This window comes from Schistocerca gregaria, chromosome 7 (assembly GCF_023897955.1).
Source record: "Schistocerca gregaria isolate iqSchGreg1 chromosome 7, iqSchGreg1.2, whole genome shotgun sequence".
Taxonomy (NCBI): Eukaryota; Metazoa; Arthropoda; class Insecta; order Orthoptera; family Acrididae; genus Schistocerca; species Schistocerca gregaria.
Genome location: NC_064926.1, coordinates 570,131,794 through 570,203,882, shown reverse-complemented (window position 1 = coordinate 570,203,882; position 72,089 = coordinate 570,131,794). Strand labels below are relative to the sequence as shown.

Sequence of the window (72,089 nt, the reverse complement as noted above, 5' to 3'; positions counted from 1 at the left end):
ATATATAAAAACTCATTTGTTGAGTGGCAGGGGTTGTCATTCAGAAATTCTATTAATTTATTTTTAAATGTTGGTTGGCTATTTGCCAGACTTTTAATGATATTTGACAAATGATCAAACATTTTTGTGGCAGTACAAATCACTGTTTTCTGTGCCAAAGTCAGATTTAACCCAGAATAGTGAATATCATCCTTTTTTAAAGTATTGCAGGTGTGCACTTCGCTATAATTTTGAATTGCGATGGGTTATTAATAACAAATTTCCTAAGTGAATACATGTGTTGCAAAGGTACTGTGAATATCCTGAGTTTCTTAAATAAATATCTCAAAGGTGATCTTGGGTGGGCTCTAGGTATTATTCTGATTACATGCTTTTGTGCAAAAGAGTACTTTTCTCTTAATGAAGAATTACCCCAAAATATGATGCCTTACAGAAGCAGTGAATGAAAATAGGCACAGTAGGCTAATTTACTGGTATGTTTATCATCAAAATTAACCCTAATAGCGTAAGTAGCTGAACCTAACTGGTTCAGCAGATCATCAATGTATTTCTTCTAATTCAGTGTCTCATCAATGCACACACCCAGAAATTTTGTATAGTCTGACTTATAAGCAACAGACTTCTGTTCAAAGTCTACATTTATCAATGGTGTTGAGCCATTTACTGCACAGAATTGTATGTACTGTGTTTTCTCAAAATGTAGCAAGAGTCCATTTGCAGAGAACCACTTAATAATTTCCTAAAGGACATTATTTACAATTTCCTCATATGATTCTTGTTTGTTGGGTATGATTACTGTATTTGTATCATCAGCAAAAAGAACTAACTTTGCGTCTTCACAAGTATAGAGTGAACATATTAAGAACGATAAGGGACCCAAGACTGAACCCTGTGGGGTTCTTGATACCACTCCAGTTTGAAGACTGCTGAGTTTTTCAGACTACCTGTACTGTTAATGTCAACCTTCTTCATTCTTCCAGTTAAATATGAATTAAGCAATTTGTGTACTGTCCCACTCATACCACAATGCTTCACCTTATGTAAAAGTATTTCATGATTCACATAGTCAAAAGCCATTGAGAGATCAGAAAATATCCCATTCAGAAAATATCCCAATGGGTGATGTTCAGTTATTCAAAGCATTTAATACCTGATCAATGAAAGCATATATTTCATTTTCTGTTGAAAAGCCTTTCTGGAAACCAAAGTGACAAATACGTGATGCTACTCTTGAATACATTAGTTTTTTTTAAGAGTTTTGGATAAATTTGTCAGAAGTGAGACTGGGTGATAGTTGTTAGCATCAGATCTATCACCTTTTTAAGCAAATGTTTAACATTACTGTACGTCAGTCTATCTGGAAAAATAGCCTGTTTCAGTGAGCTACTTCATATGTGGCTGAGAATCCTATTTGTTTGTTGGGAACAAGCTTTTAGTACCCTGTTGAAAATGCCATCAATTCTGTGTGAGCTTTTACTGTTGAGTGAAATTATTATTTTCCTAATTTCAGTAGGAGAGGTGGGTTGAAGTTCGTTTTATCAAATTCTATAGGTATTCCAATACTGTATTGGATTGTCTAATGAATAGCTGGATCTTCTTTTCTCTAAAACACTTAAAAATGGCTATTAAAATGTTTACGTCTGCTGACTGTTTGTTAACAAGCTTTTCATTGAGTTTGATAGGAATTCAGTCCTCCTGTGCCCATTGCACAAATAACCTCTGAGGAAATTTCTTTCCTTAGATAATATTGTGACATAATGAGTTCACTGACACAGGTTCTGATCTTTCTGCTGTGTGAATACAAAATGTTCATGTGTTTCCTTTTTCCAGTTCAAAACAAAAGCTGCATAAGTTATCCACTAAACTGACACAGTGCAGACCTCTGCCTGACACAATCCTTCTGGGATTGCACACGAGCTTTGAACTTGCATTTGAAAATGAAGATCTAATCCTGTCTAGATGCTTTCATCAAATACGCAGAACTATCTGGATGAATCTAGCACAGCCGTAACACTGCACATGGTCAATTTATACTTTTGGGAATGACAGTTGAGAAATGTAATTAGTTGGAAAACATGTCACTTGATGCAAAATTTTATTACAATAAGCAGCGAGTCTTGCAGCATTGATTCAGAACTGATCAGATTGTGGTGAGGCTGGATAAAGTGTTTGGTAGCAGATGCAGATGGCATACCCTAACATTGCCAGCGAGCATTGTGGGTGAAGCCAGCAAGGCCCGTTAAGTGTAGCAACAGGGGCATGCACTCTGTGAAAATACTGGAAATGAAAGTTCCGACACAGTTCTTGAGGGCGGACACTCTCTCACTTTGGTTCCTGTGGCCCTGTGGCCAAGTCCATAAGTGGAACCAGTTAAAAAGAAGAAAAGGAAAAATAGTCCACCTTACACTTTATTGTGACAGGCAGTAGAGACTTAACTATCTTTATTAAAAAAATCCTTAGAGTTTTTTTCTCATGTCTGTAAGTAGTAGAGAATCACATAATTACAAGCAGAGATAATATTTGATAAACTGTAGTGTCTGATGTTGCTGTCACCAAGGATTGAGAGCAGTGGAATGGCATGCCATTGTCAGGAGAAATATGGCTCGACAGTTGAACAGGACAAATATGTGCTGAGGTTTGCTCTGTCTTAATTTTACAATCAGCTCTGGTGATCTGCATACTGTGCTGGTATCGTGATCTACGTGAAGTCACAGAGGCAGTGAACTGGAAGTGTGTGTTTGAAGTATGTTTCTGCTGCTGACAAACCACTGAGGTTTAGACACTGGTAGTCAATGAGTGAAGCTTATAAGAGGTGCAATTCATCACTCCTGTGGGTTGAGCATGGCATACTGGCAAGCTTTTACCTACTCAAGTCTTGTGGTATTGTCATCGCCAATGACCCTTTGGTTGCAAGTAGCAATTTGTGGAGTTATTGACATGGAGGATATTATTATTTTTTTACAGTTTTCCTAACTATTCTGTCGAGGTGTGAGAAATCCTGCATGGGAAAGAGTGTTAATTGCGTCTTTCCAACATAGATTATCTGTGTTCTAATATTTATAAAACATAAACTTGTATGTGAGTGAAGTCTTGTGTGTGGCTTTGTAGCACCAGTATCAGCACACTCCCATTTGAGAAAGCACTGTGAATTATGGTAGGTGCCATCCTTGAATTAGTTTCAATGCAATGATGAATGTACAACCACTTAATTTGAGAACACTGGGCCTCTACAATACAGTTCCACTAGAATTAGTATTTATTAATTGGTAGTTGTATTCAAATACCCCGGGTGTGCTTGTGCTGAAAGGTTAATTATGCAGTATTCACATTTTGGATCACCTCATACTAATAATTGCACTAGAGGTAAGGTCAGGTTAGTTTGACAGGTGGATATAGTGCGGCTGGCTTGCAAGGACACAGTAGAGCTACACATAGCTCTAAACTGCTGCCTACTGTGACAGTGAGTTATGTCCAACAGCATGTTGCCAATTAGGATTTGTCACTCCATACTCCTTCAGAGTTGGCCAATATGATTTTGTTGTGTTCAGCACTAAGACATTGGTTAGATTCACAGTGTAAATGAATGTGACTTTGAGAAGATATGAAAATATTACAGTCTGTGTAGCCGAGGGAGATATGCCGGAAGCTGTGCTGCAAACAGCAACTGTGAAGAGACATTGCCAGTTATGAAGCAGAAATACTATAGGACAGGGAGGAACATTTTTTCTGCTTTGAATACATGAAGTAAGTGTGTTCTGAAATACTCTTACCACACATGCACCATAAGATGTCAATTTGTACAGAATTCTTGAACAGATGTACAGAAGCTCAATGTGTTTCCCACACTCAAGACCCTATTTGTTAAATATAATACAGGCATAGCAACTAGTGCACTGTAGAGAGAGTTGTAGGGTGTGTCGTGCTGAATGTGATGAGGGCAAATTGGAAGGTGAAACATTTGAAAAACAACTTTTTTCGAAAATGAATAAGCAGTTCAACTGAGTTGCACTGGGGTAGAAGGGGCTGCGGACAATGTATTTAGTTAGTGATTGACGTTCATTACATATTTACAGATGTGTTACTATTATACTTTCTTAAACTAAATGTAGTGATAGTTATAACTGATAATGTTACTTGCTTTAGATGTATAGTAACTGGAACCATAAATAAATTACTTTTCCTGGGAAATAACTTTAACTGTAATGTAGCTGCTTTCAAAAAATAACTTTCCCAACTCTGTTGCTGAGTTTGAGCAAAATGATGGGTGGGCGGCATAAAATTATTTTGATTGCTAATGTTGTAATAATGTTAAAATTGATTTGCTACAAGTAAATCAGGGTTGATGTGCACAGAGGTAATCAGCTTATAAGTATATGATTAAGGAACACAATATTTTTGGAAGTAGACAACATGTTTTCTTGACTTTGATTTGTGCATACCAATATTTCTAATGATGGGTTTGTGGAGTGTTAATATTCGAAAGTTAGTGATAAAATTGTCCTAAAATATAATTCTGTTGTTTATTACTGATTTGAAGTAGCTGATGTTCATGCTGCTTGCATTGTATAATATCACCAGTGCAAATTCCAGAGTATTTAATTTATTTGTGAGATATTGTGTATGCTAGACCCATGACAAGTTTTTATCAAATTGCATCCTAAGGATTTCCACACAGCTAGGTTCTTGTAAAGTCTAGTATTTGTGATGGATTTGAAAATCATTCAACTTTTTTGTTTTGTTTTAAACTGCACTAACTGAGATTTTTTTCATGCTTAATTTGAACCCATTTAAATTGAACCAGTAATCTTATTTTTCTAGGGTATTCATGATAGTTTAAAGAATCTGATCAATACTGTTAGTCTCAATGGCTGCAGATGAGGCAAATGCATATAAAACTTAGTGACAGTCAATACTGAGTGACAGATCGTGTACATTAAACAGGAGCCTAAGATTGACATTGGGAGATTCCTTGTGAAACGATTCTGAAATCATAACTCTCTATATCTGACATTATAACCACTCTTTGCAATTGATTAGTTAGATAGGACATGAATCATTCTAATACATAACCCCCAATTTTATAATTTTCCAGTTAATGGCATAGCAAGCAATGGTTCACACTAGCAAAAGCATTCGATAGGTCTAAAACAATACTGTGGTATGCAGGGAGTTGTTAGAGAGGAACTAATTTTGTCTACAAACTTGTAGACAGCAGATACTGTGCTTTTGCCTTTTTGAAATCCTTACTGACTTTTAGAAATCATATTAAATTTTTGTACAAAATTTTGAATTTGTATTGTGAAAAAGTTTTCAAACATTTTATAGTGACCAAAGAAGGAGTTTCCTAGGTTTTAGATACATTATTCTGCATTAATTAGTGTGTGGATTCTCTAAGATTTCAAAAGACCTATGAAAATATAAAAATTTTTGTTCTACAGTCATTAATCTAAATTTTTCAAGTTTTCACTACAGTTAACCTTACTACTTTAAACTGGGTTCTCTCTATTTTTATTCATTTGTCCTTTTCCCTGCTTCTCATTATTACTTACAGCTTCTCACACAATCTCTTCTCCTTCTCTTTCGTTTTGTGATTAATATACATGCCAGATATTGTATAAGACCTTAAATTAAATTTGGCAATTTTTTATGAAACATGATATGTTAAAGAGTAAAAAATGTTGATGTATACTGTTAACTCCTCATTACGCAGTTAATAAAACATGAGTACAATATTTATGAAACTTTATGCATATGGTCATCACATAATAGATAGTAAATGAAAGACAACCCAGCAAGGGTTACATTAGCTAATACAGCAAAACTCCTTGGTCAGTGGTGCTGCTCTATGCTGAAGGACTATCTCTGTGGCAGTTCAGTCTGAGTTTCTGCTGTATGCACATGTGTCATTTTCACATACTGCTGTGGGCAATAAAGCGTACGTATTTCGCATTTCCCCCCATGAACCATGGACCTTGCCATTGGTGGGGAGGCTTGCGTGCCTCAGCGATACAGATTGCCATGCTGTAGGTGCAACTACAACGGAGGGGTATCTGTTGAGAGGCCAGACAAACGTGTGGTTCCTGAAAAGGGGCAGCAGCCTTTTCAGTAGTTCCAGGGGCAACAGTCTAGATGATTGACTGATCTAGCCTTGTAACACTAACCAAAACGCCCTTGCTGTGCTGGTACTAAGAACGGCTGAAAGCAAGGGGAAGCTACAGCCGTAATTTTTCCCGAGGGCATGCAGCTTTACTGTGTGGTTAAATGATGATGGCGTCCTCTTGAGTAAAATATTCCGGAGGTAAAATAGTCCTCCATTCAGATCTCCGGGCAGGGACTACTCAAGAGGATGTCGTTATCACAAGAAAGAAAACTGGCGTTCTACAGATCGGAGCGTGGAATGTCAAATCCCTTAATTGGGCAGGTAGGTTAGAAAATTTAAAAAGGGAAATTGATAGGTTAAAGTTAGATATAGCGGGAATTAGTGAAGTTCGCTGGCAGCAGGAACAAGACTTCTGGTCAGGTGACTACAGGGTTATAAACACAAAATCAAATACGGATAATGCAAGACTAGGTTTAATAATGAATAGGAAAATAGGAATGTGGCTAAGCTACTAAAAACAGCACAATGAACGCATTATTGTGGTCAAGATAGATACGAAGCCCACGCTACCACAGTAGTACAAGTTTATATGCCAACTAGCTCTGCAGATGACGAAGAAATTGAAGAAATGTATGATGAAATAAAATAAATTATTCAGATAGTGAAGGGAGACGAAAATTTAATAGTCATGGGTGACTGGAATTCGTCAGTAGGAAAAGGGAGAGAAGGAAACGTAGTAGGTGAATATGGATTGGGGCAAAGAAATGAAAGAGGATGCCGACTGGTAGAATTTTGCACAGAGCACAACTTAATCATAGGTAACACTTGGTTCAAGAATCATGAAAGAAGGTTATATACATGGAAGAACCCTGGAGATACTAAAAGGTATCAGATAGATTATATAATGGTAAGACAGATTTAGGAACCAGGTTTTAAATTGTAAGACATTTCCAGGGGCAGATGTGGATTCTGACCACAATCTATTGGTTATGACATGTAGATTATTAAAACTGAAGAAACTGCAAAAAGGTGGGAATTTAAGGAGATGAGACCTGGATAAACTGAAGGAACCAGAGGTTGTGGAGAGTTTCAGGGAGAGCATAAGGGAACAATTGACAAGAATGGGGGAAAGAGATACGGTAGAAGAAGAATGGGTAGCTTTGAGGGATGAAGTAGTGAAGGCAGCAGAGGATCAAGTAGGTAAACAGACGAGGGCCAGTAGAAATCCTTGGGTAACAAAAGAAATATTGAATTTAATTGAGGAAAGGAGAAAATATAAAAATGCAGTAAATGAAGCAGGCAAAAAGGAATACAAACGTCTCAAAAATGAGATCGACAGGAAGTGCAAAATGGCTAAGCAGGCATGGCTAGAGGACAAATGTAAGGATTTAGAGGCTTATCTCACTAGGGGTAAGTAAGATAGTGCCTACAGGAAAATTAAAGGGACCTTTGGAGAAAAGAGAACCGCTTGTATGAATATCAGGAGCTCAGATGGAAACCCAGTTCTAAGCAAAGAAGGGAAAGCAGAAAGGTGGAAGGAGTATATAGAGGGTCTATACAAGGGCGATGTACTTGAGGACAATATTGTGGAAATGTAAGAGGATGTAGATGAAGATGAAATGGGAGATACGATACTGCGTGAAGAGTTTGAGAGAGCACCAAAAGACCTGAGTCGAAACAAGGCCCCTGGAGTAGACACCATGCCATTGGAACTACTGACGGCCTTGGGAGAGCCAGTCCTGACAAAACCCTACCATCTGGTGAGCAAGATGTATGAGACAGGAGAAATACCGTCTGACTTCAAGAAGAATATAATAATTCGAATCCCAAAGGAAGCAGGTGTTGACAGATGTGAAAATTACAGAGCTGCAAAATACTAACGCGAATTCTTTACAGACGAATGGGAAACCTAGTAGAAGCTGACCTCAGGGAAGATCAGTTTGGATTCCGTAGAAATATCGGAACACGCGAGGCAATACTGACCCTACGACTTATCTTAGAAAATAGATTAAGGAAAGTCAAACCTACGTTTCTAGCGTTTGTAGACTTAGAGAAAACTTTTGACAATGTTGACTAGAATACTCTCTTTCAAATTCTGAAGGTGGCAGGGGTAAAATACAGGGACCGAAAAGCTATTTACAATTTGTACAGAAACCAGATGGCAGTTATAAGAGTTGAGGGACATGATAGGGAAGCAGTGGTTGGGAAGGGAGTGAGACATGGTTGTATCCTCTCCCCGATGTTATTCAATCTTTATATTGAGCAAGCAGTAAAGGAAACAAAAGAAAAAATCGGAGTAGGTATTAAAATCCATGGAGAAGAAATAAACACATTGATATTCTAATTCTGTCAGAGGCAGCAAAGGACTTGGAAGAGCAGTTGAACGGAATGGATAGTGTCTTGAAAGGAGGATATAAGATGAACATCAACAAAATCAAAAGTAGGATAATGGAATGTAGTCCAATTAAGTCAGGTGATGCTGAGGGAATTAGATTAGGAAATGAGACACTTAAAATAGCAAAGGAATTTTGCTATTTGGGGAGCAAAATAACTTATGATGGTCGAAGTAGAGAAGATACAAAATGTAGACTGGCAATGGCAAGAAAAGCGTTTCTGAAGAAGAGAAATTTGTTAACATCGAGTATAGATTTAAGTGTGAGGAAGTCGTTTCTGAAAGTATTTGTAAGGCATGTGCAGAAGTGAAACATGGACGATAAATAGTTTGGAGAAGAAGAGAATAGAAGCTTTCGAAATGTGGTGCTACAGAAGAATGCTGAAGATTAGATGGATAGATCACATAACTAATGAGGAAGTGTTGAATAGGATTGGGGAGAAGAGAAATTTGTGGCACAACTTGACTAGAAGAAGGGATCGGTTGGTAGGACATGTTCTGAGGCATCGTGGGATCACAAATTTAGCATTGGAGGGCAGTGTGGAGGGTATAAATCGTAGAGGGAGACCAAGAGATGAATACACTAAGCAGATTCAGAAGGATGTAGATTGCAGTAGGTACTGGGAGATGAAGAAGCTTGCACAAGATAGAGTAGCATGGAGAGCTGCATCAAACCAGTCTCAGGACTGAAGACCACAACAACAACAACAACAACAACATTTCGCATTTTCTGCTTCAGTCATTTGACCGTGAGCATGCTCACCTGAATCCTCTGCCCATTGGTGACACCGCACCGAACATCCGCATCTACTGTGTATTATCCTGCAGTCTTTGTCTCACCTCATACATGAAAGCAATGGAACCATCTCACAACTGCCAGAGCAGCAGCCTCAGTCAAAGCAAATGTACGGTCAGCTGAGAACAACACTGTCAGACAAGAGGATGTGGCTATATTTCTGTTCAGTTCATGTACATTTCCGCGACAAAACATTCAACTGTACAGAACCTTGTGATCACTCAAATGAGAAGAACTACCCAAGAAGGGCTCACCAGATCACTGGACCAGCACAAGTCACCTACCTTCTCAACACATGCCCCCAGCCAGCTGCACACCATTGCCATGTGAGGGCAGTAGAGTCTGCACTCTCCATCATACTTGTTCTACCACAGCTGAGCAAACATTGCCAGAAAGAACCTTATATGTCTTCAAACTCAATGTGGTGAGTAATTCACATACTGCAGTACAAGGAATCACATATTGAACTGTGGACCTGGATGTAGAAGGCATATTCCTATGGCAGTTTTTCATCACCAGTGTCAACTAATCCCTGAGCTGGGGCTGATTTCCTCAGGCATTTTCATCTCCCGATGTGGCACGTTGAACTGTCTACATCCCAAAATCAGACTTTTGTAACCAGAATCATTGGTGAAACTTCCTGGCAGATTAAAACTGTGTGCCCGACCGAGACTCGAACTCGGGACCTGGGACTGGCAGAATTAAAGCTGTGAGTCCCGGGCGTGAGTCGTGCTTCGGTAGCTCAGTTGGTAGAGCACTTGTCCGCGAAAGGCAAAGGTCCCGAGTTCGAGTCTCGGTCGGGCACACAGTTTTAATCTGCCAGGAAGTTTCATATCAGCGCACACTCCGCTGCAGAGTGAAAATCTCATTCTAGAATCATTGGTGCTCCACCACCATACACAAAGTGGATTTACGCAAGCAAGGGCTCACAAAACATTTACTTCATTGACACCAGGACTTAATTTCGGCCGGAACGCTTCGGAACGCGTTCCAGCACCTCCCAAAGAACCCTCTTTTTTTCCTTTAACAGTTCAGCACCGGAGATTTGAAATAGTACACGCGTATTAAATCACAACGTAACTATAATTTGCCGCTGCGCCAGCACAAGTGAACATGACAATGGGTCGCCAACGTGATGTGACGGGCAGTGTACTATTGGTCCGTGACTGGCAGTACCCAAGACCGATTGACAACGACAAGGGATCGTACTGTGGCAACGCCTCTGTGCCGTTACTGCAGAGTACCCTGTTGCGCAAAGTACTTAGCCCACCAGTCGACCACCACACCTTTAATTAGGTACAGTTTCTTATTTTTAAACAGATGTTAAGACTGCAGAACGCTATCTAATTGCAGAAGATTCCAGTTGGAGATGAGAATCTGATGATGACAAGAATCTAGCCCGCGCCGCAATCACACTGGCAATGAACCAATCGGACACTAAATCGGCCTTAGTACAATTAATGTTGCAGCCGCCTCAACCGCTGACCATGCAAACGGCCTGTCTGCCAAATAATGGGAACAACACCCTGCCTAGACACGACGCCGAAATCGCACCAAGCCACGACAGAACTGCGAATAATCACTTAACAATATTCAAACGCCAATGATTACTGGAGTTAAGCAGTAGTGAATAAATGGGCTTATTTAATGAACCACTCTTGTTGTCTACGATACTGATATCGTCAGAGCAGGAAATTACTTTAAATTCAGTACCTGATTATCTTGCGTGATTGTTATCTTTCGCAACGAGCTCACAACACAGTACGTACTCTCTGACATAAACTCGGAACTATATTATTACTTGTACTAAAATAACAATCTATCTACCGTCTTGTAATGATTATTCTGTTTATGGACACTTCCATCACTACTGTTAGGAGTTAAAACATTTTTAATTCTCTCTTAAATATTTTTACAACTCGACGCAGCGATAATATGTAAGTGATGAGACTTCGCATGCGTCACAGAATAACGAATTAAACTTATTCATCATTTAGAAAACTTTTTCCCTTAATTGAAATCTTTTCTTTAATGCTGAGAAGATCTGCTTTCAGTAGCTTATTTATAATTTCAAGAACGTTTTACCAAACACATTTAAAAACACCACATTATACGTGATATCGACTCCACTGTATCATATCTCTAAATTACACTCTTTTATACTTCCGAAAATGATATAGATATATTCACACTAGATACCAATTGAAAAGACGTGGAAGTTTCCTTTAACCCCAATAAAATTGGATTTATTTTCCTTCTAGGTATCTCAATACACGTTGGTTATCACGAGTGAACGAGTGCCAGCAAATATATTATCAGTCCCCACAGTACGGAAACAAGTAATAAAATCAAATCAAACAAGAATCCTAAATGTCACAACCACTTTTCAGCTAACCTTAAGTTACAATTTAAAAGCAAATCTTCAGGCGTTGACCACACGCGACCCGCTAAGTTCCCTAACATCTAAATCGGCCACTAGTCTCCTTGCTAAATCAAGTTTTGGTTTAGCTACGTGCAGCTCGTTAAATGGTTCCTTCAATTTACTATCGCTTGTCTACTCAGTGAAACGTGCACACTATCAGCGTATAGTGAAACAGTTCGTCGTTCTATGAGCCAATTCGCTGTCTGCTGCAAGCTAGTGGTCTTGAAAATACAACTACCAACAGGTGTTCGAGGCTTTCCCTTCTCGATACACACACGCACAAAACCAAAACCATCTCAATAAAAGCCGCAAGCAACCTAATTACCTCTGGGCGCGTCGCGACCACTCAACATAAAATGCAGACGGGATATCGGTCACACCGATTCCACAAAACTCAGCACCTAACAAATCAATCTCTCAATTCAATAAGGCTCACGCGGGATTCACCCCAGCAAATTTTACGAACGAAACTGTTCCCACAACTATAATCGACAAAATTCCGTGCATTCTCCCAAGAATTGGGTGTCAACTGAGTAGCTTCACTACGCCACGCAGTGAAACGCTATGAGATCAGACCTGATATACTCCACTACCACCTCTTGGTCGGTAAGAGGTCTATCCGGGAACTAACTAACCCTTTTCGTTGTACAATAGGAACAATTTAAAACGAACAAAGATGCAAAGCCACGCCAATTTTTAACAGTTAATGTAATAATCATCGATGCTGTCGATTCTTCGCAAGCTATTGCTGCTGCGTGTCGCTCAGGCAGCATCTCTGGACGCAGCGAGGGCGATATGGTATATCGCTGCAGTCGCGCATGCTCACATGTGATAGACGCTCTCATATGATCTAGAACACAATCTGATTTTGGTTTTACCACATCATACACGTATATTATGGTGACCACCAGGCGTTATCATTGATTTATCACGCAGGACGCTCAGCACCAGTAAGGGCGGACGCACCCCGTGCGTTCTGACACAGCACAGCAGGAGGTGCTGCACTGTTGTGTGGCGTGTGTGTGTGTGTGTGTGTGTGTGTGTGTGTGTGTGTGTGTGTGTGTGTGTGTGTACGCACGTACAGGATACCCAAGATAAGTTGAGTATCATTACAAAGTTGTAATCGGTACGTATCGCCTTTTGTTTACGACTGCCAACAACCTCAGCGATATAGTAGCAAGGCAACGTCTCATGTTATGTGTGTAAATGAGAAATAAATAATGTAAGCCGTGCTTGAATGTGAACTTCTGTATAATGTGCTTTCACGAAATTATTTTATTCCGTGTCGTAATTTATGTCATAGCTACTATTCAAATGTGCGTATGAAGCACGCATGACTAAAAGTTGCCAGCCGTTCGAGTCGATACGTCCATTTGGTCTCAGCACTCTTGGCCTTTCAACCTTTATCTGCCCGCACCATTGTTAGAGCATGATCGACGCTATACAGTAGAGGGGAACTCCCACAGAGGGCAAATTTGAACTCCCAATGCAGAACGGCGGCGTATATGTTTGACACGTAAGTCTGTCTGTTCGTTTGCCCCAACGTAGTTCTCAAACGAAATTTCCAATTTTAAAGCGTTTTTTTTAAAGCCGGTTTAATCGTGACGGTTCTTAGCTATATTTCTGAAAGTCTGTTCTGCCGTTTAAATTTCATCAGCTATATGAAGCAAAAATGTTTTCCTCCAGCATGCTCTCTTGAAATACGTTAAGTAGTCCATAAGAACTACATCACGTTATATAGAACCAGATTGTAGAGCTCAAAAAGAAGAACCTAAATAAAAGATTAAGGTTGAACGATAATGATGCTTTTTTATCTTCTGAAGTCACCTGTTTCAGCACCTACATAGCAGAAAAAGTGTGATTCTGACTCAACTGTGAAAGACAGACATATGATCTCGCCGACTTTTTGTGGTTCTTTTTGAGGTCTACAATTCATTACTAAATCAAATGATTTTGCTCTAATAGTTTAAGCAACGTACTGAAGAGAGCGCGACGGCAGCCCACTTTCTTGCGACTTGATTTACAATTATAAGCACAGCTTGTTTATTGTGCTACCTAAAGTGCCTAAATATATACCAATAGATAGTAAATGAATATATCTGTGAGTTAAAGAAAGGAACATGTACATCGCATAAGTGGTTCTCGAGTTATAATTGCCTATCTGTATGTCTGTTTGTGAATTCAGACTTTGTAGTCCACGATTCAGACAGGTTGTGTGTACTGCTTTTTCAATTTGAATCAATTTACCTTGTTAGCCATTGCTCCCTCACAGAGAACCCAACAAACAATCCAACAGGCACTTTCGGAATTCACATTCAACAATATTACTCACTCACTCTATGTATGTCAGTCGCTTGCAGTTCAGTTGTTGTTCTACTCAGAACCGACAGCATTGTTTCGGTTTGTTCGTAGTGTTTATTTACACATTGTGATTGTGATTTTTAAGTATACCTCTACAAAAATTAGTGACTTCTTTAAACCTAAAAGACAAAAACTTAGTGAGAGCAATGAAAACTGCAGTTTAGATGTAGAATCCACGACTTCAACTGTGGCTGGAGAAGAAGATCAAAACAACAAAGCAGACGATCCTTCTCCTACATCGTCGTCGCCAAATGAAAATTTCTGTAAGTTGGTGTATATGGATACGGACAAATCATCTATAGACAATAATGATAATTGTAATGATGATGAAAAGCCAGATTGTTGGTCTATCGAACAATGTACAGATTATAAAGCTAAAAACTCTTGGTTAATTATTTAAAAAAAGCTAGGCTTCCAAGTTCGTAGAAGTGTATTTACACTAGGTGCTGAAAAAACGAAAGGGTTAAAACTGAGTGAGCAATGGGTTTTAGGAACTGTAAGCTCATATGGGACAAATCAACTAACGTCTGTTAGGAAAAAACTATTTGATCACTGCACATCTCAAGTTCACGGTTTAGTGAACAAAATCCTGACTAACGCAGGAGCAAGCAAAGTTAAATAGATCGTTTTATGAGTTTGAGACAGAAATTGATCTCCAAATTAAAAATGATTTGGATATGGGCCGAATACTACATTCAAATGCTGCTTGCTTCATATGTCTGACCAGATGACATCACATCTAATAAATAATTTAATAAAGAGTGACGCCAAATTTTCACTTCTTTTGTATGAAGCCACTTCTCTTTCAAACAAAAACACTTTGATTGAATACTTTAGAACCCTGTTAAAAGGAATGGAAAACCCTATGACAATTTTTGACGCTTTTTGAGCTAAATGACACAACAGCATCTGGTATCCTGAAAGAACTTTTAAAGCAATTTGAATTACTACGCCTAGGCTATGACTTTTTGAAATATCATTTAATCACTTTGACTTGCAATGGAGCTTCTGTCATGTTAGGAAAAAAGTCTGGCCCTGCAAAGCAGGTGATGGAAATGTTTCCAAACCTATTCATCTGACATTTTTTGAATCATCGTTTAGAACTCGCAGTGCACGACACGATAGAAGAACTGACGGGAATTAATCACTTTAAAATATTCATGGATAAAGTGAGATATATCTTCAGCTACTCTCCGTAAAACAGCAGGAAGCTGACTGTTGTTGCTAAAGGTTTGGAGCAAGAAATTTTCAAAATCGGTCGTGTGCTTGACACTCGTTGGGTGGCCTCCAGTTCATTGGCAGTAAAAGCTGTATGGAAAGATTACAGGGCTCTGTACAATCAGTTGTTAGAAGCATCAGAGGACACGAAACAGGACTCAAAACAATGGTCTGCCTACAAAGGGCTTTGTAATACATTGTCATCTACAGCTTTTGTCTCCAACCTAGCTGTAATATATGATGCCTTAGCAGAGTTGGCCGTTCTATCCCTACAGCTTCAAAGATCAAGTGTAAACCTTGTTCAAGCTCACAATGACATTAGTCTTTTAATAAAAGTATTTCAAAGATACAATGGGGCAACATGCAAATGTAGCTAACATTGCGCTGGACAATATTAAATTTCAATGGGTCAGAACTTTCCTGAAAAACAAATATTTCTAAGATTTCTGATAAACAGTTTTATCGCAGCTTGGCAAATAATTTGTCATCCAGGCTGTTATCAATAGTGAATGTATCTGAAAGCTACGAAGTTGTTATGAATGACATGAAGGTCATTCACTCCAAATTCTGGCCTAAAAACATATCGATCACTTACAGAGATAATGAGATTTTTCTAATGTGTGAAAGATTTAAGATTAATAGCCCTCTTGAAATAATAAAGGACTTCAGGGAGTACAGACAGGGTCTGAAACCAGTACCAAGCGGAGAAACGCAAACCATTCTTGTTCAAAAAATTCTTATCAGCAATAAACAGCATTGCAGTGTAGATTAGATTAGATACGGAGTGTGAACGTGGCTTTTCTGCAATGAACTTAATTATGACAGCACTGAGATCTTCACTCTACATCAGCACTGTTTGTAGTTTATTACGCATCAGACTTCTGGGACCACCTGTAGGTAGATATGAACCTGGGCGTCATGTAAAGTCTCGGCAGGCGAAGGGATATCATTCTGTACTTGCTACACAGTCAAAAGCACGAAGTGATAAAGTGTATAATGAAGACAATATTGTATTATGGAAATGTTTGTCTTAATCCATCTCAAACTGTTTGTCATTGTGTTTGAAATAATTTCGCAATGCTTACTTTTTCTTCCTTTGTTTGAGCCACTGGGTATGAACTTAGTTAAAACTGTGAGCTCAGTTAAAATTCAATACGTCCTGAAAAGGTACTTTTAACAATAAATATATAACGTATATTCTGTATAAATTGACTGGTCATATGCCATTGACTTTTGTCAGAATAACAGATGTTTGTCATTATACTATGTTGAAAGTATAATAAAATTTAAACGGAAGTATTTAAACAAAGTTGTATACCCTTAGATCAAAGATATATACTGCGTGTTGACAGGACTTGTTATTTTATGAGTGAAGGGAAATTAAATTCATATTTCACATTACAAAACTGTAATCTCAAAATTAGCGCTGAATACGATTTATTATTCATGTGATATTATTGATGTGGAATCATTTGTAATTTTATCATAAATGAGTTAACAGATGGATACCCAATCCGACCGATTCAGTTTATTGGTCATTAGCGTTTTAATTGTTGAACAGCAAATCGAATCAAAAATCTACTGAGATGCGGGATTCTTAAAGTTCTGAACTGGTGCTGGAAACTGTGTAACACCTTCCTGCAGCCCACTGAAGCAAAATTGTTTACGTAAGGGTTTAGTGTACAAACCAATTTTTTTATTATACACAGTATGTAATGGGAAATGAAAAAATAATTTTAACAGAGCTATAATGGAACTCAAGAAGCTTTTATAGTTTTGTAAAATATTCGCCAAAGATGAATGATTGTTATAAGTGCGACCTTGATTGAAATGGTCGACTTTGCTATGAAGCTGATTTTAATTTAAGTGCATGTTTATTTTTGTAATAAGTTTCTTCCCATGTCATTCCAAGCATGTGTGTCAATTTGTACCTCTCTATCTACATTATTCCGTGATTTATTCAGTTTTCAAATTTATACTGACTTTTTGATCACCCTGTAGTCTTTCCCCATGGCAGTGTAACATGATGTGGAGAGGAGAGGAGAGGAGAGGAGCGGAAAGGAGAGGAGAGGAGAGGAGGAAGATTACTGCAGCCTCAGGGTGAGGAGGGGGGAGGGGGAATGTTTTATCTTTATCTTCCATTGTTATCAACTCAGGCGCGACGCAACGATCAGCTGGTATGGTACAAAATACACACGGAATTGTTTCGTGAAGACGTGGAAAATCCGAATTGTACGAGACCCAGATGGAGCAGGAATATCTTCATCGTCATCAGCCCCTAAATGCCTTATTGATTAATACTGAACACACGATCATAGAGCAGCTACAAAGCAACTATTCGAACATTTGCAACATTCATAGTCAGGAAGACTACCGACTTGTGCCAATACGTATGAAGCAGAACTATGGAGCAAAGTGACACTGGCATTGCGGCAGGTAGTGGCAGCTGTTGTTTGTATTGGGACCTTGTGGTGTTATGTTTTTGATTATAAGATATTATGGTTAAAAAACCTGAATCTCAGAACAATATTTTCTAAAAAATTCTTTCTCATTGTGTCTTTCTCTGTGGCTGGCGGAGGAGGGGACGGGGGGGGGGGGGGGGGGGGGAGTGGTAGAAGGAGGCGCGCACCAGCACCTAAAAGTTTAGAAATGAGGCACTCATTGGCTGATAGATTCTCTATGGTTGTCTGTTATCAGTGTTGAAATCGCAGCAGGTCACATCACACCGTTGCCTACATGAAGAGAATCACACTATATGTGATAAAATTTGCGTGTCTGCAGATGAAGTTACCGCTGCACATTCATACTCGGAACATCTTACTTGAAAACAGCGTCATTTTGCCAACATTGTCATTATAAACAATACAGTGGGTGTGGGTATAAAACAACTTTTATCTTAATAATATGAATATTTATATATGTGTTTGGAGAGAGAGAGAGAGAGAGAGAGAGAGAGAGAGAGAGAGAGAGAGAGAGAGAGAGATTGATTTTTGATTGAGATTTATAGTTTAAGTCTTAACTGGTAACTGAATTTTGGTTGCTGCCTCCTTGAATGATCAGCTTCCGCACCAGTGTGTGACGTTTTATAATTTGGGGGATGTTATTGTTCTTTAAGGTTTAAAGTACGACCTTGTTAGTTACTTGGCAGTATTGCGGATAGCTTTGAGCCCAAGTTTTCGTAGCTTTTCATACCTAAGGGACCACTGTTGTAAGTAAATAAGATCAAACAGCAATTTGCTTTCCGTGAGAAAAGGAGATTGCTTAGCACACAAACTTCCTTCAAACTACACGTCCTGCTGCATCAAAATTGATCAGCGGAGTTCAGCACCATAATATTATTCAAGAACATAATCCAATTACTGCAATTAAGAAATTATGAAAGGTTGTTACGTATTGAATGAAAACTATAGAGAATGCATTTCCTTTCCTGTATTTCAGTGAACTTTGTACACCTACAATTCTGTCGACTGGTAGCCGGTGACGACAATGAAGTTTACGTCCTTTTCCAAAAAACAAGATATTTCTGTTCTTCTCTTCCAGAAAATTTGTATACATTAATGTTTGGCAACTATTACACATACTTTACTCGGTTTTATTAATGAAATAGCAATTTTCATTAAATGCAACAAAACGTTCTGAGCAGCGGTCTAGCAACACGTCCTCTTTCCACAAGATACAGATTAACAGTCCTTTTTTTAAAATAAATCAATTGTCTTTTTTTTAGAGTCCATATTCAAAAATTCACAACTACTATCGTTGAGGGGATTGCGCGCTAAAAAGTTTGTCCAGCTGTGCTTCACTTCACTTCAAGTACTTTTTGAGTCAAATTTACATTTAGGGTATTTACATACATTGCTGAGCTTCTGAGAATAAAATCGGGCACAAATTAGTTAAAAAAAAGGGCAGTGAGGCTCACATAACATTACATGGGGAAGCATAGATACACACACACACACACACACACACACACAGCATTTATAACATCATCAGGTTAGTATAGTGTATCATTTTACAGATGTCTGTGCATCTACTGTGTTTGATCCCCTTACACCACTAGATTCATGTGGGCTGTTCAGTCAGTGTTATCCATAGTGGAAGAGTTAATATAATTAACATCACACCAGACCCTCAAGTCTGTCACAGGGCATGCGGGTTAGTACTCAGTAAACTGCACATGGCCTAGTTGGCTGTAAATAAGTTATTACAATCTGTTATCAGCACACCATCTGATAGTTCTTGTGTTTCGCCCATTTATCTTGCACCCAAAAAGATGGTACATATAGATATGCAGTGATATCGTGCTTATAATGCCTGCAAAATCTCAGACAGCTATCCAATCCGGAATATTCAGAACTTAATTTAGCAGGTACCTCTGTGTTCATTGTGTTGAACTGTAGAAAGGCTTATCTGCAAATTCAAAAGGACATATCAAAGATGGCTATTATCACCCATATTCATCTTCCAGCACTGCTTGGCTGGTGTCAATGGGTGACGCAGTGACCATGAGCAGGCTGACGTGATGCGGGGTCGAACTGTTGACCCTGTATAGCATTTTGGATAGCGCCCTAAATGACACAGTCCCATGGTGGTAGTGCTGTGGTACTAACGCCAGATGATTTCAGCATAAACGTGGATTTGTTATTCATGCCCTCATGGGCTGTGCTTGCTTGGAATTTGCATGTGTTGAGGCACATATACTAAATACTTCCATGTCGCTGATGTGGAGCAGCCTCTGCCTTCTTCTGCTCGGTGCTGCTGCGTCAACTATTTACACACTTCAGCTCCCTTGTTCACCATTGAATGTGGGATGGCTAAGTTGTGTTTTGTAAGGCATGACATCCACACTCGTCTGTGGCTGGATCTGCTGAAATCTACTTCTTACTTTGGAAGTTTATGACCAAATACGGCCAGTGCACTAGGTTGCCGTGACTCTTAACAAGACCTGAGGTCATCTTAACTAGACTATCCTTAAACATTCGAATGACATATCCTCATGGCTGGCCTCATTCGCTCTGGTCCACTCTTTCGAGTTTGCTTTTACCACCGAGTTCCCTTAAGCGCTACTGGAAAGGAAACTAAAACATACATCTATGGTTCATCAGTCCTCGATTCTACTGTGGCTGGGTTAAAATAAAAGGGTAAATGTTTATGATTATGTTACAAAACAATCCCAAATTCTGGTGGTAGCTCTTTTGCCGCTTTCCGTAGCCTCACCAGGTAGTGCTATGGTGCTTCCACTCCGATGGTGACCAGATGCCCATTGACGAGATGCATCATCTTCTCTGGCAGCATATCTCACCTGAGAACAAGGATACCTATTACCCCTTTTTTTCCTGGCAGTGTTACTTCTGGATATCCTTTCCAACGCAAGTCCATTGTCATAAACACTTCACCACCCTGGTCAGTACTATCGACCAATTGATTTCAGAATGAATTGTCCTGCAGCTGTGTGTACCCTTCCAAGCGTATTTGTAGCTGATTCAAGTTGTGCTCAAATGGTTGTTTGTTACTCACTGAAAACCAAAAAAGTCTTGTTACAACATTCTCTCAAATAAAAAGAAAATTCTCAAACAGACTTGCCCATCTCGGGTCATGTTAATCTTCATTTTTCTCAGTTCTTGTGCATTTACAAATGAAAATGTACAGGCCATGAAGGTTGCAGCACGACAGTATTAGTGAGTTTTCTGCTATGATGTAAGTACAGCTCATCATATCGAGTTACCGGTGTTAGTGCTTATAACTGGTACCTGTTGTGCCGGGGTGTGGATTGGTCGTGGTTCAAGAAAATACACAGTGTTGAGTTTTTCAAAAATCAATATTTATTCGGGACTTGTGCTGCACATATCATGTAAGCGTGTGGGGCACTAAGAAGGTGGCGTGGTGTTGGCATTCTCGAAGTCCTTCCACGGCACCGCCTTGTTCTTGTAAATGTCTGCCAGGACGGCCACTGAAGCCTTTGGCGTCCTGGGTCGTTCGGGGTCATCATAGTCCACGGAGTACAGGCCGAACTTCATTCTGTGGAAAGGGCGGGGCAGTATACAGTGCTTATTGCATAGTCTCACTATGTGTATGGTAGAGAGACGTGAAAAATTAAGAATTGCAGAGTCGGCAACTGAGACATATGTGTTGGGAAATACTGGGGGATTCAAGAAAGCAAACAGATCCACCAGGGGAAATAACTGGAGGAGAAGATGTAATTATGACTGTAAAATGAAATGGATGTTACTGGCACAAGTGACACAAGTGACCAGATGACTCGATGATAGATGGAGGATGGATGTTATTTGTGGGATTTCAGGAGGAGAGAAAATACAGAGACACTAAGTTCAAGAAAAGTTGGATGGCGAAAAGAGAAAACATGTGGGATCAAAATGGAACATTGGAAATCAGTCTTTCTCCAGCGGTGAATGTCAAATGGCTGGATGATGTAATTCAAGTAAAATAACACAGCAGATAGTCACTGGTGTCTGAGAAAACTTGTTGTAGTATATTTGAGCAAAAGCACATACAAAGACAGCAGTAATTATCCGACTGAAATCAACAGAGGAGAAGATATTAAGAGATAAATACAACATAGCAGTGGGTGGACAGTGACAATGGCTGAAGAGCAATGAGGAAATGACAGAGAGCTACTGAAAAGTTCCGTTATCTCGTGAAGTCGCCAATGATTCGAGATCTCAAGTGATTAATGTCTGTGAGGGAGGTTTGAACAGAGGTACTCCTGCAAGTTGCACCGTGAATCCGGTAAAACTGTGCCAATAATCGTGTCAACGGCTGTGAGATGTAACCAACATATGCAAGAAGGGGGAGAAAAGAAGAAAATTCCTGGAAAAGTTTCCAGGCGGCTCATCAGTGCCAGAGAGAGACCAACATACTAACAATGTGGCGTTATCTGTTAAGCAGTTTCCTTTTGAACTCCATATTTAGATCATTGCTATCTGTGATACTCACGTGTACCCGTCCATCCACTCCAGGTTGTCGATTAGACTCCAGCTCGTGTAACCGATCATTGGCACGCCGTCTTCATTGATGGCTCGCAAAATAGCTGAGACGTAGCCCTGCAACAAAGAAGGACCTCATCATAATCTCATTAAAAATGAAATTACTGTATTCACTATGATTGAATGATGAATATCAGTCATCACTTTTTTTAATCTGTCGTGTAACGTAGAAATGCTACTAACATGCCATTGCCAAATATTGGTAGAAATTACAATTTTCCAGGAGGTTTCAATTGAGGGTCACCCACTAAAATTTTCAAAAGGCGCTTGCACGCTATAAGTACATGTTTGATGAAGACTCATGTGCTAGAGTGTTGTGCAAGCGTGTCTGAGCATGTATAGGATAAATCTGCGCAAGCATCAGGACTGTACAAGCTGCTTGATCGAATTTCAGTTATGCGGGATTGTACAAGCATGCAAGTATGAACATGCTTGAGCGTATGTACCACGAATAGTGAGGCTTGTGCAAGCATTCATCAGTTGTGAGACCGGGTGTACCGTGAATAGTTACCGTAGGCATCTGAAAATACTTCCAGTGATAGACCTTTATATTGGTAATACACTCCTGGAAATTGAAATAAGAACACCGTGAATTCATTGTCCCAGGAAGGGGAAACTTTATTGACACATTCCTGGGGTCAGACACATCACATGATCACACTGAAAGAACCACAGACACATAGACACAGCAACAGAGCATGCACAATGTCGGCACTAGTACAGTGTATATCCACCTTTCGCAGCAATGCAGGCTGCTATTCTCCCATGGAGACGATCGTAGAGATGCTGGATGTAGTCCTGTGGAACGGCTTGCCATGCCATTTCCACCTGGCGCCTCAGTTGGACCAGCGTTCGTGCTGGACGTGCAGACCGCGTGAGACGACGCTTCATCCAGTCCCAAACATGCTCAATGGGGGACAGATCTGGAGATCTTGCTGGCCAGGGTAGTTGCCTTACACCTTCTAGAGCACGGTGGATGGCACGAGATACATGCGGACGTGCATTGTCCAGTTGGAACAGCAAGTTCCCTTGCCGGTCTAGGAATGGTAGAACGATGGGTCCGATGACAGTTTGGATGTACTGTGCACTATTCAGTGTCCCCTAGACGATCACCAGAGGTGTACGGCCAGTGTAGGAGATCGCTCCCCACACCATGATGCCGGCTGTTGGCCCTGTGTGCCTCGGTCGTATGCAGTCCTGATTGTGGCGCTCACCTGTACGGCGCCAAACACGCATACGACCATCATTGGCACCAAGGCAGAAGCGACTCTCATCGCTGAAGACGACATGTCTCCATTCGTCCCTCCATTCACGCCTGTCGCGACACCACTGGAGGCGGGCTGCACGATGTTGGGGCGTGAGCGGAAGACGGCCTAACGGTGTGCTGGACCGTAGCCCAGCTTCATGGAGACGGTTGCGAATGGTCCTCGCCGATACCCCAGGAGCAACAGTGTCCCTAATTTGCTGGGAAGTAGCGGTGCGGTCCCCTACGGCACTGCGTAGGATCCTACGGTCTTGGCGTGCATCCGTGCGTCGCTGCGGTCCGGTCCCAGGTCGACGGCAACGTGCACCTTCCGCCGACCACTGGCGACAACATCGATGTACTCTGGAGACCTCACGCCCCACGTGTTGAGCAATTCGGCAGTACGTCCACCCGGCCTCCCGCATGCCCACTATACGCCCTCGCTCAAAGTCCATCAACTGCACATACGGTTCACGTCCACGCTGTCGCGGCATGCTACCAGTGTTAAAGAGTGCGATGGAGCTCCGTATGCCACGGCAAACTGGTTGACACTGACGGTGGCGGTGCACAAATGCTGCGCAGCTAGCGCCATTCGACGGCCAACACCGCGGTTCCTGGTGTGTCCGCTGTGCCGTGCGTGTGATCATTGCTTGTACAGCCCTCTCGCAGTGTCCGGAGCAAGTATGGTGGGTCTGACACACCGGTGTCAATGTGTTCTTTTTTCCATTTCCAGGAGTGTACATTCAAATTATATGATGTTCTGGCAGTATGAATTACGCATAATTCTATCACCTCAGAACCTAGAGAATCACATGGAGAACAGTTTTGACTCATAACGATCATTAAATAATTATGTAAAGCAACCGTTGCTTTTACTACTTCGGTAGTTGTCATTTTTGTTTCTACGAAGTTCAAGTAACTCAGAATTGCTTTAGCATACGAGTTCTCGAAGGAAAAGCATTGCCCGTTATGAATCTATGTGACATTTTCATGAACTCTTTCCGATTTTTGGCTCTTGCAAATCTTAAATGACCTGCAAAAGTCTCCTAAAATGTCTGTATTCTGAAGAATCCCTCCATCCGATTTTCTGCCATCTGTGCCGAAAACGAACCAAATAAATCCGTAATCTGCAAGTAGAAACATTCCATAGATATGTTTATAATTAAAATATAACGAGCAACTTGCAGCTGCACCAACTGTCTCTACATGTTTTCTATCCAGCACCGTAAAAATATCACTTTCTTGCAAAATCATTCACTCTCTTGGATCAGTCACGCAAGCGGATAGCAGTCTGCACTCAACATATTTCAGGGATGAACTGACGCTTGTGGAAGCACGCTTGAGCAGTGTGAAGTCGTAGGGGTTTGTGCACGTTTGTGCAAAACGCCTGATTATGCGTGGTTGTCAGGCATTCGGCTATGGCTGTAGTCACCTTAATGTGTATGTCAACAGTCTGTCTGTCTGACGTGGGTTCGGAGGACCGTTGGGTGGATTGGAATGAAGCTCGTTCACCTACGAAGATCTAAGTGAGGTACTTGAAGAAGAAATAGATGCTCTTGAGTGACTCACAGCTTAGGTACAAGATTATGTTCCATAGAGAGGACTAGTGGCTGCAAATGTGGGACACGAACCTGCCAAGTTGACCCTCCTTCCCACCACTGGGACAAAAACGTCCCGTTTTATATTCTTTCTTCATTTTATATCAAGCGGCAAATGGAGTTTCTCTAAGGCACTTGAGGAATGTGTTGGCATGTTTCCTTCGAAAGCCTTTGGGATAATTTAAATAGGCCATCGAACATGCATGTTCTGGCAATAAAAGACACAACTGCTAATCGAGTTAATAATTATGTTGGTATAAAAACTTGTCTCAGAAACGATCACACTGTCACGTAACATTATCCATTGCTGGGGCGACCACTTAGTCACTTAACATGGCTTGTAGCACGAGCAACAACTGGAAACACTGTGCACAGTCGGTCGCGACTGCTGCAGTGTCTGACATATTCTGTGGCCCAGGTGACTGCTACAGACATCCCACAATCCGTCACTATAGCGACCTCTGGAATCACAGCATATTGCATCACACAATCCATCACGCGGGTGATCATTGAAGTCAGATCATTTACCAAAGGTCAACCACCGTGACCAACACATAACGATCCAGCATACTCTGATGGATGTCTGTATGTCTGTGCTCTGTCTGTGTGTGTGTGTGTGTGTGTGTGTGTGTGTGTGTGTGTTCTCTGCTACACAGTTGTGCTGAGCTCCCAAAATTGGGCATGCAGTGGGACGACATTAGAGGTGGTAGAAATTGGATGTCACACTCGCAAATTCTATAATTAAGGTCCTGTTTTTTTTTGTCGGCTGCCGTACCGGTCCGTAGACTAGCAGTGCTGCCAAGTGGTTCACACTGGCGTCTCTCCCGGCTTCGCCTTCGACGCAGCCAACCCGCAACGCATCTAGGCTTAGCGGGCTATCGTCAGCTCATCCCCTGCCGTCCGCGGTATCCGGGTCAGCCCCTAGACTCTAGAGGGCCTCCTGGTAAACAGGCAGAGGTTGCAGAATACAGCAAGAGGGGTCTTTCCAGACATGCACCTTTTGTTGCATCCGCCTCATTTTTGATAGTCGGTAGGAAAAAAGTAAGCTTATGTAGCGCGAATCTCTCTGCCCGTGCAGAGCCACGTAGAGAAAGTTCCATCTTCGCCAGCCAGTGACTCATGTACTGTCACCGTTTAGACACCAGCTCGGATAGGACGTCGCCTTTTCCAACCAGACTGCTGCGCTCCGTCGACCGGTGCTCCGAACCTTGGTGTTCTGCACCATGGACAATTCGTGTTGCTCGTGGGATAGAACTTTCAATATGTACTATGGTTTGAAGACAGGCTTTTCATTGACCGACAGAACATAATCTACGCCCTCAAGAATCTATTTTCGTCTCGTTGAAGAACAATTGTTTTTCGACGAACTTTCCTTCAAATTAATAAGAAGAATATCTGGAGTACGTTCATTTTCTTTTGTTGTATTGCATCAGAAACAGCTGACTGTTTGTGTTCGAAGTTCACTTGTTCAAATAAACAAAATTTAATTGCCTCTACCTGTGATTGTGGAAGCATTCCGAGTGAGAAATATTTCAGACACTGTAACTTTGGAGGTTGGCTAAGGGTGTTGGCATTGCAGCCTGAGCTGTAAGTTCGCGTGTTGGCTAACGGATGGCACAGGCTGGCTGGCTGTGCTTGGCAGTCATGGTTGGTAGTCGTCACATGGGCGATTTCCTTTCTCACATTCTCCAATCCGAGCTCGCACTTCACCTCTTACAAATTCGTGGTCCACAACTCACATGTAGTGGAATAGGAATAATGATTGAGCTATAAAATTTCTTCACACTGAACTGCAAACGCTCTCTTGAATTCTAACAATCCACCAAAATTTTCCCCAAACTAGACTTTCCTCCATTCTGTTCTCCGTTCTTTTGTTTAAGATTCTTAGAGTCATCTTTGCTGCATATGTTATAATGCTACTTGCGCCTTGTTCGCCAGATTTCTTAGCTCCTTCTTTTCTGAGCTTTTGATCATTGCTGTCTGTTAACTCTGTAGTTTCTGTTTGTTCACTGCAGTAATTTGTCTACATTGTGTTGCATGGAACTGATCTTCGGAGCAGAACACGAAAGCACGCTACCTCTTGTGGAGTGCAACCGTACTCACCCTGAGGTAGTGGATGCGGCCAGTGTCATTGAGCACACCAGGAGGGTCCGCCCAGCCGTTCTCCGTGACGAAGATGGGGTAACCGGGGTAGGTGTCGTGCACCCAGTTGAGCAGCTTACGGAGTCCCCACGGAACGTCCTGAAACAACGCGGGTAGCTTTCACGTACAGCCGCTTGATAGGGGTGATCAGTGAACTACTCACAAAAGCACAATAGTTCTGATGACAGAAACATCTACATATTGAGTTTCTCACCGTGATCCAGTAGGCGGTAGGGTAGCCTGGAATGGTGGATGTGACGACACCAGCGTCGTGCAGCTTGGAAGGCTCCTGGCCGCTGCTCCCGGAAGTTATGAAAGATGAAAAGTAATGGTTCAGCCCGAAGAAGTCAGCCGTGCCTGTGAACCACACAATTTCTGAAGCTCAGATTTTTAAACTTTTGTCATTAGTGAGCCTTATGGGAGCAGGTAGTCTGTAGCAGTTTATTCAATTTAATGAGTAATAATATTTTCAATATTTGAAGGTATTTTTCCTCAGTTGCTACTGCAATGATGTTTATCCCGTAGATAACATTATTGCTCGTCCGGAACATTTATAATTTTTAATGTTTCACGTAATTGTTTTAGGCATTTTCAGTGGGCTACAAAGAAATAAAGGAGATAATTATTTGTCTAATTGTAAGTATTTCTTTTTTTGAACTATGTGGAGCCTTATATCAGCATTTCTAAGTTTTTTACCAGCTCCTTTGGAGGATTAACTGTTATAGTCTCGTGTCCCGGTCTCTATCACCCACACGCCTCTTAGGAGAACTCCCTAGTTTTCTCTTTTCAGTCAGCTGATAATTAATTTTTTGTGGTACTGTAGCTTCTGTCATTCTATCGATGATCCTTCCGTTTCATTCTATTCTCTTCTGTCTTATCATTAACGGAAATGATTTTTGAATCTGATCTTATTTTTTCATTCCTTACTTCATCTATTCCATTGCAGCCTGTTACATACCACACGAACTTCACCTCTCGGGTCCATACATACCACTTCTATTTTTTTGTTATTGTCCATGATTTGGAACTATATACAAGAGTAGGTGCCGTAATAGCTTTATAGTATTTCTTTTGTACTTCTGTGTTTTTCCTGTTCCGAAATTCTTCCAAATGATTCCCAGAGAGCTTGAAATTTATTAACCCTCTTTTCAATATCTTTGTAGTAGTTAAAACCAATATAACATCCTAGACAAATGAGGTGGAACATATGTTCTAAAAGTTGGTCGCTTATTTTTTTCGATCTGACTTTGTAAGCTGTTATCTTTATCTAATTTTGCAGATATAGTTAAATCGAAGCATACTGCGTTTTAGCTCAATCTGTATACTGCTGTATGTAAGTTACCTTCTGTTTCCTTTACAATTATCTGACCATCAGCTTATAATAGAGTACTTAATGCTACGCTGGATCTTATTCAATTTCTAGTTGTGTTTCATGTTTCCGCTTTATAACTAGGCTGTCAAAATAAAGTCGCTGACAGACTGTACCCTCGCCAGACACCCTAGTTTATTAAAATTTTATCCGGCATTTGCAAACCTGAATTTATAAATATTTTCTTATTAACATGTAGACTAAGTTACCTAAATATTTACATTATTTACAAGATGCAAGATTGAACGGTAACCCATATGTCAACGTATAGTTACAGTTTGTCTAGTAGCTCTTGTAAAAGTGCTTGTATACTCAAACTTCTTTCATCCGCCGTCAGTTAGATACTTGCTATTCACTGCACTTGTTACTAGGTTCACTGAGGTTTAAAGGGAATTGTAGAGCTGTGGAATGCAGTGATGTGATCAAAATGAGAAGTGGATGGTGTGGCTGCAGGGGTATTCTGCTGACGCTCAGGGGTGATCTTAGATTATCTTGTAGTTTCCAGTTTCTCTGGTTGGTCTCATGAGCAGATCTTGGCATATGTTTTTTACAGGTGAGGAAACCCCTCTAAGACCTCATCTGGGATTTGGTTGTTTACACTGTCTTTAAGAGTCCAAGAGTGCCAGGGAGCAACTGACGTGTGGAAAATATCAGTATTCTGCTGGACACGCTAGTGTAGACAGAAGGCTTGAGTCGTTTCCCCTGTGTCTGCGTGTCGGCTACTCACCCTTGATGAGGTGAATCTCGGACGGAGAGAGCGTGGGTAGTCGGGACCTGGCTCGCCCCTCCTTCTTACTGTTGGCTGCCACGCGCTGGCGCACCACCTTGGGGAAGTTGCCCTGGGACGAGAAGATGGGGTTCGCCCACAGGCCCACCTACAAGCAAGGGACTGTGTTTTTAGAATGTCACGAAAGCGAGTGAGGAAAGAATAAAAGACTGGACATGGAAGCGAACTCAAGTGGTATCACAGTGGCACTGCCGACCTCGAATTGCAGCTGGCGCTCCGAAGCATCAGCGTCTTCCTTACTATTGGTCAGTGGCTCGTACCAGGCTCCGTCCAGCGTGATGCCGACCTTGCCTGGAACCGGAATCGAGATCACTATAGTATTAGCATTTTAGTTCATCGTGCTTCAACATTGAGGCATAGAGCTATGTACAGTGCAGGAAAAAATATTAGTACACCCTTGTAGAGGTTTCAGATTCATTCAGTTTTAATTGTTGCAACAGTGGATATGGAATACATGAAATGATCACATTTAAGGATCAATGGCACAAGTGGTTCTGAGGTACCAGGTACGTCGATACCTGCACATGGTGGAGCTTTGATGGGCGTCAATTCAGGCATCGAATCGATCCCAGATGCCGAATAATCTCCTGGTATACCTTACGCCACGCCTGCCCGACCTGTTCACGCAGTTCTACTCGTGTTATATGGTTAATTCATCATTAATTGAAGATAACAGGCCCCTGAGGCTAATTTGCCAATCGTTTTCTTCCTCTTACGTATTTTTTTGCGTAAGAGCTGTCCTCAACCCATCGATTATACAAGTGAAGAGTGACGTCAGCCAACATATCCACTTGCCTGATGCGGTCCCAAATACTGAGTCGTGTTTTCCAGAATTATTAATTTACTCTCACTCCATAGTGCGACTACGTATAGAGTTTCACCCATCGCCATTGGAACGTACATTCTTGTAGCGATAATGATTTAATGCAAAGTTTTATATCATTCACAATATTTTTTATAATCGCTTGTTGAGAAACATTTAATTGACATATCTCAATATACAAAAAAGGCACATTTCAACATCCCAAGACCTACAAGAACAAGAAATCAGAAACGGGTCTCAATCAAATGGAAATAAATCGGCTTCAAGCATATATGTGTTTGAGAGGAAGGTTACGTACGAGAGTAATGATATACCGCTCATCGTAAAATATTACGTCAGCGTACAGAATACTTACGGGCCGTATCTTATGCATAATTCGGTACTACGTGAGAGAAAAAGAAAATCAAATTTTACTGTGTTACAAAAGTAGGGAAATAGTAAATATGAAAACTTAACATATTCATATGAGAGACAACTTCAATAAAGTACTAGAGATTCCAGCGGGATAAATTTGACGTGAATTCACATGAATGAGAGGCACAGACAGATATATTACACTTAAAGAAACAAAACGCTACAAAACTACAGTTGCTATAATACATGATTATTAAAATTGTAGTCAAGTATAAAATATTGACTCTTCATAGTTACAAAACGCAACTTGTCAATATCAAGAAGACAGAACTTGATGCGACCTACGCGAAACCTTAGAAAGACTCTGCTTTGTCCGCTTGCGAAGTAGGGCGAGAATTGTCGGGAAACGGCAGCTGCGTGCAAGTACAAAAGTGTCACAGAAAATAAAAGTAGTTATAGTAATACAGATTAAAATATAAAATAAAAGCAAGACATTATTAAATTATTGAAGGAATTACGAAGCTCGCTTTTCTCCTTTCCTGACAATTTCCGGTATTATCACTTAAATTTATATTCAAGGTTAACAAATCTCTCTTTTCCGGAAACACTTTCATTTCCAGTGTCAGTCGACATTTGATATCTTATCTAGTTATCTATTTAGCTGCCCGAATAGCAGTAATCATCTACTACGTTTGGTGTCTCATTTCCTAATCTAATTCATTCCATCACCCTTGTTTACTTTTGTTGCTATTCTTCTTCTAAACATTTTTATCAAGACAGTCTCCATTCCATTCAACTGACCTTCCAAGTCCTTCGGCGTCTCTTACAGATGTACATTGTCATTCACAACCCTTAAAATTTTTATTTCTTCTGCATGTACTTTAATTCCCTATCGACACTGCCTCACACAATTCTGTAACAATCGATTGTTAGCAAGCTTCACTCGTTGCACTTAAGCTTGGAACATGTTTACAGACATAAGCTCAATAAGTAATGGAACACCTTTTTTTTCTCAACCAGTTTGGGTAGAAAGTAATGCAGAATCTGTTGTGCGACATGGTGGAACATTACCGCTTCAGCCCCTATAATTTCATGAGGTTCTCATAGGTGGTGCTCTATATGTAGCCTTAAAAATGGCCTCAGTAACTGAGTGCATTCCAAGCAGAGAGCTGTCATCTAGTTTCTTTTGGTGGAAAATAGAGGATCGTAGATATTCATAGACACTTCCAGAATGTCTAAGGAGACCTGACAGTGAACAAAAGCACGGTGAGTCGTTGCACGAGGCGTCTGTCATCATCGCAACAAGATCGAGCAAACATGTTGGATGTCCGGCGTGCCAACCGGCCGCGTGCAGCTGTGACTCCTGCAGTGCTGGAACGTGCGGACAGTCTCATTCGAGGTAATCTACGAATCACCAACACATCGCTTCTCAAACGGATGTCTCTTTTGATAGTGCTCACTCACTCGGCCACCAGCAGGGGTAGTCAGTGGTGTGTGGCCGCCGGGTTCCTCGTCCACCCTACAGTTCGGATCTCTCACCTTCCGGTTTCCAATGAAGGATGGCCTCCACGAGAAGCACTACACGAATAGTGAGGAGGTTACTGATGCAGCAAGACGTTGGCTCCGACGTCGACCAGTAGAGTGGTATCATACGGGCCCTGCCAGCAGTGTGGCGTAAGGCCGTCACACTGAACGGAGATTATTTTGAAAAATAGGGCTTTGTAGCCAAAAGAGTGGGCAATTATAGGGCGTACTGGAATCATGAATGAAGCCAACCTGCAATTAAAAAAGTGTTCCATTACTTGTTGAACGCACCTCGTCTTAATCTTATCTTTCTAATTGTGAATAATCTGCCCACAGAGTCTGAAATTCGAGGATGAGTATACCTTTGCCCCTGGTTAACTCGTCTTGAGCTACATATCAGAAGCCAGTAGACTGATAAATAAGAATAACTGTCGGTCTCACCCCTCTGCTTGAAGCGGAAGTGCTGGTCGTAGAGTCGGTAGACGCGCGCGTGCGCCAGCAGGATCGTCTTGGCCATCATGTAGTCCGCGATGCCCGAGGCGTTGGCTCCAGGGGCGAAATCTGTGGCGGACGAGTAGCCGTTGCAGAACATGTTTGGCTCGTTGAAGGTCAGCCACAGCTGCACCTGCGGGCGGAAGTAATCTCTTTATTGGACACAGTCCCACACTGTCTCGTAGTCAACAAAGGCACAGTTATCGGTTAGCAGGCGATACGGGACACAAGACTTACAAACTCAAAGAAATCAACGTCGTTATGAACGAAACAAATGAAAGCAACTTCGCGTTGCAAGAGTACCTCTTCCCTGCTCTCCCCGTACCCCCTCCAAAGCAGTGTTGTTATGCCAGGGATTTTTACCTTGGTGGGACTTTAGTCTGGTGCGGGTGCACTCAGCCTCCTGAGGCCAACTGGGTAAACTAAGTCAACATGGAGGCTCATCCTTTCATTCATCTCGCTGGTTTGACGCGCTCTGCTACGAATTCTTCTTCTGTACCAAACCTTTCACATCAGAGTAGCCCAATTATTTGCATGCTTTATCACATTCTCTCTCTTCCTCTACAATTTTTACCCTTTCAGCTCCCTCTAGTACCATGGAAGTTATTGCGTGGTGCCGTAACAGATGTATTATCATCCTGTCCCTTCCTTTTGTCAGTGTTTTCCATATATTCCATTCCTCGCCGATTCTATTAAGTACCTCGTCTTTCCATACTTAACCAGTCCATCTAATTTTCAACACCACATCTCATATGCTTCGATTCTCTTTTGTTCCGGTTTTCTCGCAGTCCATATTTCACTACCACACAATACTGTGCTCCAAACGTACACTCTCAGTAACTTATTCCTCATATTAAGGCCTATGTTTGATTCTAGTGGATTTCTCTTAGCCAGAAATGCCCGTTTTGTCATTGCTAGTCTGCTTTTTATGTCCCCTTTGCTCTGTCTATCATGAGTTATTTTGCTGCTTAGGGAGCAGAATTCCTTAACTTAAGCTGGTTCATGATTCCCAATTCTGGTGTTAAGTTTGTCACTGTTCTCTTTTCTGCTACTTCTCATTACGTTCGCCTTTTTCGATTTACTCTCAGTCCGTATACTGTACTCTTTAAGACTGTTCATTTCGTTCAACAGATCCTGTAACTCTTCTTCACTTTCACTGAGAGCAACAAATCATCAGCGAATCTTCTCGTTGATGTCCTTTCACCTTGAATTTTAATTCCACTCTTGAAACTCTCTTTTATTTCCATCATTGCTTCTTCTATATATAGATTGAACACTAGGGAGGAAAGACTATATATACATCGTTTTTAATCCGAGAACTTCGCTCGTGATCATCTAATCTTATTGTTACCTCTTCGTTCTTGTGCAGTGCGTATATTATGGCTTTCCATACAGCTTACCTCGACATTTCTCAGAGTTTCGAATATCTTGCACCATTTAACATTGTTGGTAGCTTTTTCAAAGTCGATAAATCCTACGAAAGTCTCTTCATTTTTCATAGTCTTGTTTCCATTATCAGCCACTATGTCACACCTGCCTCTCTGGTGCCTTTATCTTTCCTAAAGCCAAACTGAATGTCATCCAACAGATCCTCAGTTTTCTTTTCCATTCTTCTGTATATTGTTCTTGTCAGCAACATGGATGCTTGAGGTATTAAGTTTGCAGAGCGACAATTCTTACACTTGTAGGCTGTTGTAATCTTTGGAATTGTGTACAACATGTTTTTCCGAAAGTCTGATACATTCTACAGACCAACGTGAATAGGCGTTTTTTGCCACTTCCCCAAGGATTTTAAAATTCCGACGGAATGGTATCTATCCCTTCTACGTTACTTGATCTCAGGTTTTCCAAATACCTTTTAAATTATGATTCTAATACTGGATCTCGTATCTCTTGCCTATAGACGCCTACTACGCCTTCTTGCACGTCACCAGACAAGTCTTTACCTTCATATTACCCACTTGCTTTCTCCTCTGCATTTAACAGTGTAATCCCCATTGAACTCTTAACGTTATCGGCCTTGCTTTTAATTTCACCGTAGGTTGTTTCGACTTCTCTATATGCTGGGTCAGTTCTTTCGATAATCATTTCTTTTTCAATTTCTTGACATTTTTCATGCAGCCATTTTGCCTCAGGTTCTCTGACTTCCTATTTATTTCATTCGTAAGTGACTTGTATTTCTGAATTTCCTTGAACATTTTTGTGCTTCCTTCTTTTGGTCCATCGACTGATGTATTTCTTGTGTCACCCATGGTTTCTTCACAGGTACCTTCCTTGCACCTTTGGTTTTCATTGCGAATTCTGTAACTGCGCTTTTTAAAGTTGCCCATTCATTTTCAACTGAAATGACTGCTGAGTTGTTCATTATCACAGTATCTGTAGCCTCAGACAATTCTCTCTTCATTCCGTAGTATTTCCGTACCACAGCTCTTTGTACATTGATTCTTTCTGACTAGTCTCATCCCACGTGACATTTGCGAATGGAACAGTAAAAATAGCAAAAGTGATAGCGGCTCGAAAAGTACCCTCTACCACTCACCGTAAGGTGGCTGGCGGAGTGAATGTCGCTATCGCTAGTTAATCCCCCATTTTTTTTAACCAGTGTGGTACATGTTATGAGACCACAACATTAGAAACCACGTGAACTTCCATCCCAAATCATCGAAAAATTAACATATATCAGTTGTCTGGAGTTAACATGAAAATTATTCAGCTGCCTCACATTAGAAACGAAAGTATGAATATGTCAAATTTTTGGTTTTCGCTGGGTATAATGACTTTGGATTGTTCTTGGTTATTCAGTTCGATGGCAGCATCAAAATGGTGTGAATTTTGGGAAGTGTATCAGATGGCATCTTGCGGCGGCCTTGGTGACTGATTACTTTCCTCTAGGCGCCGCGTTATATACCCTTCCCTCCCGCTGCCGAACTCGGGCTCGCTTGGGTGGATCTTTCCACAGATTTCCGTTGCGCTTTGAGTACGCTCAAGGCAGGGACCTTAGACTTACTTTGTGAAAACCGGTCTTTTTTTATCGACTTCTCATGAAGACCGATTTCTACACATTTTTTTTAAAACGCAGTCTCAGAGTGTTTTGGTCTGTTTCAGTAAGTTGGTGCTTTCATAATTCACGGTGTGTCATCCGGAGGTGGACCGCTATGCTACAGCTGACTTTTCAGACTGTTCCTGTGTGACGCTTGTGGTCTGCGCACATTTTCTGTAGTATCATGCTGATGGTCAGACTTGCATACATTTACCTGGAGAGCGGTATCTTCTTGGTTTCTGGAGTTCCTAGGTCGCTCTGACCAGACCCCAACAAGATTTTTCGTCTTAGCGTAGCGGGCGAACTACACATACAACGTCGGGCACGGGGTGTATGAAACGGCCACCAAAGGAAGATAAACAGTTATGAAGACCATCTCAAGATGGTAACAAGTCAGCTTGCCGAAATATCATATCATTTTGATCCTGTTTAATACCCGAGAACATTTCAGGATAGAAACATGTAATATGGTCAGAGAAATTGCAGGAACCTACAATATTAAACATAATGTTAATGAGAAGACAATTTTCTGCTAAAAGGTTAGTGCACTTCGAAGGTGCCACCACAACGGGGAACTCGGACAGAAAGTTGACTGAGGCGACTGAAATATGATAGTGGCCAGAAAGTATTGGACCATTTTTTTTTCTTCAGCAGCTATTTGTTGAACTCAATGAAATGTAAACACTAAGGGGAATGGTGTACCTTCTACACTCTCCATTTTAGCAGGTAATCTCCTTCCAGTTCTATGGCCTTCGTCCAGCGTGAGAAAAGGGCGTGTATGCCCAGTCGGTGCTACTACATGTTGTGGTCACGAATCCACATCTGCACTGTGTGTAACACCTCTTCGTTATACTCAAAGTATCTTCCACGAATGGCATCCTTAAATAGCCCAGATAAGTGGAGAGACAAAAAAAAAATGGTTCAAATGGCTCTGAGCACTATCGGACTCAACTGCTGAGGTCATCGGTCCCCTAGAACTTACAACTACGCAAACCTAACCAACCCAAGGACAACACACACGTCCATGCCCAAGGCAGGATTCGAACCTGCGACCGTAGCGGTCGCGCGGTTCCAGACTGGAGCGCCAGAACCGCTCGGCCACCACGGCCGGCTGGAGGGACAAAGGTGAGGGCTGTAGGGTGGATGACATTCTCCGACCCTCTTTGGTGATGTGTTCTGAAGTCCTCAAACTTGTGTGAGACCGACGGTTATCATGTTGAATCAAACTATCACCTGAATTGTTATGCCACCGAAATCACAGGAAGAGCTTCTTGAGTTTGGTTAGTGGGTCCACATGTGCTTCAGAATCAGTTGTGCTGCCTCTTGGCACATCAGCTAGCGGAATCTAGTCAGGTGTGACAGTCATGGATGGCCCCTGCTAACGCTGTAAATATTGGAGCTCTGTCGAACCGGCTACTCGTAATGGCCTCACCCTCTCTGACCGGCGACTAATCGTACTTCTATCGACTGCAGGTGCTCAATAAAATGCAAAGGAACGTTTGTGAAAGTTTCCAACAGTGTCTTTTTCTGCAGTGAGATATTCAATGATGACACGCAGCTTCTAAAGCACATCACTTACAGGCACCATTTTGAAACATTGCTGCAGCAACGCTGTCTGTCGGATGAAACTTAAAATTTGCGCATGCACTCCGGAAACTTCAAATAATGTATACAAGAAAATTTCACATTTGCACCATTGTTGTTGGCTGAGGAGGACATTGTGGTGGATTACTTTCTGGGCGACCCTCGTATATTCTTCAAGGAATTTCCCTTGCGAAAGGTAAAAGATCTTGCTGATGTTGTTTCTAGCCACACAGACTTCCTGCCGCAGATTTCGCTGGAAGCAGGGATTTCTAAGACGACAGTACTTCTGTGGCTGAAGCAGACACGGATGCGAACGTAACTCACCCGGTCTCCGAAGTTCTCGAAGGCGATGCGGGCGTACTCGAGGAAGTAGTCTGCCAGCTCGATGTTGGGCCAGCCGCCCAGCTTCTGCAGCTCCTGCGGGAGGTCCCAGTGGTACAGCGTCACCTGTGGGCAGTTTTCGTTTGTGTCTAAGATTGAACAGCGGAAAAAAGTGTGATATAATGTAGGAGGCTAGCGACCATCCTAGTACGTACGTGTAGATCCGAAGTTTAAGTTGGCAGTGTGTACGTGGCATGAGATGACAGACTACTCGTCTCATAGCATCTAATGTTACGTACACAGCTGGTAACTCTTCTGTCCTTGTGCTACATTTGCACTTTGATTTCTGAAGATGGAAAAATCCCGAAACGCGTCATGCATACTTGGTGATCAACAGAGTCTTTCTTCACCTGCTGTACGACTTTTAATTCGACCCATCCAGCTTCAATATCGAGACCAAAATACATATTTCCAGTGCGACTGACAGATTCGCATCAACGAATCAGTGCACCTAATGTCGTGGAGATATGACATGAATTCAAATGGCTCTAAGCACTATGCGACTTAACATCTGTGGTCATCAGTCGCCTAGAACTTAGAACTAATTAAACCTAACCAACCTAAGGAGATCACACACATCCATACCCGAGGCAGGATTCGAACCTGCGACGGTAGCAGTCGCGCGGTTCCGGACTGAGCGCCTAGAACTGCGAGACCACCGCGGCCGGCTGACATGAATTGCACTGACGGCGAACCCTCTCTGAAATTGTATCTGTGCTGTTGTTGTTGTGTATTTTTTGCTCTTATTGTAATGAAACAATGTTTCTTGTGTTCTGTTAAATCTTCTTCTTCGTTGTCAAAGACACCCACAGTAAATTTTATTTAGGACCAAGCTTGTAAAATTGCCATATTGATAAAGCCTATTAGGTGATTTTGTAGACGTGTCACCCTCCAAGAATGGCGTCGTATTTGCTGTGTGTTCTTATATTGTAGCCTCGGCGTTAAAGTGATTTCTGAAAGTTTTTCCTCAGTATTGTGTGAAATCCGACAACTTAAGTACATTGACAGAAATAAAAATCGCAGCACGAAGAAATAATTAATGCAGAGTAATAACATTTTGGGAATAGAGTTGTCTGTGTAACATATTTAAGTGATTAAGGTTAGAAGCTCATAGGTTAATGTAAGCCTGAGAAAAGCCTAGCGGCGTAACAGCCAGAATGTTGAATGCAAACGTGTATTGCGTCGTATGCTTACCGGATGTCACTTCGTGGGATGGAATTCCATGCCCAGCACACCTGGTGGTCAACACATGGACAGCGAATGCTGTTTGTGGATGACGACTGGAGGCAGATCTGGTGATCGAGCAGATCAAGGTAATATATCGGCACTCTGTAAAGCGGCATGTGGGCGAGCGTTATCCTGTTGGAAAACACCGCCCCCTGGAATGCTGTTCTTGAATGTCAGCACAACGGGTCGAATCACCGGACTGAAGTAGAAATTTGCAGTGAGGGTGCTTGGGATAGCCACGAGAGTGCCCCTACTGTCGTACAAAATCGCGCCCTAGGCCAGAACTGCAGGTGCAGGCCCCATGCGTCTAGTCCTCATATAGGCTGGTTGCCAGCGCCCACCTAGCCTCCTTCTAATCAACACACGACAATGACTGCCACCGAGGCAGAACCGTCTTTGATCGGAAAACACAACAGATCTGCGCTCTCCGATGAGCTCTCGCTTGAAACCAAGTCGGAAACGGCGGTGGTATGGGGTTAGTGGAATGCACGCTACAGGGCGGCTGGGCAGGAGCTGTCTCTGAAGTAGCCGATTTGTAACGGCGCGTTGTGTGGCTAGGGTGCCCAATGCTGCTCAGATACCTGCTGCAGATGTAGTATGGTGTGTGTCACAGGAGTGATCCAAATACAAGCGTCCTGCCTCTCGGCAATGCCACGTATCCCAACAGAGTTGGTCTTCCTGTGGCCATACCTTCCTGTGGCCACATCGAAATTCTTGTAGTCCTATTACACGACCTCCTTCAAATTCCGGGTTCTTTTGCTAATGGCACTTTCCTCGTCTTAAAGACATTCTTGACTAACGTCAGCTCACTACGTCCAACCTCACACGTAACTAACGCACAGGGCAGTTACAGCGTGTGTGTCAAGTAAGTCTGACTTGCAGCCTCGTGATGGCGCCACTAGCGCCACCCTCACGCCACTGGCACGAAATCTGAACAGACGTCGTCTTTCAGAAGCAGAATCGCGCCTACCAACTTTCGTTTATCTCGTACAACTTCTTTTTCGTGATGGAATTTTTTTTCCATCAGTGTACACATCATCCGTCCAAGAAGATCCTGGCATATAAGCGACGTCAGTGCAGTTAACTACGGAGGCAACTTGAATTAACAATTGTAAACAACAGATGAACATCCGACTAGTCAGTTGTGAGCAGTCAGTGGTAACTAGTGGACATGCGACCGTCTAGTGTGTCAAAAATTGCAGTGGAGCGACATCTCTAAATCAGATGTTCAAAACATTGCCCAGAGACTTTTCAAGAAGAGAAACGTCTGTGCAAAGTTTATTCGACACACCATGATTGCCGAACTGAATCAACGTAATGTGGATGCCTGCCGAGACTTTGCAGAAATGCAAAATTCGGGCGATGCTTTACTGAAAAACTCGTTACAGGTGACGAGATTTGCTGTTACGAATACGAACCTACCGCAAAACGGTGAAATGCAACTAATTCACTTTGGCGAAGTAATTAACTTTCTGGTTACTGTCATGCGCGAGTTGAACAACAAAGCACTTTTCTGACAGTTCCGTATGGTCGTATGACCATTCTGGGCATTATACTCTAGTCAGCGGAGACTATGAAAAAAACCTGAAGCTTTCAAACCACGATCTTCACTTTCTGTAGTTCTTATTAATTCAGTCTCTAAAATTTTTCGACTGACCGAGCGTATTAATAAGCCTAATAAGAGTCACAACAGTGTGTAAGGTGTCAGACAAATCCAACACCTTCCATGAAAACCCTGACATGATAAGCAAATCCAGTAGTATGTCACATAGCTCCGAATAAATCGTGACATTAAATTAACCAAAGTAATACGAGTAATGAGTGAGCAAATGGAATACCACACATTAACACAAGAATGCCTAAATGCATGTCATTCCTTCCCACCATGAGACAGATGCAGTTTCGAGGGGAGAAACGAGAACAGAAGCCGAGAGCAGAACCGTGTTTAGTTAGAAGGCCCTACAATAAGGGACGCACACCCACGTCGTCAGCTAATCCTTAGGACCACCCGCCAGCTAATGGTAAAAGCTAGAGCCTTAGCGTGAGACTTTTTCGCGTCAGTGTTACGTCAGGACTACCCCCCCGCACATGTTAAAAACTAGAGCCCTCCAGAAAAACAGTATAGATCTTACGATAACGCTAAAAGGACCACACCAGCTGCAAGTTTTAGCGTGAGACTTTTTCGCGTCTCTGTTATGTTGCAAACCTTAAAAACACTGCCCCACCATGAAAAGTATAACGTTTCTCATTGGATAGACAGAATTGTTGTAGTCGGAGCTTAAGGTTAACATTGAGACCCTGATTGGTCAGATGAAAACACAGCCAGATAGTTTTTTTAAAACCAACTTCGGTAAATTGTAGTAAGGAGAAGTTAGGAGAGGAGTTGCTTCCGAGACAGCGAGGTGAGCGGAGCTGTGCTGCCCGCCGCCCCCTGACGAACACCGACAAGGTAATGAACGCACGCGATGCCGCATAACAGCGTATAAAGCTTCACTCAGAACTGCAGAAGTCTCATCTGTTACACCCCCTTTTAGCGTAATACTAGTGTCGATCGTCAATTAAAGCTCATGGTCTTCACATTTGCCACTTGAAGTAAAAATCTGAAACGCGATGATTTTTCTGTTATATAGTCATTGAGAAGCCACATCAGCCACTGTAATTTACAAGTTAGATAAGTAATTAAAGATAATTGAAGGTCACTGTAGACCATTTTGACAGTTTTCTCTTTTGTGAAACTTAATTTAAACCTAGATTATAGATGTGATAAGGCATAGGTCATCCTTCGATCCATTGTAGAACTTGGAAACCCATTCAGGGAACATTCGTTCACATTTTTGTTGAACGCAGTTGGTTTTTACCATCCTGTATTAAAACACTTCCTTATATCAGTAGCGCAATTTATAAACAATGTTTTGTGAGTAGAATAAAATTTCCAATGGTAAACTTAACTGCTTTTTCGACGTTATTTTACCAGCTAACTAAAAATAGGAAAGCTTTGAACCCCCTCCACTAAATTTATTTAGTATTAAGATTCTTTTACAGGGAGTGCAGTGAAGCTGACGCTGAGATCATTAAGTATTTGGTTATATCATCGCTAGTCTCACTGAACTTTTCTGAATTCTACATGTCATGTGTGGTCTGGCGTCTCCTTACCAGCAACAGGTCCCAGGTTCAAACTAGTCAATTCCCTAAAAAAAAAAAACGCGCTCAGAGCGTCGTTGCGCGAAAGTGGTAGGGAGACACGATATAGAACAAACAGACACCACCATGAATGCTAGAAGTGTATGTCGTTGCTACACAGATTAATTATTAGACACACAGATGGTTAACACCATTAAACTAACAGTGTACTGCACCCTGAACAACTCTTCATAACTATGTGGAGGCTGAATGAAGTTTGTATCTTGAGATGAAGGTAGTACCGTATTGCGTTGTGTTTCAGACCGAAGCACGCAAGCTTTGTGTGCACTCATGGCAAATAAACTGGGAATGGCCGGTTTGCAAATTCTTTTTCACCAGAAAACAGAAACATGTTAATATGGGATGAGGCTTAGAGGTGGAACTAGTTTCAGAGTACACTGTTGCCCTTTCAGGAGGCTGACCTCGTTTAATTTAGCAGTAGAGGCTGCTTATATGTGAATGTCGCAGTTTTAAAAATTAATAATAAATCAATTTATTACTTTATATGGGCAAACCTTACAGAATAAGTAGCTGTAACTGTTCAAGTTTCTGATGCATTAATCACGATCCTACAATACGTGCACACTTGGTCACACGACAAACATAATGACGTCAATCAAATTATTCCCATACTCCGTGTAGCATGTCCTCCGTCATGATCTGCGGTGCACGCTTCATCCGATCACACACACTACCTCGGACATTGGCGGTACGTAAACTCGGTCTTTCACAAGCCCTCACAAAGAAATCGCTGGTTGATAAATCTGGCGAACAAGGTGGTCACAGGGCAAGTTGTTGTCTGCTGTTGCAGCACATCCAATACAGTGTAGGTGAAGAACAAGGTTAAGTAGCTCTTGCACATTCCTGTGAAAGTGGGGCACAGCACTGCCTGGTTGCGAAATGCGATCATCTGAGGTAACAACTAGCTTTCCAACATACTTCGAAATCAATTACCCATCACCATTCGTTGTTTGAAGAAAAATGGGTCGTTTCCGTTCTCACGTAGTACTGCACAAAAAATGTTCACTTTTGGAGAATCATGCTGATGCTCTGTCAGCGTATGTGGTTTCTCGTATCCCCAGACATGGACATGGCGTATGTTCACCTTGCCACTTTCATAGAAACTGGCTTCACCATAGAAGATGAATGTTTCTGTAAAACCAGCGTCTTCCATTTTTAACTGCAGCCCCTTACAAAAGTCACGCCTTTCCACTTTGTCTGCTGATGTAAGTGCCTGAACCAATCCCAATTAGTACAGTTTAAAACATACCCACTTACGAAACACCTTCCAAAACTCATGCTGTCTGCTACCACAGATCGGGACACCTGAAAACGGAGCACACATAAAGGCTTTTCTTGTTGCAGTTGCAATGCCATCTTGGAAACAGATACTACACCTCCGCCGTAAACATGACAAGAGAACAGCGAGCGCGTAGCGCATCAAAAACTTGAACAGTTGCCATTGCTTATGCTGGAAGATTCGTTCATGTGAAGTAACAAATCGATGTATTTTTACTTTTTAAAACACCACCATTCATTTGTAAACAACCTGTATGTCTGTGCTCGCTTCAGTACAATTATGTAATAAGTTGGTTTATCTTTCCTACAGAAATTAAACTGTTGAATTTTCTTTCAGAGTTCACTGCCTGACAGAAGGAAGCTGGTGCCTCTGATTACGTGCTATCAGATGAGAGGGCGAGAGTATGAGACATACTGTGCGTAGTTACCACGGCAGTTTGTGGTTTGTAGCTGGTGGCTGGTGATGTACTCACCATGGGCTCGATCCCGTTGGCCAGCAGCTCGTTGATGACATTGTTGTAATAGTCTATGCCCGCCTGGTTGATGACGTTAGTGTCTCCTGTGGGAAGGATACGAGGCCAGCTCAGAGAGAACCGGTAGCAGTTGGCCTGCAAAAAGAGACAGTACTGATGTAGAAGTGCGTCTTGAAGTATATGCTTCTTATTTTCGTTTGGTGGTAGTAAACAAACGTTTTATGGTAGAACGAGGGAGATAGACTACAGTTATGTGTAGTAGCGACCGCATGTAAAGTAGGAACAGAGACGGTATAAACTCTGTGGAAGGTATTAGCTGCAATTTCAGACTTTTCTCTGATGACATCGTTATCTGAGAGGAAGTCAGAAATGATCAAAATTGTGTTGATGTATGGTTAGATCTTGACATAGTACCAACCTAATGCAAACAGGACTAACTCACTCTTAATGTAGGACAATGCAAAGTTGCCCACTTTACGGAATTTTAGTATATAGTATTCTTTCAGTAGAAAAAATGAAAACTCTTATATGAAATGAGGACTTTCATGCAAAATTTTCATCGTGTGGAATCCAGTTTAGGTCGTATTGAAAGGACACATAGAGCGTATGGAAAAGAATGTTTACACTTTTTGGCAGAAGAGTGTGTGAGAAATGCTGACGAATCTCACATGGCAGGCGCTACACGAAATGAGTTTTACATCGACAGCCAGAGGGAAAGAAAAAAAAGGAGCAAGAATAAGATGATCTTTCTTGATAAAGTAATAAGCATTTCATGTTTCACAGTTTCGAGAAATATTAATTAGGCATTGTCGCGTTAGTGACCTGCCATAAATTGCCTCTCATGGAACATGAGCCACGTGCCACATTTTCGCTACTCAGTGGCTTTGACGTTTCCAGGCTCGGTACTCACGTTGAGCCCGACGAGCAGCTGCACGTCCTCCTTGTACTTGTGGTACGAGTCGGCCGCCACGTCTCCATTCCCGCTGTCTTTTGTCAGGTTGGGTTGTGCGTGCAGCATGTGGTCCCAGATGCTCTCTCCTTTCCCTGGAACACAACACGTCTACTGACGTCTCACCAGCATTACCTACGTCTTTTCACCCACCCATATTCTACACCAGAGTCAGAACTGCTCCTGGCAAATATGTTTAGAGCAGTGCTAGGGATGGAAATAAGGGAACTGTCTTTTTGACTCACCAGACAGCTTCAAAGACATTTAAATCAAAACATCTTAATATATTCGCAGTCTTTTACTGGTTAGTATTTATATCTATGTCATGTCATATAATGCGTCTCTTCTAGTAAAGTAACATGATACATGATGCCATGTCGTATAACATGATGCATGCCATCATGTCATCCAACGTGGCGTTTGTCATGTCATACAACATGTAACATACCGTGTCAGTATAGTTTAGGATGCGTGCATCCCCAATCTGGAATACTTCCTATTTAGAAGCCCCCCCACTCTCAGCTACTTCCTGTTGTAGATGTATCCCACTATTTAGAAGTACATAAACCTGTGTCTATTTGTTCTTGTACCCCTCACCATAGGTGTAACAGGGCGTGTGTTTGGGGGAGAAATGGACCACTCAGGCGAAAAAAATCAATCCTCCTTCCCCCCACTTACAGATAAAAAAAAATATTCCAGAGTCCTCCACGGAACAAATTATCCCCAGAAACTTTATCCACCACAAACAGTTTTTTTTAAAACTATTATATGCATGGTCATTCTACTGTCTATTGAACGATGTTGATTGCATCGTGGCAACGGTTAGATCTTTCACGAAACAACAGGACACCCGTTAATTACGTGTATTTGTCCATTTTCTTACAGTATTTGAATTGAATCGCACAAGTTTGAAACATACAAGCGGTGCGCATAAGGAAAACCTCACAGAAAACTTGATTATTGCACGTAAAATCCGAATGAAGCTAGATTTTTGAAAGCGAACTTTCAGTTTGATTCTAAGAATGCATTTTTTACTGATTTGAATGACTGACTGCTTTCGCGCATACCCTTCTCGTAAGAACGAATTTTACATGGTACCTTTAGCTTGAGTTTAAACCATCATATCTCGATAACGAATAACGACTATTATAAAGAAGCGCGTTTTGATATTATTCATGTATCTACCTCTGTACAAAGTTACAACCGATGTGCGTTTTGCACATAAAATACAAACGGACCAAGATTCGATGTAGTGATGGACCAAATTTGAATCACCAATCTCTTTCCACTCCAGAGTATTTAAGGGTGACTGTTTTTGCCCGTAAAATCCGAACGGTGCACATGCAAATGGCGCCATTAGCGGAGTATTAATTTCAGTGCAATTAACATTTTTTGCAGAAAGAATCAATCGATTCGCACAATTTGCCCGGGACCAGCTCTAGTTCATCTTTAAAACTTTGCTTAATATACTGTAACATAGCTACAGTAACACATGTCTTCGAATGGTCATACAAATGACCGCTGGTCTGGGCTAAACCAAGAACTTTTTACGGTACTTTCATACATATTTGTTGTAACGCTACCGCGCTGTTACGATACTACATAGACGTCCAACATCTCTTTCTGCCTTTAATTTAGTGCGAGTCTCAAAACACTGTGCCGGCCGCGGTGGTCTCGCGGTTCTAGGCGCGCAGTCCGGAACCGTGAGACTGCTACGGTCGCAGGTTCGAATCCTGCCTCGGGCATGGCTGTGTGTGATGTCCTTAGTTAGGTTTAAGTAGTTCTAAGTTCTAGGGGACTGATGACCACAGCAGTTGAGTCCCATAGTGCTCAGAGCCATTTGAACCATTTGAACCAAAACACTGCCTCACCACCACGAACGGGTAGCCTCGATTTAGGGCACCTCCGCCATAGAAGCCATCCCTGAAACAATGAGCATAATTTCGTCAGTCAATCGTCAACAACAATGCTATTTACAACAGAAACATTTAGTATCGCCATGGGTCTAAAGAAGAACGAAATTTGTTTATACATGGTGAACAAGAGCTCCACGCACAAACTTTCAGAAGTGCTGTTATAGACTAAAACAAGAAAAAAAGTCTAACATGCGTAACGTTACACGTATTTAGGCAAGCTAATCTGCCGTACTGGTAAGACGGATTTGTTCTAGCGCTAAAAGCTAGGGGTCCAGGTACGAGCGCGCACCGCGGCAGTTCCGGCTTCCGACTGAGTGGAGATACGAGAGAGTCCTGGTGCAATGACTGACGGTAAAGGACCGGATGTGGTAAAGTCCCAGTACAGGGAATTTTGACGAGGGACAACTGAGGGATCTGCACTATGATGTGCACCCCGCCCCCACACAACATAATGAAACACATTTAAATACTTGAAATTAAATAAATATTCCTAAGGATGGACCTTAACCACGCTCTAACACACATTGTTAAATACATAAACAATTAAATAAACATATATCAAAAGAAAAGAAGCAAAAGGTAGGACGGGAGCCCAATGTAACTGTGCTTACTAAGACGCAGTAAATAATTGACCAGTTTCTTCACGAATAGTATATCTCGGATATAAACAAAGACATAGATGAATAAATATATTTAGAAGCGTGCTGCTACCGTTTCCTCGTGTAACTGTGGAGTACTTACGGCCTGACGCGATCGATAGTAAACGGCCACTTTGACCTCCAATAACTCAAGTTACATGCCTGTAATTCATACCAATTTAGGTTTACACTAATAGCTTTCTAAAGACACAGCGATCGACAAAATCGGATGAAGAGTTTATATTTTGTAAATTCGTTGCTGGGTTTTACTTGTATAATTTACCGCCAGATACTAAACTTTAAGCTAATAAAGGTATTGATAATCTGACTATACCGTCAGAATCGTCGTACAAATAATATTAAGGTATATGTTTCTTTTGAGGTATCATGGCGCTTCTGGTTATTATTAATTTCTTTATGAACTGCGAAATGTCTGCCATTATGGTTTCACGAAGTCCGCCATCTTTGTCGCTCTCGGCATACAGCGTCACCAAGCAATTCCCCATGGAGGTAAAAATAAGAGGAGTTGTCATGACGTCACAAACTTGAAGCCGATCCAAGTGAAGCTACGCCATGTTAGTTACCCCAAAACATTCGCTTCTTGTGGTTTGATTCCATGTAGTCGTGAAGTGTTTTGATGAAAAATGCCAGATTTCGTCGCTTACGGGTGTACTGGACTTATTTAAGCGCTATTTTCTTATATATACTTGAAATTCTGATGCGCTGTAAAGTTTTACAGTATGGTTTTATTTCTGTGATTTGACTTTAGATTTATTATCAATCCAACGCGAAGAGATCTCTGGAGGTGAGCAATACACTTGGTTTTCATTGTTTGGTTATTCCCAAGTAAACGAAAAGTCCTGGCAATAAATATCCTGTAAATGGGGACTAATGTTTTAAAATGCAATAATTGAATATAAAAGTAATGTAACTACATTTAGTCAATTAAATATTCTGTAAAATGCGTGGAACACCTTTACAGTGGTTACATTATAAGTACCTAAACGTTTACATATTTGTTAAAGCATACTTCCCTATTTATGTCCAGGCTTAGATCATTACATTAATCACTGTGTTGTCGTGTTACCCTGTAAATTGCAGTTATTTGCCACACTGACTAGCATTTGGTAGGTAAAATTAAAAACAAAGGGGATGTGTAAACTACAATGGGCCTGATAATCTTAAATTTAGTTCTTTTCCTTCGTAATTTAACGAATCTTTCACTTTGTTGACATGACAGCTGGCTTGTTTATATCATCCCTGCATACATCTATGAGACACCAAAGGAAATAAGGTAAGTTTCTTGCAAACTGGAACATTTAAAATTCGCATTTGACTTGAAAATGCAACGAATACAAATCGGTGCCTCTAAACTATCAATCATTGCTTTTCGAGTTCTGGCTTTATCAATTATCGACACAAACACAATGAAAGTGAATAGAAATGGATTACGAAAGCACGATTTTCATAGCACATACTTCTCTTCTCGGTTATACGAAGTGTATAAACAAAAAGGGATTACAGTACTGAGGCGAGAAGCGTCATATTTTCGTGTCGTATTACTGTATCGAATACGCATTTAAATCAGAAAAACGTTTGAAGTTGCGTTCCTTATGCTTTGTTTTTCACTAAAACGGTGTAACGTTTACTATATAAAACAAATATTGCGTGCACAGGACAGAAATAACGAACTAGAAGCAATTGTAGACACTCGTATGCTGATGTGTTGGGGGATCCAAGATGGCGGCAGGTCCCGCCGACTGGCTTCAAAACAACGTACAGCGTGAGTCTGTAGCGCCTCCATGGAATTTCCAGCCACGCGGCTGGACCGGCCGTTGTACGGCGTCACGCGGTCGCTATCTAACGTCCGGGACCACGTGGTCGCTCCAGAGCGGATCGCGCTTGCCGATCGGACCGTGCGACCACTGCTTCCTCAGGTCTAAGAATATTTCCAGCGCGCCGCAACTCGCCCGTTAACTCACAACTGACATCCACACGCTTCGTAGTTTCTCTTTAATAAACAACTGAAATCCGTTCTTTCTTTTTTAATCAGCCTGTATTATTTCGTTTCACTTATTTTTCGGTGCTACCAAAATATGCATCAAAGGGAAGCAGCGGTTGGGAAGGGAGTGCGACAGGGTTGTAGCCTCTCCCCGACGTTATTCAATCTGTATATTGAGCAAGCAGTAAAGGAAACAAAAGAAAAATTCGGAGTAGCTATTAAAGTCCATGGAGAAGAAATAAAAACGTTGAGGTTCGCCGATGACATTGTAATTCTGTCAGAGACAGCAAAGGACTTGGAAGAGCAATTGAACGGAATGGACAGTGTCTTGAAAGGAGGATATAAGATGAACATCAACAAAAGCAAAACGAGAATAATGGAATGTAGTCGAATTAAGTCGGGTGATGCTGAGGGAATTAGATTAGGAAATGAGACTCTTAAAGTAGTAAAGGAGTTTTGCTATTTGGGGAGCAAAATAACTGATGATGGTCGAAGTAGAGAGGATATAAAATGTAGACTGGCAATGGCAAGGAAAGCGTTTCTGAAGAAGAGAAATTTGTTAACTTCGAGTATAGATTTAAGTGTCAGGAAGTCGTTTCTGAAAGTATTTGTATGGAGTATAGCCATGTGTGAAAGTGAAACATGGAAGATAAATAGTTTGGATAAGAGGAGAATAGAAGCTTTCGAAATGTGGTGCTACTGAAGAATGCTGAAGATTAGATGGGTAGATCACATACCTAGCGAGGAGGTATTGAATAGAATTGGGGAGAAGAGAAGTTTGTGGCACAACTTGACAAGAAGAAGGGACCGGTTGGTAGGACATGTTCTGAGGCATCAATGGATCACCAGTGTAAAATTGGAGGGCAGCGTGGAGGGTAAAAGTCGTAGAGGGAGACCAAGAGATGAGTACAGTAAACAGACTCAGAAGGATGTAGGTTGCAGTAAGTACTGGGAGATAAAAAAGCTTGCACAGGACAGAGTAGTATGGAGAGTTGCATCAAACCAGTCTCAGGACTCAAGACAACAACAACAACACCAAAATATGCACAACGCTTCATCATTGTAATCAGTAACCCTTATCGAAAATAGTACAATAAAGCGAAAATAACGAATACTCCGTAAGCTGTCTGTAGACGGAATCCACTCGTCAGCGGATGGGATCCCGGTTTCAGTGTAATGACGCCAGGCTCCGCCTGGATCGTGCATGGTCCAGCCTACTCACCGTCCTCATTCCACGCGCCCTCTATCTGGAAGGCGGCGGTGGCGGCGCCCAGATGGAAACCGTCTGGGAACCGGTTGGCAGCCCTGGCGGGCGGCTTCACAGGCACTCCCTGCGTCGAGCAGACCAGGGCTGCCACCACCACAAGTGCCAGGCTTCGCCTCATCTTCAGGTCGTCTCACCTAGATGACTGCGGTGACGACCCTCCCCTGTGATAATATGTATGCACGTGCGAGAGCGCAGATGGTACCAGAGGCCAAGGTGCGACCGATGATCTTAGGCCATCATCATTACCGAACTAATCGACAGAAGATTAAATTTTATTTTTTCTAGATAAGCCATTGTTTTCAACACCTCATTTGGGAAAAACATTTCCTCTTATCAAAAGAAGAGGACACATCTTTCAAGATTGTAATTCGATATTAATGGTATCTGGCGTGGGTGTGTCAAGTACGATGCAGATAGCTGCTTGCATACATAACGAAGGCGTGGCTCTCAAAATCTTCAGATAAGTCAAAAGTCTGACATATCCTACATAATTTCTAACGTTAAGTTCATTGATTTGCTTTATAAGTCAGGAGCAGTGTCCGTAAAAGCACCGCGGTCCAATAGGTCGAATGAATCACGTAATTGTCAGTACCTAATTTGTCTTGCCAGCCATCTGCAGTATTGGAAAATGATGTGACTCGAGTGAGGGAATCTGCATCATTGCGACATATGGTACTTCATATTTAAGCTCTCACGTGGGTATAGAGCAGCAATACGTCTAGATTTTACAAAGAGATGTAATGGAACACTCGAATTTGTTTTCAGTTTCGGCGTGAGGTATATTCTAATAGCTCTGTAGCCATTAACTAATCTTCTTCAAATGGCTCTAAGCACTATGGGACTTAACGTCTGAGGTCATCAGTCCCCTAGACTCAAACTACTTAAACCTAACTAACCTAAGGACATCACAACCATCAATGCCCGAGGCAGGATTCGAACCTGCGACCGTAGCAGCAGCGCAGTTCACGACTGAAGAGCCTGGAACCGCTCGGTCACAGGGGCCGGCTAACTACTCTTCACATGCAAGCTCTATACTTCTTGATTTTCTTAAATTTCACTAAAGAATATTAGGCATAAATTGTGCTTCAACAGGATGATGAAATACATGAAAAGATATATGCAATGACAAAAGAATAGAACATGTATCAACAGCACAACAGTAAGGATGTCAGAAAAATCTTAAGTGCGAATTGTTGGTCTGTTCACCAGATTTGGTAGCGCTCAACTTCCACCTAATCGCACATCTAAAAAAAGTGGTACTTGGAATTCGCTTCCATCTTACAGGTTGCGGCAGCTACAGGTGTAGATTTTCGTAATAGCACTTCAAGAACGGTTTCCAGTTACTGCTAACGCATTAGACAAATTGCATCGAACTTGAAAGCCTTACATCGATTTGAGTACTTATTGAATTCAACCTCATTACAGACTTTCTGCTCCTAATCACATAACGCTTAAAGAAACTATGGTTCAAATACGAAATTAAATGGCTTCACAAAACACTGATTGTAGCAGTCTTAACCGTTTCATGGTTAAAATTTATTTTGGATATATCTGAAATATAAAATTTCAAATACCGACTTCTTTTGTGATATATAATACATCTTAGCTGCCAAAAATTATAAGCTGACCGATTTCTAAAATCGGGGTTGGGTTGGGTTGTTTGGGGAAGAAGACCAGACAGCGAGGTCATCGGTCTCATCGGATTAGGGAAGGACGGGGAAGCAAGGCGGCCGTGACCTTACAAAGGAATCATCCCGGCATTTTCCTGGAGCGATTTAGGGAAATCACGGAAAACGTAAATCACGATGGCTGGACGCGGAATTGAACCGCCGTCCTCTCGAATGCGAGTCCAGTGTGCTAACCACTGCGCCACCTCACTCGGTCGAAAATCGGTAAAGTGTGTCCTACAAATCTTAAGCAGACCTATGTTTTCATGTGAAACTAGGATTTTAAGTATTACATGTTCAATTTTACAATGATTTCATCAGGATCGCAATTATGGAAAAATACAATTCAGTGCCAAAAAAACATGTATTGCCCTAATAATGAAAAACATTAAAATCGCACACACGTTTTCAACATAATATATTAGGATGGCTTTGAATAGAACAGACCAACGTTTTCTACATTTGGTGAAGCTTTCTGGCACGTGGACGTCCCACTACATTCAAATTATGTGGAAACGAGCAGAATTACTGAGATGTGTAGTAATGTTTCAAAACAATAACTATGATGTATAAGTAAATGCAGTTAGTTGCTTCACACATTCCTGAAATGGAGAAGATGGTGATTTGATCTGATTTTCGTGAAACTGCCGCACTATGTAACCTATAAACATACGTCGCTCCTGTGATCTCTTACAGCCTTTTATACATCCATTCCGTGGATCGTAGTATTTTTCTCCAAGTTCCGAAAGCACCACCTCGCTACATGCTAGCATTAGACAGATCGGAGATATTGATGTCCCAACGCTCAAAACAGCGTATTACTTTAGTGAGACATTTGTGTGCCTTCAACCACGGAAGGGTTAATGAGGGTAGCATACTAGAAAACTACAACATCAATAGCCTGTTGCCGAATACTTTTTGATACTCAGTCTTATTCGTAATAAGTGAGTGTCCATTAATTTATTTACACCTCGAACCTAATGCCGTAGACCTAAGGTCGTAGAACGGGAACTTGAACAATTTCATTTGAGGAAGAAGTTAACACCTACAGTATTGGTACCGACGATAGACATTTTGTATGAAAGGTGTCTTTTGTGAACTGTCATGCGCCTACGGAAGAAAATCTTTCTCAGCAGGACGATGAGTACTATGCAGAAGTGGAGATAGTAGAGGATTCCATTCCTAATACCAGCTGCAAAATGCTACGTAAGAAAACTGCATCTTTGGAAGCCTATTGCCGAGCAGTTTCTGGCACTCAGTCTTGTGATTAAGTGAGTGGCCTGTTTCATTGACATCTCGAACATAATGCCATAGACCTAGGGCATATGCGGTCTAGAATGGGAACTTGAATAATTTCATTTGTGGCAGTAGTTACATCATACAATACTGGTACTGACGACAGATATGACGTAATGAAAGGTGACTTTTGTCAGTTGTCATGCGCCAACAGAAGGAAATCTTTCTCAGTTGAGCAGTGTCCTATCACACGATTGGAGACAATAGTGGATTCCATTTCTAATACTAGCTGCAAAATCCTCACAGGCGACAAGAATACCATGGCTGGAAAGGGGGCTATGTTCCGTTCATGAGTTGGAAGAACATTTTAAAGGAATGGGTTAGTTTAACAAGACATTTAACAGGTCCATAACACACAAAGGTATGTTCATAAGTAGCACTGATTCCAATCACAAGAAAATACACGGAAGTATATGAATGTCGTCGGATGGTAAGAAAGTTCTGCTTTCATATCGAATTTGAAGTAAAAGCAAGGAAATGGGGAACAGGTAGGAAGACAGAACGGAGATGCAGCATGCGAAGTGATGTGTCTGTGCCCAGAAGACGGCTACAAGTGAAATGAAAATTCAGAATCACGGCCAGTGGAATGTCGAAATCCTGAAGGATACGAATAGAAAAAGCCGAATTCCAAGTGTTCTCAAACACGTCTTACGACGTTCTACAGAAATAGGTTGTCGCAGGAGAACCAAAGCAGAAATAGAAAGAAATGCTGGATATTTGAAAGTAGTTATCACGAGGAAATGTATAAGTAAGAAATACCTTTAAGGAAAGATTGTACTTCGGTATTCACAATTATTAGAGCCGTCAAGTGTAATGTTACCTATTCGTGCATTGCTAATTTTTGACATTTTAAATTTAAATAATAAGGTAAAATGTTGATGAGGGAGGGTAAGAGTAGATTGCCAGCAAGTAAAGAAAAAAATGTCGTGAAAATTAAGAGGAAAGCCATTGAACCTTTCATTGTTCTTTTGGCATAAAAGGATTGTGTTGCAGGGGATTTCCGTACTCATGTGAGCCTTGCTGCCGGCCAAGAGTTCGTCGTTGAAAAGCATCAAACTAGGTGACTCAAAACAGTGCTATTGTAAACTGCTAGGAAATAATTTGCACAATAATAATAATAATGATACACTCAAACCGGAAAAAAGGACACATCAGGAAGGAGTTATGCAAGCTGGTCAAGAATTGATATTTAGACAGGTATTGGTGGGAATTGCAGAACTGTAAACTTTGGCGGTCGATGGGTAAATGTGTGGCGCTGCAACGAAATTTCACCACGTATCTGGCAGGGATTGCAAACAGAGGACATGTCGATACCAGGGCATAAAGTCTTTGCGAATTTTATTCCGTGTACTCAGTTAGAAGGTAGCAATGCCTCGCAGAAAGGAACGTGAACAATATACACAGGTATCTGCATTTTAGAGAGGGCAAGTAGTTGGGGTCAAAGAAGCCTTTTGCAGTGACCCGTGAATCGTTCGACATTTCAGTAGGAGCGATGCGACTATTCGATGATGTTGACAGGAATGAGTTAGCCGTTGCCGAACACAGAGTCATAAAGGAAGTGGTCGACGTAGAGATATGACAGAAAATGATGACCGAGTGATCGTTAGAGAAGCACTCGGAGCCCGAAATTCATCATCGTCATCGATCCGTGTGTGACTGTCGCTTCACTTATCACAAGGACTGCCAAAGGTCGGCGCGGAAAGGACGCAGGGAGGAGCTCAAGACGACCCGACCGTTACGGCGAATACCACTGACCTCTGTACACCAACAAGCCCGTTGGCAGTGGTGTCGCAACCTTCGGCCTGAGATTGTCTTCAGTGATTAGTCCCACTTCTAGCTAAGTGCCAGTGGCAAACTAGGACACGTCTGGAGACGGTCCAGACACCATGGCCTGACAACAGGGAGTGATGCTCTGGGATACCACTTCATTTCATTTTACAACCTTTGCTTGTTATCCGAGGCATCCTTACAGCACGGCAGTTTGCCGCTGATATGTAGCCGTGTTTTGTTTCTCTGCCCACATGGGCTAACATTTCAGCAAGATAATGGCGGTGCGCTCATGACTACTTGCCTCCGTGATTACTAAACCATACTTTGGCTAGCAAGGGCGCCGTATCTGCCCCAGCTGAGTACATTTGGAGCACCATGTGCAGGAGTCTCCACCCAGCTTGGCATTCTAATGCCCCCCCCCCCCTCCCAGTTGGACAGAGTTTGGCATGATATCCCTCAGGAGGATGTCCGACAATTCTCTGAGTCAACGCAGAGCCGAATAACTGCGTACACGTGGATCAGGGGTGGACCAACGCATTACTGATTTGCGCAATTTGTGAAGGTCTTTCTTGCGAACAAATCATTCATTTTTCTGAAATTGTAAACATTTCTTTGTCTGTACATGTACATCAGATCTACCGATTTCCGTCCCATTCGGATAATTCCTTCGTGGTCTGTCGCTCATTCTGTGTTAGACTGTCATTCCAAGCGGACTTCTTTAACAACATAGACTGCCGGTTCGAATTACGAATGTTGAAAGGTGAATACGATCGTGGCGTCACAAAACTGACTGCTTCCAACTTACATAGAAGGCTGAAAAAATATACAAAAGGTTTCGTTATTACAGGTATCGATCGTTATGCACTCAACTGTTACAGTAATGTCGTACATGGCGTACAAATATTATTATTTTACAATATAATTCATTATACAACTTTCCAGTGCGAAGCTCGACCCGGTAGGAGGTTATTCTCTTACTGCTTTTGACAAATGAAAATCATAATAGGTAACTAAGAGTCTAGCAGTGCCACCAGAAGTGGGTAAGTCCCAAAGCTGGGAATCTGAACGGCTGTTGTTGCTTAACCTTTATACAGGAGACAATGCTGCAAAAAAGTCAGAGTGACAGACAAGCTGGAGGATCCCTTCTTACAGCTCTTTGAGAGTCTATAATTATTTACAGTCGAATATTAATGCAAATCAGAATACATCGACGATCCCAAAAAAATGAGGCGCATAGAATGACACAAAAATAATTTCAGTATCTTTGAAAGAACAAAAGTTAACAATTTACAGTGACTAAAGATTTTCACAATGAACTTCTGAACTAACAGTTTTTAAACGCTGCATGCTATTTCAACATACGATATCTCAGATGATAGCGTTGCGCTACAGCTGTTATCGTGGTAAACTATATATCTGTATCAATTTTGTTTGTTGTTTCATTAGAGTTCCTGTATCTTTTCTTTGTGCAAACGTTTTTCAGAATATTGGATCCTCCATAATTACACAGAAAATGAATACTGCATGAATACCTCAGGTTTTGCCATACTTCTGTATTTCTTTAATAGACAGTTTACTATTCGTCTATAACTTTTTTTTACATATCAACTACAATTAATAATATAATATCATGACAATTTAAGAAGTGGCCAGTTGCATGTGTTAGCTGTCACCGCCTTTGTTAAAAAATGCTAGAAGACGTTTCTGACAAGCAGGCCTAAATAATTTATTTGATGACAATTTGTTGTCCTGCATCATAAGTGTACTTGTGCAAGAATACTGGCTTATTTATTTATGGCCAAACCTTTATTTATGTTTATTGTGAATAGTTTGAGTGTGACAGAATGTTTACAACACATCCCTATTTAAATATCTATTTAAATATTGTTTTAATATATTAGTTTAGTCAGGGAAGTGCTCGAGATGAGTCAAATCATGTCTGCAGAACTGCAGAATGACGCATTTTTGGTGGGGCGATCTTCAGCCAACGGAAAAGCAGACAATAGCAGAAAACTGCGGGTGTCAAGTGGAGAAGGGCAGCTTTCGAGTGAAGAGCTCAAGGGAGCGATTCTGGATTCATTGTTTGATTTTGGCCAGTGAACGGCCGTTGCAGAACTGAAGGGATTCTTACTCACGAGAGATCTGAGTGTTCCCCAGAGTCAGACTCTAATTTTTCTGCACCTGTAGTACAGAACTCTGAGGACAAGTAATTTGCATGTGTTAATTTGTAAATCATCATGCTGAACTCTGACTGTTTTGAGCTGGTAAATATTTCATGTGATGTGACGACAAAATGGACTTAGTTTTGGTGACTAATTATTTTGGGGATTTTGCTACCTCTCTTATACCGCTTTCAATTTAACTCTACTGAATTTGATAGGGGTATTTTCTCTCTGTATTTTAAGTGAATGTCGTAGGACCACATCCCCTTTATTTGAGATACTCTTTCTTGAAGAAACATCACTCAACATAATTCTCTGGTGTCTACATCAGTTACTCATGTTACTAAATTATTCACTTTTATTTTGTATTTCTGATTAGTAACTCGCAATTTCTAGCCAATGCATAGACTATTTCACTATAGGATCGTGGCTACAAGTTATAGTTTGCAGTGAATTAGCTGTGTGACTTAAAAGCACACGCGCGCAGCTCGACCTTGTGACTATATCGAGTAAATCTCTTCAAACAAAGCTACGCATAGACCAAGTACCTGAAGTATGAATAACCACAGGCAGAGACGTCACTACTTTGCTCGCATGGCATGAGAGCAACTTAACAGCTGTGACCCTAGAAACTGTCGCATGGGGAAAGGAGCGAAAAAGTTGTGTTGAAATGATTGCAAATAGTGATGTAAGAATTAAAATATGGAACATTCCGTTAAATTTGGAGCAGCACCTGTCTTTAAAGCCAAGGAAATAGTTTATAAGGATGGTACAGATAAAGAAGCCAGATTACTAATTTGTACCACTTGCAGATATTTGGAAAATTAAGTGTAGTCTGTTTATTTTCCTCAGAATTTCCATTCATTGAAATGCAACATCATGCATTTGAGGATGACATTGATTAAAAAATTTGTAAATTATTGTTTAGGCTATAGTAAATAAAATAGGAAAAGTAGTATAGTTTAGGCGTACCTGTATCATCCCTATATTAGTACCTTAGCCAGTTGATGTTTGTGGACAATATCTGGGACAATGAATGGTCTCTTGTGATTAGAAAACAAAGCAGATAGGACTGGCGGAGGACATCCAAAAACACTAATGAAGGGCAGCTCGTTTTGTACCATCGCGAAGTAGCGGGGAGAGTATGACGGATATGGAACGCGAGTTGGGGTGGCAGTCTTTAAAATTGAGACGTTTTTCGTTGCGGAAAGATCTTTTCAAGAAATTTCGATCACATACTTTCTCCTCTCAATGAGAAAATGTTTTATTGCCGCCAAGCTATATATGGAGAAATGATCATCACAATAAAAGAACAGAAATCCGAGCACATACGGAAGGATTTAAATGTTCATTTTTCCCACGTGCAGTCAGAGAGTGGAACGACACAGAAATAGTCTGAACGTGTTTCGAAGAATCCTCTTCCAGGAACTTAAGTCTGAACTGTAGAGGGGCGTTCAATAAGTAACGCAACAATTTTTCTTTCTGAAAGTAGGTTGCCTTTATTCAGGATTCTAATACACAATATCATTTCCCACTCTTCTGGCTACAAAACCGTATTTCTCAACGTAATCTCCGTTCAATGCGACGATCTTACGCCAAACCGCATGATACCTCTCTACTGCTCGGCGTCGAGGTAAACGTATCGCTGCATCAGTAACCTCTCCATATAACGTTCCACGCGAAGTTCGTACTTCATTGGGCCAAACAGATGTAATTCGGAAAGTGCGCGATCCGGGCTGTAGGGTGGAAGAAGAGTCCAATGAAGTTTTGTGGGATCCTCTTTGGTATATAGAGTTGTGTGAGGCCTTTCGTTGTCATAGGGAATGAGAAGTTCATTTGGTATTCTAGTGGCGAAGAACACGTTGAAATCGTTTCTTCAGTTTCCAGAGTGTAGCACAGCACACTTCAGAGTTGTTCGTTGTAACAAGAGGGAGGACATCAAACAGAGTAACCCTGTCAGTGTCCCAATAGACCGTCGCCATGGCCTTAACAGCTGAGGGTGCGGCTTTGAACTTGTCCTTCAGAGGAGAGATGGTGTGCAGCCATCTACATCTACATCTACATCCATACTCCGCAAGCCACCTGACGGTGTGTGGCGGAGGGTACCCTGAGTACCTCTATCGGTTCTCCCTTCTATTCCAGTCTCGTATTGTACGTGGAAAGAAGGATTGTCGGTATGCTTCTGTGTGGGCTCTAATCTCTCTGATTTTATCCTCATGGTCTCTTCGCGAGATATACGTAGGAGGGAGCAATATACTGCTTGACTCTTCAGTGAACGTATGTTCTCGAAACTTTAACAAAAGCCCGTACCGAGCTACTGAGCGTCTCTCCTGCAGATTCTTCCACTGGACTTTATCTATCATCTCCGTAACGCTTTCGCGATTACTAAATGATGCTGTAACGAAGCGCGCTGCTCTCCGTTGGATCTTCTCTATCTCTTCTATCAACCCTATCTGGTGCGGATCCCACACTGCTGAGCAGTATTCAAGCAGTGGGCGAACAAGCGTACTTGTACCTACTTCCTTTGTTGTCGGATTGCATTTCCTTAGGATTCTTCCAATGAATCTGAGTCTGGCATCTGCTTTGCCGACGATCAACTTTATATGATCATTCCATTTTAAATCACTCCTAATGCGTACTCCCAGATATTTTATGGAATTAACTGCTTCCAGTTGCTGACCTGCTATTTTGTAGCTAAATGATAAGGGACCTATCTTTCTATGTATTCGCATCACATTACACTTGTCTACATTGAGATTCAATTGCCATTCCGTGCACTATGCGTCAATTCGCTGCAGATCCTCCTGCATTTCAGTACAATTTTCCATTGTTGCAACCTCTCGATACACCACAGCATCATCTGCAAAAAGCCTCAGTAAACTTCCGATGTCATCCACCAGGTCATTTATGTATATTGTGAATAGCAACGGTCCTATTACACTCCCCTGCGGCACACCTGAAATCACTCTTACTTCCACGGATTGCCGTTTTCTTTGCTTTTAGAACTGGTGAACCCATGTTCCAGAAAAAAAATTGTCACGATCAGCCCCCTAACGAGCGAGGAACTCTGCACAGATGGTACTTCGTTGTGGTTATGGTCTTGTATTAGGGGACGATGAATTTAATGATCACACACTTTTGAGTGCCCCATTTGTTGCACGAACCTGTCAGCACTACCAAAAGAAGCGTCCAGTGTGTAGCGAGGTATTTAATATTTATCCATCAGTCACCTCGAATGAGGTACGTTCCAACATTGCACGAGTCATACTATGTGATCAAAAGCATTCGGAAACCTGGCTGAAAATGACTTACAAGTTCGTAGCGCCCTCCATAGTTGATGCTGAAATTCAATATAGTGTTGGCCTACACTTAGCCTCGATGACTGCTTCCACTCTCTCAGGCATACGCTCAATTAGGTGCTGGAAGGTTTCTTGGGGAACGGTAGCCCATTCTTCACGGAATGCTGCACTGAGGAGAGGTATCGATGTCGGTCGGTGAGGCCTGGCGCGAAGTCGGCGTTCCAAAACATCCCAGATGTGTTCTGTAAGATTCAGGTCAGGACTCTGTGCAGGCCAGTCCATTACAGGGACGTTATTGTCGTGTAACCACTCTGCCACAGGTCGTGCATTATGAAAAGGTGCTCGATCGAATTGAAACATGCAGTCGCCATTACCCATTTGCTCTTCAACAGTGGGAAGTAAGAAGGTGCTGAAATCATCAATCTAGGCCTGTGCTGTGATAGTACCACACAAAAGAACAAGAGGAGCAAGCCCCCTCTATGAAAAACGAGACCGCACCATAACACCACCGCCTCCGAATTTTACTGTTGGCACTACACACGCTGGCAGAAGACGTTCACCGGGAATTCGCCATACCCACAGCCTGCCATCGGATCACCACATTGTGTACTGTGATTCGTCTCTCCACACAACGTTTTTACATTGTTGAATCGTCCAATGTTTACGCTCCTTACACCAAACGAGACCTCGTTTGGCATTTACCGGCGTGATGTGTGGCTTATGAGCAGCCGCTCGACCACCTTCTGTCTAACTGTCATAGTACTTGAAGCGGATCTTGCTGCAGTTTGGAATTCCCGTGTGATGGATGAGAAGAAAAACGTGTTGCATTACTTATTGAAATTCCCTAGTATATGTAGCTCCACATGTGGAGGTCATTTCTGTTAATGAAAAGCGGGAAGGACAATTAAAGGCCAATATAATTAGCAGCAATATGTTGCAGGGTCCTAGAATATATTCTATGAACCGTCACTATGACGTTAGTTGAGGGGGCAAAAAGGCCTATCTAAAAGAAAAAATACAGGCTCAATTAAAGCCGTCTACCTGGTGGTTATAATTAAACTTTCCCTATTTAACACGTTGTAACAGGGAAACAAATTAGCGTGCGAGTACCAAACTTGGTAGCATTAATGTCAAGGAGATGGGGAAGAGCATTAATGCGGAATAAATTCATCTGAATCATTCTTAATGTGCTGCTATGGTATATAATACCATTACATACCGGCATCGTTACTGTTACAGTACAGTGTCTAGAAGAGTTTGAAATCGCAGGATTGCATTCTGCACAGCAAAACGAAGCATGACGTTATGCATGCTGGCTATAATCTGTCTGAAAATGGAAGAGCGAACAGATGAATATCCACGGTCACTACGGAGAACGTGACAGTATCCAGCTACCGGATGTATCACGAGGTGATTCCACAACTTCCACATCACGCCTTGTAGTTCAGTGGCGACGGTAGTGCCTATACTCGTGCAGTATTTACTTTCCACTGAACGCGTTAACACTGTACCGAACACAAAAGTGGTAATTACTACAGCAAATGGAAGAAACACAAGGCAACCGAATCTTCGCGAATTACCGCTCACTTAAGTGCCATGCATCAAGGAAAACAGAGTCTCACGAATCATGTAAGGCAGTTGTATCGTTCTTTCAGGAATGGCCAATTTCCCTGCGACAGGCGCTGCTCACTCTTCAGTTTACAGACAGAGTATACCTTTCTTGATATGCTGCACTTCAGACTAGCACACCTGTGAATGTTCCCCTGGTAAACCCTGCCCTTCAGGTAGCCCCACAACCAGAAATCCAAAGGAGTGAAATCAGGTGATCGTGCCGGCCGAGCATTCGGAAGCGATCGTCTGATAATTCGATCGTTTCCAAATGTGTTTCGGAGGAGCAGGTTAACTTCAAGAGCGATGTGCAGTGGGGACCCATCTTGCATGAAAACTGTTGCCTCTCTCCTGTAGGCGGGCATGCCATGCTGGTGTGTCATATCGCAGTAACGCTGGTCAGTCTTAATTCACGTCTTTGACCCTCGAGTGCCAACCTGTTCAAAACACAATGGGCCAACGATGAATGTGTCCGTGAAGCCACACCGTACGGTGACACGTTCACCAACAACTCTACATAGGATGATCCAGAGCCAGCCCTCGTCACCTTCAGTCCGTTGTGCGGCCTGTGGTGCAAGCTGCTGTACGAGGTGTATTTTGTGCATATACCATTAGAGAATGGTTGGAAGTAGCTTCCGTACAGGGGACCACGGGATGCTGAGCTGTCGTGACACAGCACGAGCACTGCCCGATGATCGGGAACTGCGCGCAGCATCGTCAGCCACGGTAACAGCGATTCCATCAGCCACCCGTGGTGCAACCGGTCGCCGCCCTCTTACTGGAGCGACGTCCAGTTCTCCAGTTAATTCGAACTTCTCTATCATGCTCCGCATAGCAGGTGGAAAAAGAGGACCCTTCTGTAATCCTTTCAGTTGGTGATATTCTAAAAGTGCAGCTGCATCATTACTGTTATTTTGACAATAGAGCTTCACCAGTAATTCCCTGCTCCTTTTGTCCAAGCTCATGTTGACACATAAACAAGTACGCCGCGACTGGTCAGGTGTGTGAGACTATGAATCACCGTGACTGATCAAGGCACCAGGAGGCCATAGCTGGAACTGGATGGTGGCGCTGTGACGCATGGAAATAATGCGCCCCATACTCTGGACATTAATGCTGTCAAGTTTGCTATTCGTACGGTAATTAGTTTCCATCTTATAACGTGTTGAATAAGGAAAGTTTAATTATAAATATCTGGTAGTTTAAAAAAGCACATAAAAATTTATTTGTCACTTTCCTAAGAGACAGCCTCCATTTCTTCTGAACTACGTAAATGTAAGCTAGATGTGGCTTAAATCCAGAGAAAAAGTATCGACATCAGTGGAGACATTTATACCCAATAAATTAATAACAGACTGAACTGACCCTCCATGGTAAAGAAAACAGGTGAAAACACTGTTGAAGAAGAAGTGGAAAAAGCACGCCAAATTCAGACTACTGTGTCGTCCGAACAAGACACAGCCAGGGCAAAAGCACCACAGGAGCAAAGATGCGAGCTGGTGCCGGCGCCATAGAGACTCGACACTTGCGCGAGCTCCACTAGCGCCACGGCCGGCGCTGTGGATGAAGATATCGACTTCGCCTCGGCCAACTGCCGGGCGAGTACAGTCTGTCAATGACTGGACGACAACGGGCAGAAGACTACTCGGAAGATAGGACAGCAGCTCTCGCCCACTTTGGTTATAGATCATCGTCCAGGGATGACCTAGACATGGAACGTTGTTTAGTGAATTGAATAGACAATTGTTGTAAATCACGTTTGCTGTGTACTGTGAAGTTAAACTAAGATTATTTGCACTTAGCCATTGAGGGACTTTTTGTGTTATATTACACGCAGTGTTGCAGACTTAGTCATTCAATATGTCGTAAAGATAACTGAACGTTTTTAACTCATTTGTGAGACTTTGTTACTAATTTGCTGGAGTGTTGTAGAACCTTCGTTCTCCTATGCTGTTACCTGACCCTGTGTAATAGAAGCAGGAAGAAATTGTTCCAGCGGTTTCCTGCACCAGAAGGCGTTTCACGAACTCACAAACTCGGCCTCCACAGCAGCAGCGACGAGACTTTTACAAAACTGGCGACGGGGGTTTACAAAATAGACGAACGAAAAATCCCCAAGATTGGCGAAGTTTCACAGAAGCTCGAAATTTAGCGGAAACTTCAATGCGAGATGCTGTTAATAGTTTCCACAACGAAACGCTGTCTCGAAATCTGGTAGAAAATTCAGAAAGATTCTGATCGTACGTGAAGTCCCCCGGCAGCAAGACACAACGAGTACCTTGGCTGCGGGGTACGATGGTAATGTTACAGTTGATAGTGGACTTACTAAATGTGCTCACTTGAAATACCTTTACCAAAGAAAATATGAGGCATCGTACACAGATGACGTTGCCGAATCGAAGACTGCAACGTAAATCGATACCACAGAAGTTAGTGGAGGCTCACTCCAATACGCATGCAATCCGCAATGACGTATAGGTGGGGCTTCTCAAGGTCACGCCCTCTCTTTCAACACAGCACGTCCCTCACGCTGAGGTCTATATAGTGTAGAGTTACCAAGAGCTCTGCCCCAGTTCGAGACCTCAGCTACAGGAGTCAACACCGCAGTACAGGACCACTGCGATTATTAAAGTTTCTAACGGACTTGTTCATTTGAATATAGAACACAGTACTGCAAGAGAACAGTTTTTTAATTTGTGCATCAAGTGAGGCTTTAAAAGTCAATAACATTTGTAGATAGTCAAAAAATTCTGTGGAAAAAGTCCTTTGCCGAACTAAACCTTCTAGTCATTTATGCAACACACTTAGGTGACAGAAGTGTTGGGCTACCTCCTAACATTGTGTCGGACCTCCTTTTGCTCAGCTTAGTGCCGCAACTCTACGTGGCATGGACTCAACAAGTCGTTGGAAGTCCCCTGCAGGAATACTGAGCCACGCTGCCTCTGCAGCCGTCCATAAATGCGAAAGTGTTACCAGTGCAGGATTTTGCGCACGAACTGACCTCTCAATTATGTTTCACAGATGTTCGATGGGTGGCCAAATTATTCTCTCGAATTGTCCAGAATGTTCGTCAAACCAATCGCCAATTCATTCGTTGTTTGGAAACATAAACTGCTGCACACGGTCTCCAAGTAACTTAATGTATCCACTTCCCGTCAATGATCGGTTTAGCTGACCCAGAGACCCAGTCCATTCCACGTAAACACAGCCCACATAATTGTAGAGCCACCACCAGGTTGCACAGTGCCTTGTTGATAAGTTGGGTCCATGGCATCGTGGGGTCTGCGCTAAACTCTAACCCTACCATCAGCTCTTACCAACTGAATTCGGGACTCATGTGAACAGGCCGCGAATTTCCAGTCGTCTGGGATCCAAGCAATATGGTCGCGAGAGGCGCTGCAGGCGATGTCGTGCTGTTAGCAAAGGCACTCGACTCGGTCGTGTGCTGCCATAGCACATTAACGCCAAAGTTCTCCGCACTGCCCCAACGGATACGTTCGTAGTACGTTCGACATTGATTTCTGCGGTTGTTTCGCGCAGTGTTGCTTGTCTTTTAGCAGTGAGAACTCTACGCAAACGCCGTTGTCTCGGTTGTTAAGTGAAGGCCGTCGGCCACTGCATTGTCTATGGTGAGCTGTGGATCTCGGAATATTGAATTCCCTAACGATTTCCATGCTTCTAGCTCCAACTACCGTTACGAGTTCAAAGTCTGTTAGTTTCTGTCGTGCGGCCATAATCATGTTGGAAACCTCTTCACATGAATCGCCTGTGTACAAATGACATCTCCGCCAATGCACTGCTCTTTTCTAGTTTGTGTACGCAATACTGCTGCCGTCTGTATATGTGCAAATCGCTGTCCCATGTGTTTTGTCACTTCATTGTAAACTGAACTTATGAAACGTCCCCTTGGAAATATTATGCAAGACTGTGCTTAAACTGACACACAATATTTTTTTAGCGCAACGCAATCTGACTTTCAAAAATCCCTACAAAAGAAAGCCCCAGAGTAACATTAACCTATACGTTTCACATATCACTTACCTCACAAAAATCTTCGTTACTCGAACTACTGCAATACAGCGAGCACCACTACTGCCAGCTAAATAAAAGATTGAAACTACTGAAGGCACTAACTACTGATAGGCATAGTTAGCAAATGAAAGATTTTGATAGAGAACAAACAATGTATTTACCTCAATAGTCATAATATATATAGCAGTTCATGACATCCAGTCTTACAAATTTCAAAACTCCGCCATCTCTCTCCCCACGTCCACCACTGCTGGCGGCTCACCTCCAACTGCGCAACGCCATGCGCTGTTCACATCCATCTGCCCAACGCTACAATGGCGAGTATTACAACAATGCCAACCAGCCACAGACTGCACACAGCACAGTCAGTGATCTTCATACAGAGCGCTACGTGGCGTTACCAATAAAAAAAACCTAAATGGCCTACTTACAAACTTATATTTAATTTTTTCTAGTTGAACGTACCACCTCACGGAGGAATTAAACAGCCCACAGTTGTGGTCGGAAGATTGTTGTTTCGTCTGGTCACAACAGAAAACGAAGAAAATATTCCAGAATTCGAATCAAGTACTGCTGTCATCATGGGTAAGTTAAAAGTAGATATCGTCGATGTAACAAAGCAGCTTAAATTACTATATAAAAACATGTCCTCCAGTCCAGACTGTATACCAGTTAAAAAGTGATCTACCGACTGAGCTACTCAAGATCGACCCATGAACCGTCCTCAGAGCTTTACTTCCGCCAGTACTCCGTCTCCTACCTTTCATACCAGCGCACACTCCGTTGCAGAGTGAAAATTTCATTCTATATAACACTTATATTCCTTCCAGAGTATGCTGTTGCAATAGCTCCGTACCTAAATACCATATACACCCGCTGGCTATACGAAAAACCGTTTCTGAAGACTGGAAAGTTGCACAGGTCACACCAATACTCAAGAAGTAATCCGATAAATTACAGACCCATATTACCGACGTCGATTTCCAGTACGATTTTGGCACATACACAGTGTTCGAACATTAAGAATCACCTCGAAGAAATCGATCTGTTAATACGCAGTCACAGTTCGCAATAACTGATGGAACATCATCGAGTAGAAGAGAAGTGATAGCTGACGTTTCCCAAAGAAGTGTTACAGAACTTTTGCTGTTGTTACCCTACATAAATGACTTACGAGACAATCTGAGAAGCCATCTTAGATTGTTTCCAGGTTGTGCTGTCGTTTACCTTCTTGTAAAGTCATCAGATTATCAGAATAAACTGCGAAAGTACTCCGTGATCACTTTGATCACAGTGGGCTCTCAATAGATCAGTGTTAAATAAGCTCAGACTCTCGTATACTGTCGAAGTGGAGAGATCGAGTGGAGACATGTTAGTTAACACGTTCTAACGAGAACTGCGAGGGCAGCACAGTGCACGTCGCCCCACCAATTCGACGAGTGCGCGCAGCCGTTATGGACGGACTAGGGACAGTCAGTCTTCTGCTTCATCTAAGAACTCGGTAAGAGTTTGTGAGTGACGCTTCAGTTAAGAATAAGCGGTTTAATGGGTTGACAGGCTGCCGAAGCAGATACAATCGTTTCCGCACATCCAACGACACACCGTGTGGCAAAAGTAAATCACGCACTGCAATCGCACAGGGAGTACATTACATGTGATACTGTCACAAGCGCGCCTCTTCGTCCAGTTCACCGTTTAGTTTGGAGTAATACACCAAATACTCCTTTGTGTTGCGTTCACCCGAGTAAGATCGTTGAACGTCAGGTAGGAACGGCTGTCCAGGTACGTTAATTAACGTTCTTTAAGTATAGTATACTGCAGAATCCTTTTCTGGACAGTTTACATCTGTTCTTAATTGTTTGTTTTAACTTATCGAGTAGCAAAGAACTGTCATCTATAACTATCTGTTACTTCCATCAAGATTCGTGTGTCCTTTTTTTTAAATTTAATTATCAGTAAACTATTTCCAACCTGAACCATTTTGCAAACAACATGATAAGGAAACAGGGAGTGACTTGTTTGTCCTAAAAGTACACTACCTACTCTCATTAAATTAAATTACTTGGTAGAGAAACCCTTTCAGGAATCCACAAAAAACGTTCTTCTTATGTCTAACCAATTCCGCGATTCATGCTCGCTACCTGGCCGTGCCACAACGCAAACACCTCTACACATACTCAGAGCGCTCTTAGCGTGCAAAACGGTTGGGAGCAGACTGTAAGAATTGCATGACGTACTGCTCACTAGCACATCTGCACAACAGAGCGTTCATTAAGAAAATCATGGGCTGAAAGAAATGCAGGGAGACAGATACACGCCAGCGATTTCATATATTCGTCGACAAACATTATATTCATTATAACAAAAATGAATTAATCAAGCAAAAGTTTTGTATAATTACATCAAAACTTTACGGATACTGTCAAACATAGTGAATGTTAGCCAATGAGTGTGTATTTTCGTATGTTATTGTAAGGCAACTAATAATATGTTCTGTGTGGATCAGGAAGTAAGCTGAGTTACAAAGTTTGTACCGTCAATATGCAGACTCGAAAGTCATTGACTACCTATATTCTCTACTTCTTGGCACACCCCAACATATCTACGGCTGAGAAAGTGATGTCTTTTTTTCCCTTGATCATAATGAATATTAAACGACTCAATATGTAGTTGAGGAAGTGTATGCCAGAAAAACTTTCACGCCGTATTATAGTTAATAATAAACCGCATTCTGCATTACTTCAGTTTCATATCGTTTTTCTGCCTAATTGTTTTTGATCGTCTCTTTTGTACATTCTTGAATAGCTGTGATGAATTTAATGCTTAGTACTGCGGTGTTGATTCTTTCATTGTTCTTACCTGAAAAATTAATTTAGTTACAACCTCTGCATGTAAGTGATTTATTCATTGTTCAGATTCAAAATAATGTTGTTACTTGAAAAATTAATTTAGTTTAAACCTCTCAATGTAATTGTCAGTCATGCTGGCTTTTATTAACTTAAGGAAGTCCTGTATGTGGAAGTTATTGATATTTACTGAAGCAGTCCGGTGCTCTTGGGCAATAGGAGTTCCATTCAACTCGTTACTTGATCCCATACTATTCTTTCGAAAGAACGAACCCCCATACACCAAAGTGATTAGTAAATGTTGATCATTATAGTTTCATGTACTGAATTCTTTGGTTCCCGTATTTTTTTTCTTTTATAAATCACAACGTTTACCCTTTGATTGCAATAACCCAAGACCATTTTCTTACTTTTACATATCTACATTGACGTTTCTTACAGTTATTAGGAGTCTGCAAATCCGTGCACCAGATTTTTGACGAGATAATATGTATCTGTGGTCTTTAAACATGTTTAGGAAGATGGATTAAATATGATACGTGTAAAATTCTAAACTTTGTACGTAAAGTAGTGTTCAAGAGTGTGTATTACATTGTCTAACGCGATTAAGACATTGGATTCTTTAAATGGTTTTGTCATTCCATATCTTTTGACAGCTCTTTGTCATTCTTCATAAACAATTTTTCGTTAGTATTCAACTTGGATGCTTTTTGATTACTGTAATATAAATCAGATCTTGCTCGACGCTTGGCCCCTTGCCACGGTTCGCGGGGCTCATCCTGTCGGAGGTTCGAGTCCTCCCTCGGGCATGGGTGTGTGTGCTGTCCTTAGCGTAAGTCAGTTTAGTGTGTAAGCTTAGGGAACGATGACCTCAGCAGTTTGGCCCCATAGGCTCTTACCACAAATTCCCCGAAAATTCAAATGTAGACTCTAATTTTATATACTCCGTGTTTCTCCACCATATGTTTATCAAGCAGCAAAGAGCTCAAAATATTAGTGGTGTTTGGCTACACATCTTTAACTGCATTTATAATATCTGGTTTTTAGCGTTCCATTATGAAATGTGCTGCAGTGGTGTATTTTATTGTATTGCATAACAGAGTAGTTGAAATTTCATTTATGTGTACATGAACAATAGTAATTTTTTTAGGAGTTGGTAGTATAGAATAATTAGAATAAAACATTACATGTAACATGTGTTTGATCTTTATTGGTTACAAAAAAAAAAAACATCTGTTAGAATGTAACCCAAACAGTCACAGGAGTTGGTAAGCAAAGGCAAATGGTTAAGGTTGAAGTATATTTTCACAAATTCCACCTCAGACTTCAATACACATTCGAATTCTCTTGTCAACACCACGTGTGCCTCTTCTCATATCGTCTTGGCATTCTTTTGTGAGGAAAACATAATTCATATTTCGAAATATCATTTCACCTCATGTGTTTACTTTTCTTTAGCGGGAATCTCCTTTCCACCATCCACACATACAAGTACCTAAAGGTCCGCAGTTCTTGGTGGCCAAGAACATGACCATTTCTGCCCAGCCATCTTCGGTGGAATGTTGCATTTAGCTCATGTGTCAGATTGTGTGGAGGTTCCCTCATATTGGAACTTCCAACAATTCTGGAAACATTTTCGAGAAAGTCTAAATTAAAGGGCGCTGTAGGAGGATGCGGTAACAGAACAGGCGTCATCGGCTGATTGTCTATCACACCACTCCACGCATTTACAGAGAAGCATTCTTCAGAGCATTGCTCCTCAGAAGCTTGTTGGTTTTGTTGGATCATCCATGTTAGTTTCAGTACATCACTGCGTTTGTAACACCAGTCAGAGATAGAACCTATTGGTCGTAAATTGTCTGAACTCGCCAAGGTTGCTAGGGAGTCACGTAGATCCGTCGTGTCTAGCTGTAGGTATGTGAAATACACTGCCCTGCGTCTTTCAGACGATGATGGATCTTCAAAGTAGAAGCCCTGGTCGTTGATTCATCAGACTCAGAATCTGGATGAATGGCTGTCACGGTGTAAAATGATGTGGAGTCTGGCAGGAGTTACTCGACAAATATTAGCGCGCAGGTTTTTTGAAGGGATGCCATTTTTAGTTTTAGTAATATCCTTTGCGGTGATTTACAAAACACGTTTACACAATTACTTATCATCCACCTGCGCCATATGCAGACTACAAGAGTTTTACTCCCGCGTATCGCGCCCAATCAATGAAAGTTATATTTAGCAAATACTAAACTGTGCCACTGTTTAACTGATAAGGAATATGCTACACCTGAAACGCAACCACTCACCTCTGCCATAGCCCCCAGACTGCCGCTCTGTTAGCTGACACAGGGCAGAGAAAAGTGTTTTGGTCCAATCATAGCTCTCTGTTTTCTATAAAGATAAAAAGTCAGTCGTCAGCTGCACAAAAACCGTCTACTTGTTTCACGTTTCCGGATTTGATAGTTTAAACTGCCATCTTCAGAAGTGAAATAGGCTCAAATCATTAGTAAGCCAACGTCAAAATATGAATAGGGCGGCTGAGCCCTTACTTACTAACGTTTTGACCCTATTCCACTTCTGAAGATGACAGTTTAAATGGTAGAAACAGGTAAAGTAAACCAAATAAAGGTTTTCTTCCGAAGCTGACGAGTGATTTCTTTCATCTTTATTGAAATATTCTGTAAATGCTAAACTACAGCTGTGAACAAAATCATGTCCTCTGTTCTGTTGCTTATACATATGTCGCCTTCTGGGGTCGAAAAACGGCCATCTTCTATAAGTGGCAGATGTAATGTCACGTCACCAGGCGCGATACTTAGGACGCTCTGTCCTCCCAG

General features: G+C 41.8%; 1 protein-coding gene across 1 annotated transcript; it reads right to left on the bottom strand.

The window, feature by feature from the left end:
- Window positions 1–21,153: 21,153 nt before the first annotated feature.
- LOC126282478 (myrosinase 1-like) lies at window positions 21,154–50,696 on the bottom strand. The gene is made up of 11 exons (XM_049982135.1): window positions 50,534–50,696; window positions 44,717–44,850; window positions 43,807–43,941; window positions 37,571–37,693; window positions 32,572–32,755; window positions 29,626–29,720; window positions 29,370–29,517; window positions 27,488–27,630; window positions 27,235–27,372; window positions 22,241–22,347; window positions 21,154–21,304 (listed from the first exon to the last, which is right to left on the bottom strand). The coding sequence occupies exons 1-11, from the start codon at window positions 50,694–50,696 to the stop codon at window positions 21,154–21,156; spliced, it is 1,521 nt and encodes a 506-aa protein (XP_049838092.1).
- Between the last annotated feature and the right edge of the window lie 21,393 nt (window positions 50,697–72,089).

What these genes read in the sequence shown, in the direction of transcription:
- LOC126282478 (XM_049982135.1), bottom strand. Translation starts at nt 50,696, where the DNA reads ATGAGGCGAAGCCTGGCACTTGTGGTGGTGGCAGCCCTGGTCTGCTCG. An exon ending in CGAGATTCACCTCATCAAGG is followed by an intron (nt 27,631 to 29,369) that starts GTGAGTAGCCGA and finishes TGTGGTTCACAG; the next exon opens with GCACGGCTGACTTCTTCGGG. An exon ending in GCCGCATCCACTACCTCAGG is followed by an intron (nt 22,348 to 27,234) that starts GTGAGTACGGTT and finishes TCTTTGTTGCAG; the next exon opens with GGCTACGTCTCAGCTATTTT.